At 43.2% G+C, this 72,089-nt stretch overlaps 1 long non-coding RNA gene across 1 annotated transcript; it reads right to left on the bottom strand.

Moving 5' to 3' along the window:
* Positions 1-15,654: 15,654 nt before the first annotated feature.
* On the bottom strand, positions 15,655-45,583 carry LOC134966625 (uncharacterized). The gene is made up of 3 exons (XR_010188685.1): positions 45,513-45,583; positions 44,585-44,677; positions 15,655-15,909 (listed from the first exon to the last, which is right to left on the bottom strand). It is a non-coding gene; the product is annotated as an uncharacterized LOC134966625 (long non-coding RNA).
* Between the last annotated feature and the right edge of the window lie 26,506 nt (positions 45,584-72,089).

Here is a 72,089-nt window from a genome sequence, read left to right as displayed (position 1 = left end):
TCGGCTCAAAGAGCCCGAGGCTGGTTATGCTTAGGAGGGGGGACCCCACGCATTTTTTTTTATTATTTTACAGTGTTTAATTAAATAAAAATAAAAATAAACCCCAGCACGGATCACACAGATCCGGCCGAGATTGATTGTAAAAAAAAGTCGGCAGTGTTTTGCTAATCACTGCCGTAAAAATAGAAAAAAAACCACGAATGACATCGACATCGGAACAAAAGAAAAACCCGAATACGACAGCTTAGTAAATTAGTCGTAATCAATTCAAAAAGTTGCAGTTTTACACTTTCGATGTCATTCGTGATTGAACTTTGACCTGAATCTGGAAAATACGAATCTTAGTAAATTTACCCCCATGTATTGATTTTCGGGCTCTGAATAAAATTTCTGTTAAAAACACCTACCCTTTGCCTTTGATTTCAGTACTTTTTGATCAGTTACGCTCTACCGTTATCTTCTCAAAAATCGATCTTAGAGGAGCTTACAATCTCATCCGAATAAGATCTGGGGATGAGTGGAAGACGGCTTTCAGCACACAGTCGGGTCATTATGAATACCTGGTGATGCCCTTTGGGCTGTCAAATGCTCCTGCGGTATTTCAAGACCTCATCAATGATGTTCTTCGTGACTTTCTTGGAAAGTTCGTTGTCGTTTATTTAGACGACATTTCGATTTATTCTGAGTCTATGGAACAACATATTACCCATGTGCGTCTGGTTCTTCAAAAACTACGGGAGAATCATTTATACGCAAAACTAGAGAAATGTGATTTTCACATCACGGAAGTGTCCTTCTTGGGGTATATTATTTCTCCCCAGGGATTTTTCATGGAACCGTAAAAACTCCAGGCCATCCTTTATTTGGGCGCAACCCACAAATTTAAAAGCAATTCAGCGCTTTTTAGGGTTTGCAAACTATTATAGGCGGTTCATTCATACCTTTTCTGATTTGGTCGCTCCTATAGTAGCATTGACTAAAAAAGGAGCGGACCCTTCCAATTGGTCGCCTGCAGCCGAGTCTGCCTTTCGGGCCTTAAAACAGGCCTTTGTCTAGGCTCCTGTTCTCAGGCACCCTAACCCGGAGCTCCCCTTTATAGTCGAGGTAGATGCCTCAGAGGTTGGAGTGGGGGCTATCCTATCTCAGGAAGATCCGGAGTCTCAGGAATTACACCCTTGTGCCTTCATGTCCAGGAAATTCTTCTCCGCAGAATCCAACTATGACGTTGGTAATCGAGAATTGCTGGCAGTTAAATGGGCTTTCGAGGAGTGGAGGCATTGGCTGGAGGGAGCTAGGCATACTATTACAGTGTTTACTGACCATAAGAACCTGCAGTATATTGAGTCAGCTAAACGGCTTAATGCTCGGCAGGCACGTTGGGCATTGTTTTTTACTTGTTTCAGGTTTATTATCACCTTCAGGCCCGGTTCCAAAAATACTAAAGCTGATGCCCTGTCACGTTGTTTTCTTCCGGTTCACAATAACCATCCTGCTACTACCCCCATAGTTCCATCATCTGTCATCCGGGCAGGCCTCACACAGGATTTATTTACTCAGTTAGTCCAGCTTCAACAGCAGGCTCCTAAACCGACTCCTGCTGATCGTCTCTTTGTCCCTGAATTTCTGAGAGGCACTGTTTTAGCTGAGTTTCATGACAACAAAGTCTCTGGCCATCCAGGTATCACTAAGACCTTGGAGTTAGTCTCTCGCTCGGTGTGGTGGCCTAGTCTTTCTAAAGATGTAAGGGAATTTGTCCATTCCTGTCAGGTTTGTGCACGGCATAAGGTTCCTCGTTCATTGCCGATCGGGCAACTCGTACCTTTAGCCGTTCCTCTCAGGCCATGGTCACATATATCCATGGATTTCGTGGTGGACCTTCCTCTTTCAGCCGGATTTCGAGTCATTTGGGTGGTAGTAGATCATTTTAGTAAGATGGCTCATTTCATTGCTCTTCCCCGATTACCCTCTGCTCAAGGGTTGGCAGTCTTGTTTCTCCGTCATGTGTTCAGGCTCCATGGGTTGCCCAGGGATATTGTCTCTGATCGGGGTCCGCAATTCATTGCTCGTTTCTGGAAACGTTTTTGTGCCTTATTAAATATGAAACTCTCTTTAACATCTGGGTACCATCCACAATCTAACGGACAAACCGAACGAGTTAACCAGTCATTAAAACAGTATTTACGGTTGTATTCGGCCAAACTCCAGAATGATTGGTCTGAATTTCTTCCGTTAGCCGAATTTGCTTGTAATAACTCTTGTCATCAAGGAGTCCCCATTCTTTTCAGTCTTTGGCTTTCATCCAAGAGCCAACTCTTTTTTTCCTCATTCTCCAGTCTCCTCGTTGACCTTAACCTCCCATCTCAGAACAATTTGGAGAAAGGTGCACCTTGCCTTGAGAAAAGCTGCCTTCCGAGAAAATACATTTTCTGATAGGCTCCGACGTCCTTGCACTTTTAAGGTGGGAGATAAGGTATGGTTGTCAACTCGCAACATCAAGTTCCGACAACCTTCGGCTAGATTGGGACCCAAATTTATTGGACCATTCCTTATCATTAAGAAGGTCAACCCAGTTGCTTTTCGGCTACGCTTGCCGAGATCTCTCAAAATTGGCAATACTTTTCACTGTTCTCTTTTGAAACAGTATTTTTCTTCCGGGAGATTTACTCGGAGGACTTCCCAGGGTAGATCTCCGGTGGATGTTCAGGGGCAACAAGAGTTCTTGGTGGAGAAGGTTTTAGATTCTAAGCTTTCTCGGGGTCGGCTCTATTTTTTGGTCCACTGGAAAGGTTATGGCCCTGAAGAAAGATCTTGGGTGTTGGATAAAGATTTACATGCTCCCAAGCTGAAGAGGATTTTCTTTAAGGAGTTTCCTCAGAAACCTGGCTCTAGGGATTCTTTAACCCCTCCTCAAGGGGGGGTACTGTTAGGTGCGGCGGTCTTCGGCCAGTTCCCTGACTGAGCAGCGGTCACGGCCGCCGCGCCTCTCTCCTTCCCTGTCCCCAGCACGGCGCCTAGCAACGCCAGGACGTTGTGCGCACGATAGCCGCCGGGTCTCTGGCAACGCAGGCCGCCGTGCGTGCAGGGCCGCCGGGTGCATAGCAATGGGGACGCCACAGGTGGACCGCGTTCCCCGTTGCTAAGAATAGTTAATTAGGTTGCTCGTGCAGCAGGGCAGCTGCACGGCAACTAGTAATTAGGGTCTGGGGGCTGGTCCTGCTGGCCCTCCTGTTATTGGCCAACAGGGCCTTTTTATGTGAGCCAGCACACTGCAGCCCCGCCAGTGATAGCTTCTTGTATGCTGTTCCTGCCTTGCAGAACTCTGTTCCTGTCAGCCGTGTTTGGTGGATCTTGCTCCCTGCCCTTTGGTACTTTGGAGGTCCGAAGCCGGTCCCGGGAATCCTTCAAGTCCTTGCGAACCTGTTTGTTATCTGGGGTTCTTGCCCGGTTTCGTGAGTAGCGGCTTCTGCCGCGTGTTGCAGCCTAAGCCGCTTAGTGTTTACTTTACTGTGAATTGGTGCATTTGCGGAGGTTTCCGCTTTCACTGTCCTCCCCGGAACTCGGCGGTGCCGTGTAGGGGAGTGGACAGTGGTTTCTTTGTAGTTCTTTTTCCTTTGGCGGCGTGCCGCACATACGTTTAGTTTTTAGGTAGTTTATAGCCCCTAGCGTGGTTGTTTCAGCTAGAGGTCCCCTTGTTATTACCCTGTCTCAGTTCACGCCTTGTCTCTCTTTAAGACCTGAGGGGGCATCGGAGTTGGGCAGACCTAATCCGCCCTTCAAACGCAGCTGCCATGGGCCCAAGAAACCATAGTCGTTCTGGCGTGAATTGATAACACGGGTAAGACAACGGAGGTAGGGTGCTAGGGGCTATTTCCTTCCCATTTCCCAATCCCAGCATTCCGTCTTGGTGCTCAGGACTCACTACATAAGATCTCCCCTGTCCTGAGCATCAGGATCGTAACAATTGTTTTTCAATCTCCTTGCGGTAATCTGTGATATTCATCACACAAATTGCACCGCCCTTGTCTGCAGGCCTGATTATGATGTCCTGGTATGCCTCCAGATCTTTCAGTGCTTTATATTCCATTTTAGATAGATTGTGGCGTACTGAAGCTGGATTACTGGTGTATTTGGTGACCGCTTCATCCATAAGTCTGGCAAAAGTCTTGATTGAAGGGTTTGTAGAAGAAGGATCAAATACAGAGGTGGAATTACTTTTAATGAATTCACTAAATACTGGAATATTGTCAGGAACAGGTATGTTCTGATAGAATTCTTTGAGACGTAGCTTCCTAGAGAAGCTATGTACAGTAAGTCCTTTTTCCATTGGAATTCATTGTGAAAATTCGTAGGAACATAAGATAGTCCTTTATTGAGCACTTGAACCTCCATTTCAGTCAATACCCTATCCGACAAGTTGAAGATTTAGTCACTTTGTAATTTTTTCTTGGACCACCTCTTGTTTTGACGTCGTGTTTATGTTATGGTCAGGTGGTGTATGTTTATTTGAAGAAATGATGACGTCCATTAATGCTCTCAATAGTTCCATCAGGTTTACTTATACACACAGTGAGGAATCTGCCCAATTTCTTGATGTGATGGTACATGTGAAAGATGGCTCCTTGTCCACGGAGATTTATTATAAACCCACGGACAGAAACACAATCCTGGCTGCAACCAGTCATCATCCTGAAGCCCTGAAAAAGGGATTACCATTCTCCCAAATGGTGAGGGTGGCAAGAATAACCAGTGATCCCAAACTGGTGCCCAAGCATTTGGATGATTTACTCAACAAATTTGCAGCACGTGGGTATGATGAGAATGAATTACACAATATAAAACACAAAGTTCTGGCACTGCAACGTGAAGATCTATTGGGTGCTAATGTGAAGGAGGGTAGAAAAATTCTCCCATGGTCAAGCGATTTCACTACAGCCAGTCCTATCATCAGACGTGCTTCTCAAGCTCTGTGGCCCATCGTGAAGTCGGATAAAGATTTGCAGTGCCCGAAAGAAATTTGGCCGGTGGCGGCTTTTAGACGGGGTCGTAACTTAAGAGATTTCCTGGTCCATACGGATATCACCGGAATGAATATGCCCAAAGCCCCTAATGTATATTTCAAAGCTCCGGGATGCTATAAATGTACACAATGTGAAACTTGTAAATTTATGATCAACACTAAGACTTGTAAACATCCCCATTGTGAGCGGGTTTATAACATCCGACATGTGGTAACTTGTACTACCACGCATGTTGTATATATTATAGTATGCCCGTGTGGCCTTTACTATATGGGGCAAACCATCAGAAAATTTCGCGCGCGGATGGCCTTACACAGATCTGCCATCAAGCCGGCTCTCACAGGCAAGGAAATCGAACAGCCGGTGGCGAGACATTTTAAAGCTCATGGCCATGATTTAGTGTCTTTAAGATATTTTATTATTGATCATGTGAAGGAATCGATTAGAGGTGGAGATAGATCTAGGAAATTATTGAACCTAGAGACCAGCTGGATCTTCAGGCTGAATTCGGTCCATCCATATGGCCTGAATGAAAAAATTAACTGGATTTCTTTAGTTTAAAATCCTCCTTTTATTAATATAATGATGTATACTGGTTAGATGTACTCTTTAAATTGTACTTCTTAGTATAGAGTTGTATTAACCATTCTTCTCAGGCAAATAGTGATTTGCATACTCTTTTTTTCATAGCGATCATGGTGATATGTATATGTATGTATTTGGGTATTATGCATACACTCCGCGTGTTTTTAATTGTCTTTTAATGTATTGTCACTTAGGTGAGGGTGGGGAGCTACCTACTGTAGCTACTGCTACCCCCGAACGCCCTGTCAGACTCTCAGCATCTTTAGCGTGAACACCTTGACGGCATGGGATGCGCTGCACCGCCTGGATGTATTGGCGGCGCCATAGCAACGGGTGGAACGCAGGCCTGACTTCCGCTATCTGGTGGAACGCATAGACCGGAAGTTCGGCTGCGAGCAGCGGAAGCGCTCGGGGACGCGGATGCCGGCTGGAGCTGCCTGAGCACTAGATGGTGTGGTATATAGTGGGTAAGTTTTCCTTTGTTCTTGTTATGTCTGTTTGTGCTGTAATGCATTCTTGAGAAAGGGGGTTGCACCCCGAAACGTTGAATCTCAATACAGCTTTCTGCATTTGTACGTCTAAGTCTCTGAGTGCCATCTATTCATTGGGGATTCTGCATTATTGATTCGGATGGAGCACCTGAGCCTGTTGTATTTGAGTATTTGAGTGCCGGCTGATTGTGGAGGATATATATATATATTTATATATATATATATATATATATATATATATATATATATATATATATATATATAAGTAGCAAGTGAACAGGCACTCCCATAGATGGATTAAACGGGCACCGGTGCCATCCCAGTAGAAATTTTCAAATAGAAGGAAGGAAGAGCGGCACTCGGCGTCTTGAGGTCAAAAACTTGTATTTAAACAACACATAAAAGTCTGACGTTTCGGGGCTCACATGCCCCTTTGTCAAGGTGTACAACAGTGAATAACAGTATAAAACATACCTTTATAGTGTAGAAGCCCCTTGTGTACGTGCAGCATGCGACAAACGGAGCCGCCGTTCGGCGCTAACAGGTGACGTCATCATCGTGCGGCCGCCCGGAGCCATGGCAACCTAGGCTCCATCGTCGCCGCAAAGCTTGACGGGGATTGTAGTGCGCTGTGAACGTCTCCCCATCCTTTGCCAATATTTTTATGTTCAAGGAGGAAATGGAGATCTTTTTTAAAGATCCAACAGTGGCTCAGCATATTCTCCTATATACCCGCTTCATAGACGACCTATTTATTATGTGGACCGGTCCTTTGACTCTGTTTGAGTCACTGATGGCCGCAGCGAATGCACGTGAATCTTCCATCAAGTTCACTTATGTTACCAACGTATCTTCTATCAACTATTTGGATGTCCAGGTAACTGTTAAAAATGGACGGATCCAGACAGGTCTCTATACCAAACCGACGGACCAAAATACCCTCCTCAGGGCCAGTAGCCACCACCCCAAAGGCTTAGTCAATGGACTCCCAAGGTCACAGATGATAAGGATAGCACGCATTACCAGCGACCGTTGTAAACTGGAAGGAGAGTTAGATAAACTTATCATCAAATTCTTGCAAAGAGGGTATGACCGCAAAAAACTGCTGGCACACAAAGAGGAGGTTTTGGCCATCCCCAGAAGTAATCTCATGTCCCCCAGTACTAAGAAGATTAGAGGGGAGGTAATCCCGTTTGTCACCCAATACAATACAACGAGTCCTGTCATTCCACGCGCCTCTAGAGCCCTGTGGCCATTAGTATCTTCAGATACTACTTTACCATTCAAAAACAAACGACCCATGACATGCTACACCAGAGGAAGAAACATTAAGGACATTGTGGTACACACAGACGTGACAGGCTTCAAAGAGGAGGTAGAACGCCCACCGAGTTTTCTGTCCAAAACACCCGGGTGCTATAAGTGCCCAAAATGCACCACTTGTTCCTATATGATGACTGGATCCTCGTTTAGACATCCACATGAGGACCGTAATGTCTCCATCAAACATGTCCTTACATGTACTTCCTCCTATATCATCTACATCATAGTATGCCCATGTAATTTGGTATACGTGGGCAAGTCCATCAGAACGATGAGGGAACGAATGGCCCTCCACCGGTCTGCAATCAAGAAAGCCACCTTGGGAAAAGTTGCTGATCAACCAGTCGCCAGACATTTCGTCGAATTAGGACATTCCTTGAACGACCTGAGGCACATGGCCATTGACCATGTTGAAAAATCTTTGAGAGGAGGTGACCGTGAGAATAAACTCCTTCGACTAGAAGCAAAATGGATCCACAAACTAGGCACCATTAGCCCAGGGGGCCTTAATGAGATTATGCCTTGGAATTTATTCATCCATTAACAAGCCTAGATTAATTATGGTTTAAGTGTTATTATTCCTTTAGACCTAGCACCTTCTATGACTGTTTAGATCCTTATGCACCATCTCCTATTGCCTGCAGGTCTTTCCCGCTATTTACAGCTGGTTATCCAGTTGATTGCCAGCCATTAGGGTGCTGGGTTCTTTATAATCTCACACTTTCCCTTCTATTGTATAATAGTTACTCTATTCTAAGGTGCGTCTTCCCCTTCACATTACTCCATTCCTACCATGGTCCTGGTCACAGGGGCTTTGTCTACTCACTTTACCATTTTCCTGCACTATTTTCTGTAGACACATCACAGGCAGTTCCTTTCACTAGTATGTTGGACATTATACCATTATCGTTAAACATCCTGTGGTTGATTTAATTTTTGCTTCACCACATCATATTCCAACTCTAGGTTTCATTAGGATCTGTTGGTCACTGCCTGTACTGTGTTCTTGGTGCAGGGTACTGTATTCCCTTTCTTTCTTTCTCTCATTCACAGCGCACTACAATCCCCGTCAAGCTTTGCGGCGACGACGGAGCCTAGGTTGCCATGGCTCCGGGCGGCCGCTCGATGATGACGTCACCTGTTAGCGCCGAACGGCGGCTCAGTTTGGCGCATGCTGCACGTACACAAGGGGCTTCTACACTATAAAGGTATGTTTTATACTGTTATTCACTGCTGTACACCTTGACAAAGGAGCATGTGAGCCCCGAAACGTCTGACTTTTATGTGTTGTTTAAATACAAGTTTTTGACCTCAAGACGCCGAGTGCCGCTCTTCCTTCCTTCTATTCTATATATATATATATTGGACAAACTTGTTCATATATATATATATATATATATATATATATTATGTGTATATGGATAGATATTTATACGGAAACCCCCCCTGAAAATCCTGCATTTGCCCCTGCATTAAGTACAGTACCTCTTTATAATATGCCTTGTGAAACACCGTTAAGCATTTTTGTGATCCTTGTATTTTTGAATGTATACATGTTTTTATGGTGATAGGTTACACTGCTGATGTCATCAAAGTGCACACAGCATAGCGGAAGAGACACCGGCGGCGCTGGACAGCGTGGTGAATGGTGAGCACATAAAAGGGTAAGTGTTTGTTACTTTGTATATGCCCTGACGAAAAAGCGGAGGCTTTAAAACGTTGGCAAAACAGGCTGTCGCCTTGTCTTTATTTACCCGAGTGCCGCCATACACGTTCATCTACATTGGGGAGCTGCAGGGGTCTTCATAACGGAGGGCAATGGGAAAGGTACCCATAGCTTATGTGGAGAGTGCCAGGTTCTATGGTATTATATATATATATATATATATATATATATATATATATATAGTGAGAGGAGGAGCAAAAGAAGCAAAAAGTAACATAGTGGTAGAAAAGTATAAATCAGAGGTTCTCAAACTCGGTCCTCGTGGGCCCACACAGTGCATATTTTGCAGGTAACCCAGCAGGTGCACAGGTGTATTAATTACTCACTGACACATTTTAAAAGGTCCACAGGTGGAGCTAATTATTTCACTTGCGATTCTGTGAGGAGACCTGCAGAACATGCACTGTGTGGGCCCACGAGGACCAAGTTTGAGAACCTCTGGTATAAATGGTTCCCAATTTATAGAAAATATGTATGTAGGGTGCTGGAGTCAAAGAGACAAAATTATGAATAACATATAAATGCATTTTATTAGAGATGAGCGGGTCCGGTTCTCAGGGAACTGAACCCTACCAGACTTCCCCACCCGAGCCCAAATCCAAACCCCATGAGAATCCGACAGAGGGATAATGATGTTTTGCCTCGTTCTGGTTTCCGAGTTAGGCAGGAAAACCGGAGCCTGACTCGGAAACCAGAACGAGGCAAAACGTCATCATCCCACTGTCGGATTCTCACGGGGTTTGGATTCCATATAAACAGCTGCGCGTTGCCGCCATTTTTACTCCGGCATTGGAGAGTGTAGAGAGAGGACGTGTCTCCGTCCTCTCAGTGTCCGTGTCTTGTGCTGCATCTGTCCAGTCACAGTGGTGGCGTCCTCTGCTGCCATATGTCCAGTGCTGCTGTATAAGTCCCTTACAGTGTTGCTGTGTTGTGCTGCATCAGTTCAGTGTGGATGTATTGTGCTGCATGAGTCCAGTCACAGTGGTGGTGTCCTCTGCTGCCATATGTCCAGTGCTGCTGTATAAGCCCAGTCCAGTGGTGCTGTGTTGTGTTGCATCAGTCCAGTTCTGGTGTGTTTTGCTGCATCAGTCCAGTCAAAGTTCAGTAAAAAGACCCAAAAAAAGATATTTAAATGGTCTGATTTGAAACGTAAACTTGTCAATATGCCATTTACGACACAGAGTGGCAAGGAATGGCTTATGCCCTGGCCTATGTTCATGACTAGTGGTTCAGCTTCACATGATGATGGAAGCCTTCATCCTCCTGCTAGAAAAATGATAAGAGTTATGCTGGAAAAAGCACAGCAAAGAATTGTGCGTTCTAATATGGTATCACAAATCCCCAAGGAGAGTCCAAGTGTGTCGGCGGTTGTGATGCCTGACCTTCCCAACACTGGACGGGAAGGGGTGGCTGCTTCCACCATTTGCACGCCCTCTGCAAATGCTTGAAGTAGCACCCACAGTCTAGTTTCTGATATTCAAATTGACGATGTCACTGTTGAAGTACACCAGGATGAAGATATGGGTGTTGCTGGTGCGGAGGAGGAAGTTGACGATGAGGATTCTGATGGTGATGTGGTTTGTTTAAATCAGGAACCGGGGAAGACACCTGTTGTCCGTGGGATGAATAAGCCCATTGTGCCGCCAGCCACCTCTTCTGTGTGGAATTATTTCTCCTCAAATCCGGACAACAAGTGTCAAGCCATGTGTTGCCTCTGTCAATCTGTAATAAGTAGGGGTAAGGACGTTAACCACCTAAGAACATCCTCCCTTATACGTCACCTGCAGCGCATTCATCAGAAGTCAGTGTCCAGTTGTGAAACTTTGGGTAAGAGCGTAAGCAGTCCACTGACAACTAAATCACTTCTTCTTCTTGTACCAAAGCTCCTGCAAGCCACACCACCAACTCCCTCAACGTCAACTTCCTCCTCAGTCAGGAACGTCAGTAGTCCTGCAGGCCATGTCACTGGCAGGACTGAGAAGTCCTCTCCTAACCGGGATTCCTCCGGAGGATCCTTGAGTGGTACGCCTGCTGTTGCTGCCACTGCTGTTGTTGATGCTGAGAGTCGATCATCATCCCAAAGGCGAAGTCGGAAGACCACTTGTACTACTTCAACTAAGCAATTGACTGTCCAACAGTCCTTTGTGAGGAAGATGAAATATGACAGCAGTCATCCCTTTGCAAAGCGGATAACTGAGGCCTTGACAGCTATGTTGGTGTTAGACATGCGTCCAGTATTCGCCATTAATTCAGTGGGACTTAGAGAATTTTTGAGGTACTGGGTCCATAGTATCAAATCCCATCTAGGTTCCACTTCACTAGGCAAGCGATACCGAGAATGTACATAAGACATCAGAAAAAGTGTCCTCAATATCCTGCAAAATGCATTTCTACCCACCGTCCACTTAACCACGGACATGTGGACAAGTGGAGCAGGGCAGACTAAGGACTATATGACTGTGACAGCCCACTGGATAGATGTATGGCCTCCCAGAGCAACAACAGCAGCGGCACCAGTTGCAGCATCTTGCAAATGCCAACTCGTTCCTAGGCAGGCTACGCTATGTATCACCACTTTCTGTAAGAGGCACACTGCTGACAACCTCTTACGGAAACTGAGGGACATCATTGCACAATGGCTTACCCCATTTAGACTCTCCTGGGGATTTGTGATATCGGACAATGCCACCAATATTGTACGTGCATTACATCTAGGCAAGTTCCAGCACGTCCCATGTTTTGTACATACAATTAATTTGGTGGTGCAGAATTTTTTTTTAAATGACAGGGGCATGCAGGAGATGCTGTCGGTGGCCCAAAAATTGCGGCCCACTTTCGGCATTCAGCCACCTCATGCCAAAGACTGGAGCACCATCAAACACACCTGAACCTGCCCTGCCATCAACTGAAGCAAGAGGTGGTAACGAGGTGGAATTCAACACTCTATATGCTTCAGAGGCTGGAGGAGCAGCAAAAGGCCAGTCAAGCCTATACATCCACCTATGATATGGGCAAAGGAGGGGGAATACACCTGACTCAAGCACAGTGGAGATTTATTTCAATCTTGTGCAAGGTTCTCCAACCCTTCAAACTTGCCACACGTGAAGTCAGTTCCGACACTGCCATCTTGAGTCAGGTCATTCCCCTCATCAGGCTTTTGCAGAAGCAGCTGGAGAAATTGAAGGAGGAGCTAAGATGGAGCGATTCCGCAAAGTATGTGGGACTTGTGGATGGAGCCCTTCATTTGCTTTGCCAGGATTCAAGGGTGGTCAATCTGTTGAAATCAGAGCACTACATTTTGGCCACCGTGCTCGATCCTAGATTTAAAACCTACGTTGGATCTCTCTTTCCGGCAGACATAAGTCTGCAGAGCTTCAAAGACCTGCTGGTGAGAAAATTGTCAACTCAAGCGGAACGTGACCCGTGAACAGCTCCTCCTTCATTTTCTCCCGCAACTGGGGCTGCGAGGAAAAGTATAAGATTTCCTAGCCTAATTGCTGGCGATGATGCAGGGCAGTCAGGAGCGAGTGCTGACATCTGGTCCAGACTGAAGGACCTGCCAACGAATACTGACATGTCTACTGTCACTGCATATGAGTCTGTCACCATTGAAAGAATGGTAGACGACTATATGAGTGACAGCATCCAAGTAGGCATGACAGATAGTCCGTACGTATAGTGGCAGGAAAAAGAGGCAATTTGGAGGCCCTTGCACAAACTGGCTTTATTTTACCTAATTTGCCCCCCCTCCAGTGTGTACTCCGAAAGAGTGTTTAGTGCAGCTAGTAACCTTGTCAGAGATCAGCGTAGGAGGTTACTTCCACAAAATGTGGAGAAGATGATGTTCACCAAATGAATTATAAATTCCTCCGGGAAGACCTTGCTCAGCAATTGCCTCCAGAAAGTACACAGGGACCTGTGATGGTGGATTACAGTGGGGACGAATTAATAATCTGTGAGGAGGAGGATGTACACACTGAAAGGGGTGAGCAATTGGAGGATGAGGTCGACATCTTGCCTCTGTAAAGCCAGTTTGTGCAAGGAGAGATTAATTGCTTCTTTTTTGGTGGGGGCCCAAACAAACCAGTCATTTCAGCCACAGTCGTGTGGCAGACCCTGTTGCTGAAATGATTGGTTGTTAAAGTGTGCATGTCTTGTTTATACAACATAAGGGTGGGTGGGTCCATCTTGCACCTCTTTTTCTTCTTTGCATCATGTGCTGTTTGGGGCCTAGTTTTTTTAAGTGCTGTCCTGTCTGCCAATGCAGTTCCACTCCTAGATGGGTCAGGTGATTGTGCTGCACACTTGTGTCACTTAGCTTAGTCATACAGCTACCTCATTGCACCTCTTTTTCTTCTTTGCATGATGTGTTGTTTGGGGCCTAGTTTTTTTAAGTGCCATCCTGTCTGCCAATGCAGTGCCACTCCTAGATGGGCCAGGTGTTTGTGCCGCACACTTGTGTCGCTTAGCTTAGTCATACAGCCACCTCGGTGCAACCTTTTGGCCTAAAAACAATATTGTGAGGTGTGAGGTGTTCAGAATAGACTGGAAATGAGTGGAAATGAATGTTATTGTGGTTAAAAATACCGTAAATTCTGTGATTTTAGCTGTTTTTATGTTTTATTCAAAAATCATCCAGATGCAAAACCAAAAAACGAAAGGGTGGTTTTGGCAAAACCAACCCAAAACCAAAATACGAGCGGGGAATTAGAACCAAAACCAAAACACAGAACACGAAAAGTGCCCGCCGCACATCTCTACATTTTACGCATACATAGATTATTTATCTTTCCACGAATTCCCATATTGCACTTCACCTTGCAAGAGGAAATAAAGACAACACCCAATCTGTGTCAGCACACACTGCAACCTATCACCCATTTATTTGCCAGCACATGAAGAGAAACACAGTAAAGGCCCATATAGACAGGCCGATGTGGGAGAGATGTGTGCTGAGCGAACCGCTCAGCACACATCTCTCCCCCCCGCTCAACACAGCGCGATGTGTGCTGAGCGTGCGCGGGGGACGGAGATAGGGGGGGGGCTCGGCAGGCCAATCTAGCACCAGCGATAGCGATGCGTGGGGCTGCGCATCGCTATCGCTGTAGGGGGTACACACGGAGCGATAATGCTTAAAGTCTAAGCAATCTAGTCAGATTGCTTCGAATATCGTCTGTGAGTACCCCCCTTAAGACATACTCATATGTATATCACTTCAAATATTTTTTTATATTTGTAAGTAATGGCTACAAAGTAGGACCTATGTAAAAAACTAGAATGGTTGACTACCTTGGAAGAAGAAATAATCATAGGATTATTTATTAGTGGCAAATGAAAACAACGTTTACTGGATTGTAAATAAAGAAAATAAAGAAAATCGTCAACTAGGTAAAAAGTTTTTGAATTAGTGACAGTTACGAGTATGTTGTAAGTGGCAGCAGCATAGAATTGTTGTATGTTGTATGTTGTATGTGGCAGCAGCATAGAATTGAGCGTTGAATATATACAGTAAGTAATGTAAAGTTTGAACTGCCTAATAAAAATATTAGAGATGAAGATTTAAGATGGACACCCAACTGCTGGTTGAATAAGCATCATAGTTTAAAGAGAAATATAAGCGGTTAACAATAATAAAAAAAAATATGTGATCATTTTGCTAGGGTTCAGACACTGGGAGTTGGAGCCAAAACATTTCAGGTATATAGTACAGTTGTAGGGAGTGAGTAAACTTAAAGGAAGTTTCTGCAAAGAAGGCTCTATATTTGGTGCACTCTTTTTTATTCAATGAGAATTTTAAAACATAACTTCTATTTCTTATTTATTATAAAATATGGTGACACTTATAGGCAGATTCTACCTAGGAAAAATACTCATGTAAAATTAAGAACCAAGAGCGGTTTTTAAAGCCGTGCTATATAGTACACCCAGTCAGTCAATAGGACAACAACTAGTTTAGGTCCATACGGCTACAGAAAAGCAAAGCAACAATTGTCATTCCAGCAAAATATACATGATCACCACATTTCAAAATCACAACGTAGCAGTTAAAATCTTGCAGAAAAAAAACATAAGACAAAATATATTGGTCAAGTTAGTTGGTAAACAATGTAAAAAACATGGTGGGCTGTAAACCGGAGATTGACTAGAAACCCATTATACTCTCATTTAGTTTATTTCTGGAGTAATCTGCTCTTCACACCTGATCTAGAAGATGCAGCCTTTTATCACTTGAAACTGAGGGGTATCAAACAGATAGCAGATGTTTTTGACCCAGGAGGCAATTTACTTACCTTTTTGGCATTGCAGGAAAAATTTGGTTTGCAATCCTCTTGCTTTTACGCATATTTACAAATCAGACATTATATTACTTCCCTACCTCCGCCAATGGAAAACTTCTCTGAATCTGACCCGCTTCTAACACTATTGAACACAGTGAAAATTTGCCCCTATAAAACTAGACTCTTATATGACGACTTGATATCTATATCAGTCGACAAAACACAGACCCAGATTAAATCATCATGGACTAGATTTATTACACATACAAATACAACGGATACTATATTCAGCCAATATGACAAAACGTTACGTGTCTTGAGAGCATCCACTTTACAAGAAATACATATTAGAACTATGTATAGAGCATATATCTCCCAAGCCCAGAGGAAACATTTTGTACGAGAAGAGTCTGGACGTTGCTTGAAATGCTCCCATCCTCTGCGACGTTTTACCAAAACTTCTGGGATTGTGGTTGTATAAAAAGGTTCTGTAATAAAATAATTCAATATATTAATACCACCTTTAAAACCACTTAACTGGCATGGTCAGATGTCATGCAACTGCGCCGTCCCACCCTGTCCCCCCGTTTTTTACGAGGAGATCCATTCTGCATATGTGCATAATATAATGTTTAAATATTTTTAAAAAATACTTTTTCAACTTTCTTAAATAAAATAAATTTTAAAAAACAATGTTGTTAACGCTTTTGAAGGGAAAAATCGTCAGTTAAGTGGGTTAGGAGTCCGATTACACCTGCAAGCTCTTCTTTTGGCAGATTTTACAGTTTGGCACATCTCGGTAGAACATACACACTTATACTCTTTTTTTAACACTACTTGTTACAATTGCTAAGAAGGTGATTCTCAAAAATATGGATATCTAGACACTCTCCAACATTAGCAGCAGTCCACCGTTCCTTATGGGCCCTACTCACTTGGCGATGCGCCGCCGAGGTGCCCGACGGCCGATACGGCCGACGAGCGACCCGGCGGCGGGGGGGCAGTGACGGGGGGAGTGAAGTTTCTTCACTCCCCCCGTCACCCGGCTGCATTGAAGTGCAGGCAAATATGGATGAGATCATCCATATTGGCCTGCATGCATAGCCGACGGGAGACCAGCGATGAACGAGCGCGGGGACGCGCATCGTTCATCGCTTAAGTCTCCAGACTGAAAGATATGAACGAGTTCTCATTCATTTATGAACGAGATCGTTCATATCTTTCAGAATATCGCCAAGTGTGTAGGGCCCATTTCTTAGGGTCTTATATATTGATCGCTATTCCACACTATTAGATATTGAAAAGGGAGTTGTACATTTTTATAAAAAATGGAATCCTTATATCATAACACTATCAGACGAGACGCAATCACATATATTTGCACAGTTTAAATCAACAGAATGGTATCTACACCAACAATTGCTTGAAAAGACGACTATATCTCCTTGAGATTAGTGGAGTATTCCCTCTTGTAAGATATTCCTAAAATTAACTACATGTACGCAAGCTATAAGATGACTATTTCATCTGGTCTAAGTAGGTAGCAATTTTGACTCACTGGAAACACATAATGGCCCTCATTCCGAGTTGATCGGTCGCAAGGCGAATTTAGCAGAGTTACACACGCTAAGCCGCCGCCTACTGGGAGTGAATCTTAGCTTCTTAAAATTGCGAACGATGTATTCGCAATATTGCGATTACTAACTACTTAGCAGTTTCAGAGTAGCTCCAGACTTACTCTGCCTGTGCGATCAGTTCAGTGCTTGTCGTTCCTGGTTGACGTCACAAACACACCCAGCGTTCGCCCAGGCACTCCCACCGTTTCTCCGGCCACTCCTGCGTTTTTTCCGGAAACGGTAGCGTTTTCAGCCACACGCCCCTGAAACGCCGTGTTTCCGCCCACTAACACCCATTTCCTGTCAATCACATTACGATCGCCGGAGCGAAGAAAAAGCCGTGAGTAAAAATACTTTCTTCATAGTAAAGTTACTTGGCGCAGTCGCAGTGCGAACATTGCGCATGCGTACTAAGCGGATTTTCACTGCGATGCGATGAAAAATACCGAGCGAACAACTCGGAATGAGGGCCAATGACTCTTAGAGGGAATGAATCGGTTTGTAGAACACTGTAAATGATATGTCAATTCTCACCCTGTATTTACGGTTCATTCCCTGACTATTCCAGAATTATCCCCTCCCTCTCTTCCTTAGGTCTCCCCCCCATATTCACTTTTCTGGAAATATATATGCTTTGTTATTCTTGATATTTATGACAGTATGTATATTTGTGAACTTGGTTTTGCACAGTTCCTTCATGCGTACGAGCGATTGCTCAATAGACTCACAAATCTTCTTATGTATCTGTATACAAGTGTACCATGTTAATTGATACCTTATGTGATGTCAATTGGTTGCCTGTATTATACTTTCTAAAAAACTCAATAAAATGTTTTGAAGAAAAAAAAACAATGTAAAAAACAGTGGAAGATTTTACCTATGGGGTGCAGGACCGGTAAATTCCGCCATCCAGTTCAGTGTCAGTGAAGATGCAGTCTGTGACTGCACTGGCTTCACTGTGAATGGCAGTGACTTCCTATTGAAAGTCTTACCTGCTAGTCACAGACACACAAAGCAGTCCCATTGGGAGATGTTTCCTCCTTCTGGGACTGGCAGACCAGGCTGCATTAAGCACAGAGCTGGCTTCAAAAAGGAAGCATCTCCATGCCTTTTGCACATCCCAATCCAGTTTCTATAGGCTGCAGTTGGTGCATTCCATAGAAGTCGGGGGGTTGCGCATGTGCGTCACACCATAGCATCTGCACCACACAGGGGTAGAGGCAGCCCCCCCCAGAGGCAGACTTCCCATTAGGCACATGCCTAGTGGCGGCACTTGGATACTTGTGTTGGTATTGTCAGCCAAAATATTTCCACTGTACTGTACCATATGCCATCTTAAATGAAATGTAAATGGGTAGGACATGTGCATACTGCCTCTGTAAGCTGTCCTACATAATTAAAAAGTCATAGTGGCTTTTTTATTATTCTATTAATTTGGCCATTACTGTTGTGCTTTGGGGTGCCCTCACACCTAAATCAGCCCCTGAGCCCCCCTACTAAACAGTACATATTGATACATCAGTTTTAAAACAGATTACTGTGTTGCAAAAAATAATTCTTCATTTACAGACCTTGCTCAGTTTCTAGACCAACAAGAAGCCAATGGATGTGCTCTAGGGAAAGTATTGCAGAGATTACAATGGCAATATACAGTATATGTTCAAGCAATGCTGTTGATGCTGGCAGATGATAAAAGTTCTGTATAGTGCCAGAAGTTTCTCTCTTGAGTTGGTAGAACTTGAAAGTACAACAGCACAATTGTGACTACCTAGTAAACTTGCTGTGCAGGCATGGCTTAGTAAGAAACTCTTGTTGGTTTTGGAAGTGAAGTATTGGTAATGCTTCCAGAGTTGCCATAATTCTAAATAAGGAATTTCCAAACATAATACGTTGACAATGTCTAAACCACCCCATAGAGCTAGCTGTTGCAGTTAAAGCGAAGGACCTTACACAAATGTGGATGTCCACATTTCTGCCGTTTTAAAACTGCAATAGAAATAAAGGTAAAACCAGGCTTGTTTAGTATTTATTCCTATTGCTGTTTTTAAATTATTGGACAAAGCAATATATGATCAGTGGCTTTGACAAAGTGCTCTTATTAAATCTACCCCAAGTCTCAAATATTTGTCCAGTTTTCAGCATTTGCCACATAGTTAAGCAAACCACCACTTTGAGTACGAGTTGTGCCTTGGTCAGGTTTAAAAACTATGAAACGCAATTTAGTAAATCTTCCACTATAGGATACAGTCTAACTGAAAAGTTCCTATTAGCTATTTTACAGTACTAAGAACAGCAAAGATTTATTATATAATTTACTATATGACTCATTGGGGATAGCAACAGAGGCGGATTGGCCATAGGGCTTACCAGGAAGATTCCTGGTAGGATGACGTGTCTGTGGGGCCTGTTTTGTGTGTCGTCATGTTGCCCGCCCCCCACATGACAGGCAACCCATCGTACTCAGTACACATTCAATCTGTTATTCCATCTCTGCAGTACAGTTGGCATCCAGTGATGCTGCCATGGCTGCACAGTATGTTATACCTCTTGTGCTGCCTATGTCGGGCCACTTCTACAAAATATTACATGCCCATTTGTAATTACTAATCTGCCCCCGGTCTCAGACACAACTGCAGTAAAAGAAGAAGAAAGGCCACAATTGCGTACAATCAGACCCTATAAGAAGGGATCCTGTCCCACTCAACAGACCTCACCTCCTCATCAGACCGCACCCCCATTAGGGCTGCTTCCATAAATTTCCTGGGCTGGTTTTCCATCCCAATCCTCCCCTGGATAGCAGACCAAAGAACCATTATTTAGATGCTCTAAAAATTTCAAACCACTTTAAAATTCGATCAAATTTCTGTTTTCTGGATTCCCAACAGATTCTCATTACTATGGATCCTAATTTGAACCAAATTTTTAAATTGTGTCTCACATGACCACTTCCAAGGATTGTGTTTGTGATAAAATTAGTGCTTTCTAATAAGTCTTTTTTTTTTCAAATACAACCAGAATAATATTTATAATAAATAAAATATTATGTTATCTTAAAGTTTGCTGTTCACAATAAAAACATCCAAACATAAAAAAATGGCTCATTGTCGAACCAATTCAATTATTGTTAGAAATTGTTAAAACATTTTTTTTTTTTTTAGGTGGTTCTGAATTTTAGGACTTCTTTGCCAAACCAGGTCAATTGAAATTCAATTGTTTTGTGCATCTATAATCCAGTGTATGGAAAATAGAAAAATAAAGTGTTCAGTGTTGGCTAACCTACAGATGGAGCCTCGCTCATCTAGCCTTCTCTGGTGCGCCATGGTGCACCAAGGTTTATTAGCATAAGCCTTTCATCTATTGTTCTCAGCTGCAATACAATACAGAGAGAACAATACAGCAGGGGTTTAAGGGGGTGATTCAGACCTGATCGCACGCTGGCTTTTTTTGCTGCGCTGCGATCAGGACAGAACGGCACATGCGTATGCACTGCAATGATCAGGCGCGTCGCTCGGGTACAAAGCAGATTGTTGCTGTGCGATGGGTTTTACGAAGAATCCATTCTCACAGCCAATCGCAAGGAGATTAAAAGGAAGAGGGCATTTGTGGATGTCATCTGACCATTTTCAGGGAGTGGTTGGAAAAAACGCAGGCGTGTCCAAGCGTTTGCAGGACGGCTGTCTGAAGTCAATTCCGGTCCCGGACAGGCTGAAGTGATCGCAGCGGCTGAGTAAGTCCTGGGCCACTCAGAAACTGCAAAAGATCTTTTTGTACTGCTCGGCTGCACATGCGATCGCACACTTGCACAGCTAAAATACACTCCCCCGTAGGCGGCGACTATCTGATCGCAGTGCTGCAAAAAACTGCTAGCGAGCGATGAGGTCTGAATTAGGCCCTTTGTCATTACAGCAGGGGATTAAGTCCGACAGCACTGGCTCAGTTAAACCTATTAAAGGGATAGATGAGCAGGGCTCCAGCTGTACATCTCATAACCGTCAAGCTGTGAAATACCCACGTAAATGTAAGGTGCACATATAAAAGTGCTGTTTAACATATACTAAGGTATAATTAACGTGATATTTGTGCATTGTTTCCAAATAGTCCTTTTATGATTCTTCTATCTACGTTTCCTACCACATTACAAAGCTACTAATGTTAATTTCTCCGTTCTCGGCACCACTGCACCAATATGCAAATTCTAATAAAGAAAAAGAAGAGAGAAATGTGGTAAGTGATAAAATGATGCAGCAAGAAAACAGAAGCATACTGGCCTACCACACAAATTTGCCAAGCTAGAATCTTGTAACCTTTACTCAAATCCTCGACAATTGTCTCAGCATGCAGAGATCAGGTTGACAGAGAACGAGAGAATAAGACATCCACCGCTATAACATATCAACATATCAAACTTATTTACCTATAAAATATTGACATTTTTGGATTCATTCCACTTTATCCTGGATAAACATATCACATCATTGTTGCAGAATATCTGTATTTTAACTAGTGTGTTTTTTTATTTTTATTATTTTAATACTTTTAATGGATCCAGTTTGGTATATAGAAAAAAGTGTACTTACATATATGTTGCATATAAATTAATAATGCATAATATAAAAGCATAATAAACCATTATTAAATTAATATTTATTAAAAAATATATATTTTTCCTTGTTTGAATTAGATCTATTTTCTTTTGTGCACATTATAGTAACCACCATTAGTTGTAATAGAACATCACATTGTTTGACAAAGTGCTGAGTGTAACTGGAGTCTACATTTCTGGTTGTGCTGACACAAAATACCAGGGGAAAGAAAGCCACCATTGCAACATTAGGGAGAGAGCTAGAAGCCTCTTTATACTGTCCTAATTGGCTGACAAGTCTCTAAACTAGAATCTGTTTATCAGCACAACAGTCAGTCTAATAGGAATGAACAGAGACCTATGAATGGAGCAAAGCTCTAAAATGTCCTATTCAGATTATACTGTGCCATGAAATTATTTATCTTGACTCACTTCTATACTGTATACATGAAAGTTCCTTAGATATGCACTATGATATGTTGTGTAAAGGATTTGCCTGAGAGGTAGAAAGGTTGAACTTTTGCTGCTTATATCTTAGGCAGGGCTGCCAAGAGAAATCCTGGGCCCCAGTACAACTTCATGGGCCCCAGCGCTGGCCCCACCTCCCTGGAGTGGGTGTGACCACAGCATGCTGGGGGCATAGCCACATCTCAAGCACAAGTGAAGCACCCACTTACAGGAGCATGGCATGCCTCCCAGTCAGGGCAGTAGAGAGCCTGGCTGGGCCCAGGTGCTTTTCAGATGGCATGGCCTAATCACAGGAGGGACGGTCATGCACCCTTAGAAAAAAATACAGATTTTTTTAAGCACTTCCTTGGCCACACTGCAGCCCAGCACACAGTTGAGAAGAAAAGCTGCAGCTGCTGCTTCCAGGTAAGGGGGGACGGGACCTGGGCCCCCACTGGGCCCCTCCATCAGACCTGGGCCCAGGTAATTTGTACCTTCTCCCCCCCTCTCTCGACATCACTGATCATAGGTGTTAGGTATGCGTAAAATGTCAAGGAATAAACTTTGATATAGTTCAAATTCAGAGGCAAGCACAAATAAAGTGAATTAGAAGTAACAAAATAATATACTGTACATTTAGCAGCCAAATACAGCACTGTTTCCCCTCTTAAGCTGCGATTGTCAGGAGAACAGCCAGGCCATTAACCACCTAACTAGCCACAATACTCCTCATAATCCTGTGCAGCATTCCATCTCTTCCTGCTTCAGATATCTACACTTCAGACTCATATTCCCACCTAGCATCAGATGGGTAAGGTCTCACATCTTTTATGTCTTATGACTAGGCCACATTTTAAGATGTTGAGCAAGTATGGTTCAGGAATGAGTGAAACTAAAGTTCAACAAAGCAAATACATAAAGGCTCATTATGGTGTATTTCCAGCTTCAACCAGTAGATGGTATTATGGTAAATATGCTAAGAACTAAGAAAAGGAAGTTATGTCTATGACTTGTTGATTGTTCTAGGCTGAATAAAGCAAGGTGAAGGGCAGTTCTTTCTCCCCTGTTTCTTAATCACAGTACAAGTACACTTTATGACACTTGCTAATGACACACATCAGGAGATTGTGAGAGCTAAGCAACAGCTGTGTTACCTACACTGGTGGCCAAGAATGGGTGTTCAAGTTCAAACAACTATAAAATCATGTGTTACTTACCAAACAGCTGTAACACATATACCTCCGCTATAGCTGGATCCTTCCCCTAACATTGCATGGGAAAATATGTCATAATTTCAACATTGACCATGTAGACATTCCTCATGTATACACTGATGAAATGTCAACGTATTGTCCCTGGTGGCCAGCGGTGCTTTACCTACACAGCTGCAGCTTCTCCGAGTCCCAGCTGACATGTCATTTTGACTTCCGACATCTGACAGAGTGGAATTCTGATGAGTATTCAGGGAGTATCCCTAATCCTAGTCCCTATTCCTAACCTCCACCTAGTGCCTAACCCTACCACCCTATAGCCAAACCCTAACCTGCCCCTAGTGCTAAACCTTAATGCTCCCATCCCACAACCTAACCCTAATGTTGACATTCCGACAAAGTTGACATATTCCCTGTTGACATTTTAACAATGTGCGCTGTCAACATTGTGAATGCAAGCATAGTACAAGTATAAATGCTAGTGAACATTGGACATTGGAAGCTATTATATAAGTGAGGCATAAGGCTACATTTAAGTCTGAGAACTTTTTAAACCATAAAGTGGAGTCACAATTTTGTAGATGTTCAGTTGTAAGATACTTTACCAAAAGGTGTCAGTTTACAGCACTTCCTCATGTCTTCTTCAAATTCCCTCTCGCCAAGTCTTGTTAATTTGTTTTTTCTTGTCACATTTGTCTTGTGGCAGAAATAATAGAATGTTTTGGTGAATTTGCTATGTCAGATTAGTTGGGATAACTTTCCTCACAAATGACTCTTACGGTCTGATTCATCAAGCTTTTCTTTACTAAAATAATGTGAAAAAGGATGTTTTCCCACCCTTTTCACAATATTTTAATTTCATTCAAATGTATTAAAGGGCTTTTGGAGCTGTTTTCGTGAAATACTACTCCAAACTCTTTAATTCACTTTTTTTTAGAGTCCCAGATCGCATTTCCCATACTTATAATGGGATATGCGATCTGGACAAAAAATTTTTTTACAAAATAAAAAAAGTAAAAAATATACCACAGTGTGACCTGTGATAATTACACCAGCTTCAGCTCACAGGGCAGCACTGTGATATGAGTACCTCTGCACAGCCCCCCAGCAGAGACCCCAGCAGAGATAGCTGTGCGGGGAGCCGGCAGTGTGATCAGCCATGACTGTCTGGTGGACACACAAGCTGATCACCGTAAAAAAAAAAAAGTATTACCGGTGATCAGTGCTCTGGTGAGCGATGATGGGCATCGGGAAATCCTGCTGCTGTGCTGTGACCTCTGTGCAGTAAAGTGATGCTGCAAAGTGGCAGCTCACTTTACAGCACCGCAAGTCACAACACAGCAGCAGGATCCTGCGCATGGCAGCCTCCTGGAAGCAGCTCCATCAGATCCTGGATGGGTAAGTATAATTACCGGTGGGGGTCTCTGTGCGGCATGGGGGTTGTCGCAACGGGGAAGTACCCGGCGACAGTGGTAGAAACGGAGGGCAGCACATGCACAGCAGGACATTGGGGTATTTTCATGAAAAATACCCTGATAATGCTGTGGAGGACATACGCAGGGACAGAGCTTTATCACAAGCTTTGTCCTGCATGTGATAATTGATACAGCCATGTGATGTATTCAGTTATCGCATTGTGAGTTTGGACGATTGTATCACTGGTCATCCCCATCATCAGATGCAGATGGTTATAAATGTGACCCTTAGGAACAAGAAACTGGACTCCATCCATCCAAGCAAATGTATATTGAGAATAGTTAAACACCAACCACACAGTCTTCTTATATTATTTTATTTTTGCTTTGTTTGTCTTTGTTCTTTGTCCACCCCCAAACTAACATCATAAATTAATTTCATGAAAATGTCAAAATAATGTGTGTCATGTGTCATTATTTATTTGTATAAGGTACTGTATCTGCTGTCTCTGGAGAGGTCAGTAATCCAGTGCTCCCCCTTCCACCTCCTCCATTGACTCTATCCCTTCCCAGTTCTTCCTCTCTCCTGTTGCCTGTTCCTATGTTGCACATTTCTCATTAGTGACTGTTCCCTCTGCATACAATCATGCCTCTGTCTCCCACATTCTTAAAAAAACCTGACACTCTTTATAATTACTGCCCAATCTCTTTCCTCCCATTTGCCTCCAAACTCCATGAGCATATTGTCTACAACCACATTTAATTCCTTTATTTCCTCCCACTGCCTGCTTGACCCATTTCAGTCAAACTTTCATGCTCTCCACTACACAGAAACGGAAGGCAGAGCATAGAGAGCTGGAAGGCTGCACTGCTCCTCCAGTCCCGCTGTCTGTGTGGCCGGACTGGCATTTGCCAGGAGTGTCAGATGGCCAGTCCAGCTCTGCCCACCTTTCTACATTGTAATCTGTAGAGCATATGATGCTGCCTGGCTCATCTTCCTTCTACAAACATGCAATGTCTGCCTCCCGTCTCCTACAAGCCCTAAACTGGCTCCCCTACCCTTTCAGAACTCAATTCAAACTTCTCACACCCACTTACAGTACAAAGCCCTCACTCAGTCCTCTCTTTTTTACATCTCTGACCTTATCTCCTTTTACACTCACGCCTGCCCACTTCTCTCCACAAATAAATGCTGCCTCCCCTCCCCCCTGATTACTTCCTCACACTCCCAACTCCAAATTTTTGCCTGTGCTACTCTCTACCTCTGGAACTCTCTCCCTCTCCCTGGCAGATTCTCCACCTCATTACAAAATTACAAAAAGGCTCTCATTTCCTTAATTAAAGCTTTCTAGCTCTCATCCTAACCCACTGCTCCATGCTCTTTGCTTGCTGTCTCTCCCTCTGTATCACCATTGTCTGTCTGCCTTCACACTTTTCCCGGTGGTATTACTAGGGAGACACATTTATATCAGCTGAAAAGACTCAATGGGATTTTCAGAAGAGACACTGGATGATGGGGCTGAGACACTGGGGGGCAGTGGTAGATTTTGCATATGGTATACAAGACTGCAGCCCCCCAGGTAAAATCCGCCACTTCAGCACAGTCTGTGAAGCCAGATGCAGTCCGTGAGACTGCAGTGGCTTCACTAAGACTGGCAGTGACTTCCTATTGGAAGTCCTACTGGCCAGTCAGAGACACTACAGGCAGTCCCATTGCACTTAGCAGAGAGCTGGCTTCCTGTAGGCAGCCACTCTCTGCCTTTCGGGCAGCCCTAGTCGGCTTTTACGGATTGCAGCCTATGCAGTCCATAGAAGCCGTGGGTTTGCGCATGCGCAGAGAGTTCACCGCTACTGCACATGCTCCGGTCCCGGCATCTATGAACTACATTGTACAGATGCCGGGACCCAGCCAGCAGTGGGGACAAGGGACCCAGTGGCAGGGTAACGGAGGCGGGGACCTGGTGGCAGGGACAAGGGTGGAGGGACCCTGCACAATGACCAGTCGCAGCTCCCTACTTCCATCAGGGCAGGAGCCACCACTGCTGGGGAGAAAACCATAGGGTGTATAGAGCTGAGAGACACAAAGGGGGAATGAGGCTGAAAGACATACTGTAGGAGGAGGATAAGCCTGACAAACACAGAGTGGGTGAGGCTGAGAGACACAGGAGGAGGATAAGCTTTGTCACTGTGAAATTTATAACTTTTCAAGGCTTAGTACAGCTGGCCCATGGGGAAGGGAACGAGGCATGGTGGGGATGAGGCGGAGAGACTCGCTAAAAGGGTTATGTCCTCCTTTCAGTATTAAACAAACAGCAGTAAGCTTAGCTTACTACTGTTCATCACTATACCACTCAAGCCATCTATAGAGACTTCCTTGAAGACTTCCAGGCACTGCCGGATTCCCGTTGGGTGAAAATTTCATGCGCATGCACCACAGACTGGTTGTTTAATAATAATAATAATAATAATAATAATAATAATAATAATAATAATAATAATATTATAATAATAATAATATTATAATAATAATAATTTTATTTATATAGCGCTCTTTCTCCAATAGGACTCAAGGCGCTTAACAGATACATAGCATAATATAGTACAGAAAATAATGAAGTACATTTTCATAAAATACAGAAGCATGAAGATACTAAAAGGGACATTATGGAAATGCTTGAGTAAACAGAAAAGTCTTGAGTCTACTTTTGAAGGATTCTATAGTTGGGGCCTCTCGCACTGTGCGGGGAAGTGAGTTCCATAGAGTCGGAGCCGCATGACTAAAAGCTCGACCCCCAGATGAATTACGGTAGATTCTAGGTACTGCTAAAAGTCCTTCATCTACAGATCGCAGTAATCGAGTGGGGCAGTATGAGGTCAGAAGTTGTTTCAGGTACCTTGGGCCTTGGTCATGTAATGCTTTAAAACTCAGTAAGCCAATCTTAAAGATGATTCGCCATCGTACAGGCAGCCAGTGAAGGGAGTAGAGGATGGGTGTTATGTGGCTAGAACGGGGCTGGTTGGTTAATAGCCTGGCAGCTGTGTTTAGCAACAGCTGTAAGCGCTGCAATTCTTTTGCTGGTAGACCAAGGTAGAGGGCATTACAGTAGTCTAAACGAGATGATACAAATGCATGTATGACTTTTGGCATATCATCTGAGGGAATTAAGTGCTTGATTCTGGCTATGTTCCTCAGGTGAAAGAATGAGGATTTGATTGTGGCTGATATATGATGTTTAAGTGTCAAGCCACCATCCAGGACAACGCCAAGATTCCGCATACGATCACTGGTCTGTAATTCTGAATCCCCGAGTGTAAGTCCAGTTGGTTGGCTATGCTGCAGTCTTGTCCTTTGATGTTGCGGTCGTATCATAAGGACCTCTGTTTTATCCGGGCTCAGTCGCAGCCAACTGGCGCTCATCCACTCCTGTAGTTCAGCTAGACAGCCATTTAGGGTTGCTATTGGGTTATCAGTGCCCGGAGCATAGGACAAGTACAGTTGTGTATCATCTGCATAGCAGTGGTAGACCAGGCCATGGCGCCTGATTATTTCGCCCAATGGGAGCATGTATACTGCAAAAAGCATGGGGGATAGTATAGAACCTTGTGGGACACCACATGGCAATGGCACTGGTGGTGATGAGTATAATCCAGATGATACTCTCTGTGACCTGCCTGTGAGAAAGGATTTGAACCAGCTTAGGACTGTGCCATCCAGACTACAGAAATGAATCAGTCGCTCAATCAGAAGCCCATGGTCCACGGTATCAAATGCTGCCGAGAGATCCAGAAGGATTAATATTGAACAGTCACCTCTGTCTTTTGCCATCAGAAGATCATTTAACACACACACCAGGGCTGTTTCAGTGCTATGTCTTCTCCTGAATCCTGATTGAAATGGATCATAAATATCATGGGTTGTCAGGCGGGTTTCCAGTCGATTTGCAACGACTTTCTCAATAACCTTTCCTAGGAAAGGAAGGTTTGATACCGGTCTGTAGTTGGTCATGCAGTCGGGATCTAAATTAGGTTTTTTAAGAAGCGGTCTAACAATTGCTTCCTTTAGGGGTCCAGGAAAAATGCCTGTCTGCAAAGAGCATTGAACAATTTTTGTAAAGACAGGACCAATTATATCCATACAACCTATTAGAAGCTTGGTTGAGGCTGGGTCCAGATCACAGGTGGTGGGACGCAAAATCCGAGCAATTTCAGCAGTGTCCTTTACATCCACTGGATCAAAGCTGGTCCATGAAGGCAGGTAGCTTATATTGGCAGGCTTTGTAGTTTGACACTCCTTTGATGGCACTTTGGAGATTCCAGCCCGGATGGTGGATATTTTATCTGCAAAGAAGTTTGCAAACTCGTTGCATCTTGCCTGGGAGAGGGTCTCATCAGTCTGCAAGCATGCTGGCTTGCAAAGCATCTCCGCTGTGCGGAAAAGTTGAGCTGGCCTATTGTTTGCTGCTGTGATCTCATTTGACAGGAACGGTGCTTTCTTACGAGTGATTGTCGATTGATATTCTTCGTTATGCTTTATTAGTTTTATTTTGTCATCCACTAGGTTAGTCTTCCTCCATCGTCTTTCCAGTCTACGCCCCCTTTTCTTGAGCTCACTAACACTGTTGTCGAACCATGGAGCTTGACGTTGTGGTTTACGAGGTCTTAAACGCACAGGGGCGATAATATCATTTGCAGCCATAACATCCCTATTATAATAACGGACTAGGGAACAGGGATCTACACAGGCACCCAGTATAGCAGAGAGATCCAGATTTGCTGCAAGAGCCTGGGGAGTCATACCCCCCCTCCTTGGACGATACCTGGTCAACTCCACAGGCAGAGATCTTAATTGAGGGGATGCAACTGAGAACCAGAGGGAGTAGTGGTCTGACCAGATGACTGGGTTTATTTTTAGGTCAGTGACTTCTAATCCAATCTGAAAGACAAGGTCGAGAGTGTGACCACTTTTATGTGTGGCAGAGGGAATGACCTGTGTGAAGCCCAGACCATTCATTGTGCACAGGAGGTCTTGGCCAAGGTGTGAGAGCTCATCATCCACCCATGCATTGAAATCCCCGAGGATGAGCCATCTTTGATGTTCCAGAACCAGGCCAGCAACAGTGTCTACAATTTCTTGTAGAAATATCTTTCCATCTCCAGGTGGCCGGTAAATGAGAAGTACTCTGAAACCTAATCCTGTCGAACTCCGGGCAGCAATGCACTCAAATGAGCGAGTAGTTTCAATAGGGTGGACCCTAAGTTTAAGTTCTTTTTTGAAGCAGATAGCCACCCCGCCACCCCTGCGGTCCAGTCTTGGGTTGTGGATGACAGAGTAGTTTGTTGGTACTGCAGCCTCCAATATAGGTGCTGCATTTTCATCTAGCCAGGTCTCTGTAATACAGGCTAGATCTGCAGATTCAATAAGGTCAGCAATTGTTGCAGTCTTGTTTCTTATAGATCTGGCATTACAAAGGACTGACCTGATTGGGCATACCAGAGGGCCTTCAGTTTTCTTTATGTTAAGTGCAGGAGCTCTGGGTATGGGGGTCACAAAGTGAGAGTTGACAGTTCTGTCCTTCCAAACACAGGGCCGTCTTTTGGGTATCACTTCTATTTGATTGTTCTTTGAGTATGGGGGTGAGCAGGTGGGCAAAGGACTTAGATGGTTACCGGGGGAAATACATTTCCGGCCTGCTCGCTTCCCTCGAATGCGCCTGTGTTTTCTTTTTAAAATGCCAAGGGATTGGAGAATAGAAGCCTGTGATGGTGTGATAGGAACTGCGGAACGTGGTGGGCGGAGTGAAAGAATGAAGCTGGAGCAATACGTATACATTTGGTCATCAACGACAGATTACTATAAATTTGAGCTGCATATGATGATGAGAGAGGGAGAGAAAGCAGTGGGTTTTTTTTTTTTTTTGTTCTTGGTTTTTTTTTTTTTTTCCTTTTTTGTGTTTTGTTTTCCCCCAATTCGGTATGTGATCCAAAATTATAATGGGATTATGAACAAAGTTATTGCTATAACCTATTGTGTATATTTGAAGCAAGTAATAAATAAAATAACTGCTGATTTAGTCAATTATCCTAGGATAGGCAGCCTTTTGGAAAGGTGTTAGAAGCCAATTCCTACTGTGTAGGTGTGAAAAGTCTCAGTGTGAGAGGCCTTTGAAGTAGATTTTTTTTTGTAGGGGTAGTGATAACGTGTCCTGGAAATGGATCCTGATTTTAAACAGTGAGCCTTCAGCAATTCAGAGCCTGAATATACTGATATTAGTAGATTAATGCAATAAGTCAGTAATTTGTTGCTCAGAGAACAGAGGTGGATGATGTCTAAGTGAGGGGCTGGATGTAGCCAAAGATAGGTTGTAATCCACAGTACCTTATCTGGGTAATGTCCAATGCAGAGTACAGCAGCTGCTAAACTGAAGGATTTCTCAGTGGAGATATGCAGAGGATTCAGTCCAGGATTCAATCCAGTGTGTATCTCAGCGCAGGAATGCAATCCGTTGGTTTTGATGAAATGTCCGCGTAGAGTAGTACAAGTTCAAGGTAAGTCCTTGGATATTTATGGTGATTCATAGGTCAGTTGTGGTGAATTTAAGCTGTTTTATGGAGATGATCAGGAGCATACAAAAGGTGAGGCAGCCATCTTGGGCGCCAATCAACCAGTTATGTTTATGTTTATTTGCTGTCATAGCAATCAGGGTTCATAGGGGCAGATGTATTAAGCCTGGAGAAGGCATAAAGAAGTGATAAAGCGGTGATAATTGCAGGGTGATAACCCCCCAGCCAATCAGCTCTATCTGTCAATTTACATATTGGAGCTGATTGGCTGGTGCGTTATCACCTTGCTAGGGAAGCCAGTCCCGGGCCATTTATTTAATCCCGGGTACCTGGATTGAAAAATGGCCAATCCCAGGATTGCCAGGGATACCCGGGATTGGCTTTTTGCTATGTGGACGCCCCCTCGCCCCACCCCGCCCCGCCCATCCTTTGGACGCTCAACGCTGATCCCTCAATCCCCGGGATTGGAGCTTCCAATCCCGGGATTGAATCCCAGCCAATTTTTTGCCCTAAATCCCAGGATCCCACCGATCCCAATCCCGGGATAGGCCACCATACACCTTGCACTTATCATTGCTTTATCACTTCTTTATGACTTCTCCAGGCTTCATACATCTGCCTCATAGTGTCTAGCAGAGGCGTCACTCACCTCTTCTTAACCCAGTGCGGCAATGGGTGCAAATGGGGCGTGGCTTTGCGCGGCAACCCATGGGATAGGCGTGGCTTCACAGGGTGGGGCGGGGCTAAGCACCCCGACTCCCATTTTCATCACTCTGGGGGTCCTGGAGTTGCTGCTTGCCCCCGGAGATTAACGTGTCTGCAGTGCCAGGAGCTGGGTTGCTGCATATAATGTTATAGTGCAGCACCCGGCTCCTGTCACTGAGCAGGAGCTGGCACTTTGGTGTCACCTCTCGGCGGATGACACCCGGGTGCGGGCCGCACCCCCCGCACCCACCTTGCGACACCAGTGGTGTCAAGGGCAGTGATGGCTAACCTTGACACTCCAGCTGTTCTTGAACTACACATCCCAGCATGCCCTGCATTAGTTTTAGCATGGCCAAATAGCAAAACTGTAGCAGGGCATGCTGGGATGTGTAGTTCAACAACAGCTGGAGTGTCAAGGTTAGCCATCACTGGTCTAGGGCATCAATGTCATGACATTAGTGTCATGCTGCCATCGCATTGCCATGGAAATACTGGTTAGATTCTACCCAGCTAGCTGTGTTATATATTTTGGCACCATTTGGCCTCCATACAATGCACTTTTTGTATCTTTATTAATACAAACCTCTTGAATATTATTCCCCAAAAATATTAGTCTTTTTTGTCCCTTTACCACTGTATATGCTGCATGTCTGATATATTACATAATTAATGGTATGTTATAGCACACTTATTTTATATTTATTTACATGCATGTATATTAAACGCACACTGGTGACTGCGGCACTTAATATATTTATACATTTGGACTATACTAATGCAAATATATATTGCATGTTTTTGTGGTTGTACTTTTAGTACTTTCTTACTTGGATATATATGATTGCCACTGATAATTAGAGATGAGCGGGTTCGGTTCGTCGAGATCCGAATCCCCCCGAACTTCACGTGGTTTACACAAGTCCGAGGCAGCCTCGGTTCTTCCCGTCTAAGACGCAAAACCCGAACGGGGGAAAACGTCATCATCCCGCTGAAGGATTCTCGCGCGTCACCGCCATTTTCCCTCGTGCATTGTCGATTGAGCGGAGAGGACGTGGCTATGTTCTCTGCCTGAAAAGCTCAATATCTGTGCTCAGTGTGCTGCATTGTGGGGACCAGTATATAGTAGTACAGTGCTGCATTGTGGTGACCACCAGTATATAGTAGTACAGTACAGTAGGCCATAGCATTATCTTGCAGCTTTGTGTCAGACTCAGTTCTATTCTCCGGATCAGTGCTCAATATCTGTGCTGCATTGTGGGGACCAGTATATAGTAGTACAGTACTGCATTGTGACCACCAGTATATAGTAGTACAGTACAGTTGTCCATTGCTGTATCTTGCAGCTCCGTGTCAGACTCAGTTCTATTTTCTGGATCAGTGCTCAATATCTGTGCTGTATTGTGGGGACCAGTATATTGTAGTACAGTGCTGCATTGTGACCACCAGTATATAGTAGTACAGTACAGTTGTCCATTGCTGTATCTTGCAGCTCTGTGTCAGACTCAGTTCTATTCTCCGTCTCAGTGCTCAATATCTGTGCTGCATTGTGGGGACCAGTATATAGTAGTAAAGCGCTGCATTGTGGTGACCACCAGTATATAGTAGTACAGTAGGCCATAGCATTATCTTGCAGCTCCATATCAGACTCAGTTCTATTCTCCGGATCAGTGCTCAATATCTGTGCTGTATTGTGGGGACCAGCATATAGTAGTACAGTGCTGCATTGTGGTGACCACCAGTATATAGTAGTACAGTACAGTTGTCCATTGCTGTATCTTGCAGCTCTGTGTCAGACTCAGTTCTATTCTCCGGATCAGTGCTCAATATCTGTGCTGCATTGTGGGGACCAGTATATAGTAGTACAGTGCTGCATTGTGGTGACCACCATTATATAGTAGTACAGTACAGTAGGCCATAGCATTATCTTACAGCTCCGTGTCAGACTCAGTTCTATTCTCTGGATCAGTGCTCAATATCTGTGCTGCATTGTGGGGACCAGTATATAGTAGTACAGTGCTGCATTGTTGTGACCACCAGTATATAGTAGTATAGTAGGCCATAGCATTATCTTGCAGCTCCGTGTCAGACTCAGTTCTATTCTCCGGATCAGTGCTCAATATCTGTGCTGCATTATTGGGACCAGTATATGGTAGTACAGTGCTGCATTGTGACCACCAGTATATAGTAGTACAGTACAGTTGTCCATTGCTGTATCTTGCAGCTCTGTGTCAGACTCAGTTCTATTCTCCGGATCAGTGCTCAATATCTGTGCTGCATTGTGGGGACCAGTATATAGTAGTACAGTGCTGCATTGTGGTGACCACCATTATATAGTAGTACAGTACAGTAGGCCATAGCATTATCTTACAGCTCCGTGTCAGACTCAGTTCTATTCTCCGGATCAGTGCTCAATATCTGTGCTGCATTGTGGGGACCAGTATATAGTAGTAAAGTGATGCATTGTGGTGACCACCAGTATATAGTAGTACAGTAGGCCATAGCATTATCTTGCAGCTCCGTATCAGACTCAGTTCTATTCTCCAGATCAGTGCTCAATATCTGTGCTGTATTGTGGGGACCAGTATATTGTAGTACAGTGCTGCATTGTGACCACCAGTATATAGTAGCACAGTACAGTACAGTTGTCCATTGCTGTATCTTGCAGCTCTGTGTCAGACTCGGTTCTATTCTCCGGATCAGTGCTCAATATCTGTGCTGCATTGTGGTAACCAGTATATAGTAGTAAAGTGCTGCATTGTGGTGACCACCAGTATATAGTAGTACAGTAGGCCATAGCATTATCTTGCAGCTCCATATCAGACTCAGTTCTATTCTCTGGATCAGTGCTCAATATCTGTGCTGTATTGTGGGGACCAGCATATAGTAGTATAGTGCTGCATTGTGGTGACCACCAGTATATAGTAGTACAGTACAGTTGTCCATTGCTGTATCTTGCAGCTCTGTGTCAGACTCAGTTCTATTCTCTGGATCAGTGCTCAATATCTGTGCTGCATTGTGGGGACCAGTATATAGTAGTACAGTGCTGCATTGTGGTGACCACCATTATATAGTAGTACAGTACAGTAGGCCATAGCATTATCTTACAGCTCCGTGTCAGACTCAGTTCTATTCTCCGGATCAGTGCTCAATATCTATGCTGCATTGTGGGGACCAGTATATAGTAGTACAGTGCTGCATTGTTGTGACCACCAGTATATAGTAGTATAGTAGGCCATAGCATTATGTTGCAGCTCCGTGTCAGACTCAGTTCTATTCTCCGGATCAGTGCTCAATATCTGTGCTGCATTATTGGGACCAGTATATGGTAGTACAGTGCTGCATTGTGATCACCAGTATATAGTAGTACAGTACAGTTGTCCATTGCTGTATCTTGCAGCTCTGTGTCAGACTTAGTTCTATTCTCCGGATCAGTGCTCAATATCTGTGCTGCATTGTGGGGACCAGTATATAGTAGTACAGTGCTGCATTGTGGTGACCACCATTATATAGTAGTACAGTACACTAGGCCATAGCATTATCTTACAGCTCAGTGTCAGACTCAGTTCTATTCTCCGGATCAGTGCTCAATATCTGTGCTGCATTATGGGGACCAGTATATAGTAGTATAGTGCTGCATTGTGACCACCAGTATATAGTAGTACAGTACAGTTGTCCATTGCTGTATCTTGCAGCTCCGTGTCAGACTCAGTTCTATTCTCCGGATCAGTGCTCAATATCTGTGCTGCATTATTGGGACCAGTATATGGTAGTACAGTGCTGCATTGTGACCACCAGTATATAGTAGTACAGTACAGTTGTCCATTGCTGTATCTTGCAGCTCCGTGTCAGACTCAGTTCTATTCTCTGGATCAGTGCTCAATATCTGTGCTGCATTGTGGGGACCAGTATATAGTAGTACAGTGCTGCATTGTGGTGACCACCAGTATATAGTAGTACAGTACAGTAGGCCATAGCATTATCTTGCAGCTCCATGTCAGACTCAGTTCTATTCTCAGGTTCAGTGCTTAATATCTGTGCTGCATTGTGGGGACCAGTATATAGTAGTATAGTGCTGCATTGTGGTGACTACCAGCATATAGTAGTACAGTACAGTAGGCCATAGCATTACCTTGCAGCTCCGTGTCAGACTCAGTTCTATTCTCCGGATCAGTGCTCAATATCTGTGCTGCATTGTCAGGACCAGTATATAATAGTACAGTGCTACATTGTGACGTATCTTGCAGCTCCGTGTCAGACTCAGTTCTATTCTCCGGATCAGTGCTCAATATCTGTGCTGCATTGTGGGGACCAGTATACATAGTAGTACAGTGCTGCATTGTGGTGACCACCAGTATATAGTAGTACAGTAGGCCATAGTGTTATCTTGCAGCTCCGTGTCAGACTCAGTTCTATTCTCCGGATCAGTGCTCAATATCTTTGCTGCATTGTGGGGACCAGTATACTACAGTACAATAGTCCAGTGCTGTTCTCGCTGCTCAGTGTTAGTTCTCCATAGTATCATCAGTGATCAGTATAATCAGTTCTCAGTATAATCAGTGCGCTGTTAGACGTGCGCCCGTTTTCCGCCATTAGTGCATTGGGATTTAGACAATTGATGAAGTTATTGTGTCCCCGGTACAAAATCCCATCTAGATTCCACTTCACTAGGCAGGCGATAGCGAGATTTTACCAATTAATATCAGTGATTTATAATTATTAATTACAGTGATCTTGCCAAATAATTCCAGTGATTTGTCATTTTCTTCCAGTGATTTGGACCAATAATACCATTGATTAGAACGAATAATTCCTGTGATTTTGTCATTTTCTTCCAGTGATTTGGACCAATAATACCATTGATTAGAACAAATAATTCCTGTGATTTTGGCATTTTCTTCCAGTGATTTGGACCAATAATACCATTAATTAGAACGTATAGTTCCTGTGATATTGAGGTGTTTGTGTCGCTTAGCTTAGCCATCCAGCGACCACAGTGCAACTCTTTTTCTCTTTTCTTTGCATCATGTGCTGTTTGGGGACTATTTTTTTTTAAGTGCCATCCTGTCTGACACTTCCGTATATGTCCAGTGGTACTGCCATTTGATATAATTCCCGACATTACTGCCATTTAATTCCAGTGATTTTGTCATTTTCTTCCAGTGATTTGGACCAATAATACCATTGATTAGAACGAATAATTCCTGTGATTTTGTCCTTTTCTTCCAGTGATTTGGACCAATAATACCATTGATTAGAACGAATAATTCCTGTGATATTGAGGTGTTTGTGTTGCTTAGCTTAGCCATCTAGCGACCACAGTGCACCTCTTTTTCTCTTTTCTTTGCATCATGTGATGTTTGGGGCCAATTTTTTTAAGTGCCATCCTGTCTGACACTGCAGTGCCACTCCTAGATGGGCCAGGTGTTTGTGCCGGCCACTTGGGTCGCTTAGCTAGTCATCCAGCGACCTCGGTGCAAATTTTAGGACTAAAAATAATATTGTGAGGTGTTCAGAATAGACTGGGAATGAGTGGAAATTATGGTTATTGAGGTTAATAATACTATGGGATCAAAATTACCCCCAAATTCTATGATTTAAGCTGTTTTTGATGGTTTTTTGAAAAAAAACCACCCGAATCCAAAACACACCAGAATCCGACAAAAAAATTTAAGGGAGGTTTTGCCAAAACGCGTCCGAATCCAAAACACGGCCGCGGAACCGAATCCAAGACCAAAACACAAAACCCGAAAAATTTTCAGTGCGCATCACTACTGATAATATAATAATATGGCCCCTAGCTAGTGCAATTGTTATAAGCATTATACGTGTGCCTCCCAAACAATTTTTTTAAATATATATTATCTTTTCAGGTGACATATTTCTATATATTTCATCAAAATAATTATGACAATTTGGGTATTGCATTTAATACAGATGGGGTTTATCTAGTTTATCCTGTAAGAAACATTTTAATTTTTAGAGTATACGCGAGGATATATATCAGTTATCTTCCAATACATTCATAAAGTATTTTAGACATGATTCTGGCGTATTCCCAGCTTGTTTCAAGTTGCCATATGTAATAGAATGACACTACAGGTAAACGCGCCAGAATCCCACAACATTCAACACAACTTGCCCTCCAGAAGTTTGTAATGTTGATCACCACATGTAAGCCAGGGAAAATGCGTCAGAACAACCCGGCGATCCGGACTATAGGTCGACAGTCAATATGGTCGACATGCATCAGACATTAGGTCAACATTCACAAAAGGTCGACCTATGAAAGGACGACACTGGAAAAGGTTGTCATGGAAAAAAGGATGACAAGTTTGAATGGTCGACATGGCAACGGTTGACACACATTTTTTGTGTTTTTTTCCATCATTGACTATACATGTCACACTCATAAACTTCAGTAACCTTGTGTCGAGCAAGCGGAGTAAGACACCGTACCAGAAGCGTGGCGAGCGAAGTGAGCCTGCGAGAAAATGCAATTCTACAAATGGTGGTTTCAGATGGAAAAACTATCCACACTAACTCCACAAAAAGTGTGTCAACCTTTTTTTGTGTCGCCCATTATCATGTCGACCTTTTGATCCTGACAACCTTTTCTCCATGTCGACATTTCCCAGTGTCAACCTTTCATAGGCCGACCTTTTTTCCATGTCAACCTTCTGTCAGTGTTGACCTAATGCACGTCGGCCATATGGGGTCAACCTAATGACTGTCAACCTAGACATTGTAGATCTTGTATACCACACTCAACAACTCGCTACACAAAAGAAGAATCTCAGGGCAGCTAGATTGATACAATTTGAAATTTGAGACCCATTACAACATTTCCCTACAAATATTGCACATTTGTTTTTGTTTTAGAAAGTTTATTTTGTTGTTTTACAAATATTTCACAACTATAGATGTTCTACCAGTCCTATGTAGGTTGGTGGCCTCACTCAGTCTCTCCTTTATATTAAGTGCGCAGAATTTACTACCAAAAATCGTACTCTGAAAAATGCCTGAAGTCTTCTTCAGGGGTATCTTTAGGGGGGCACCCTGCACCCATTTCTTCTATACTTACCCCTCCGGTAGTCCCACGTCGATGCAGCACTGCTGCATAAAAAACCTGTGAAAATGGTGCCACCATGCCATTTCTCCGGAGACCTGTGCATGTACGCTAGGCTCGGGCACAGTTCTACGGTCAACTAGTGACCCAAGTGCTCAGAGTCCGCCTCCCTGCTAGAAAGTTGGGGGCCCAAACGGAGATTGCACATAGGCCTCATCATATACAAAATTGTCCATATATAATGTAATGAATGTTATATAGCTCTTACCTTTGAAAGTGAAGCATGTTTGATTTTTTATGAATAAAGTGTGATCAATATAGTTTAAAAAAAAAACAAATTCTAAATTTAAGTAAACACACAAATGTTTCTGAAATAAAAAAGGAATAAACAAAGGTTTTCAAATATACAGTATATTACATCGTCTCTTCTCCCTTGCAAAGTGCCTTAAGTAATTCAATTAGTCCAAGGGGTATATTTACTAAAAGTCGATTTTGGTCGAATTTTGCTCGATTTTGTGTTTAAGGGTCTAAGGACCTAGGGCCTAATTCAGACCTGATAACAGCAGCAAATTCGTTAGCTAATTGGAAAAACCCATGTGCACTGCAGGGGAGGCAGATATAACATGTGTAGAGACAGTTAAGGGGGGTACACACGGAGCGATAATCTAAGCAATCTGACTAGATTGCTTAGATTTTCAGGAAGATCGCTCCGTGTGTAGCCCTAACAGCGGTAGCGATGCGCAGCCCCGCGCATCGCTATCGCTGCTGCTAGATTGGCCTGCATGCAGGGCAATCTAGCGGGTCGCTCACTTCACCCGCTGGGTGAAGTGAGCGGCCCCCCCCCGTATCCCCCCGCACGCTCAGCACAGATCGCGCTGTGCTGAGCGCCGGGAGAGATGTGTGCTGAGCGGTTCGCTCAGCACACATCTCTCCAGCATCGGGCCGTGAGTACTGGCCTTTAGATTTGGGTGGGGTGTGTTCAAACTGAAATCTAAATTGCAGTGTAAAAATAAAGCTGCCAATATTTACTCTGCTCAGAAACACAATAAGCCACTCAAAACAAAATTTTTCTGCACATGTTATATCTGTCCCCTGCAGTGTACATGGTTTTGCCCATAAGCTAACAAATTTTACTGCTGTGATCAGGTCTGAATTAGGCCCCAATTCAGACATGATCGCAGCAGCAAAAATTCTCTAACGGGTAAAACCATGTGCACTGCAGGTGGGGCAGATATAACATGTGCAGAAAGAGTTAGATTTCGGTGGGGTGTGTTCAAACTAAAATCTAAATTGCAGTGTAAAAATAAAGCAGCCAGTATTTACTCTGCACAGAGACAAAATAACCCACCCAAATCTAACCCTCTCTGCACATGTTATATCTCCCCCCTGCAGTGCATATGGGTTTGCCTATTAGAGAAAGCTTTTGCTGCTGCTGTAAATATACCCCCAAATATCAACCCGGAAGGAGGCCTGAGGCAGCAGCTAATGCTGATTCCTGCTCACATCTCTGGGGGGCGGGAGCAGAAATCATTGTTAACTGTTGCCTCAGGGCTGTCACAGATTGCTTGCAGGTCTCTAAATGAATAGCCCAAGGCACTTTACCTGGGAGAAGAGACAACACAATGCATCGTGCTTGTGAGTGAATCTACCATTATATCTATGTATACAATATAATAATATAATGAAGTATCATATACACCCAGAGCCGGCCCTAACCAATATGATGCCCTAGGCAAGATTTTGGCTGGTGCCCCTTAGCACCGCCGCTAGTTCTGCAGGAGATCCCAGACATGAGTCAGATGGCAGCTCTGCTAACGTCGGGCGCCTTTTGTTTATGAAAATGCGTCTTATTTGCATTACTATGTGGCTAGTACACACAAGCAGCTTCTCCTGATTAAAATGATATGCAGCATGCTTATATTCTGTGTGCGTCGTGCGACTGCTGTATCTGCATACGAAATGCTGCATTACAGTGATTTCCAGGAGTACACTGCAACATAGCATTTCGTATGCAGATACAGACCAGTCACACACAGAATATAGGCATGCCGCATATCATTTTGATCATCAGAAGCTGCTGGTGCCCCTAAGCATACCAAATGCCCTAGGCATTTGCCTAGTTTGCCTATGGCTAAGTCCAGCTCTGTATACACCAGGGGAAATATGGTCTTGATAGTATATTTTAGAGTTTCTCAAACTCTGCCATTACAGTCCAGGTTTTAAGGATATCAAAGCTTGAGTAAAGATGGTTAAACCAAATTGACTAAGGTACTAATTAAATCACATGTGCACAAAGATTTACATCCTTAAAGCCTGTAGAGTAATCGTAGAGTTTGGGAAACTCTGGTATATATATACAGTACCAGTTAAAAGTTTGGACACACCTTCTCAGTCAATGGTTTTTATTTATTTTAATTATTTTCTACATTGTAAATTAATACTGAAGACATCAAAACTATGAAAGAACACATGTGCAATTATTTTGTAAACAAAAAAGTGTTAAACAGATCAAAATATGTTTTATATTTTAGATTCCTCAAAGTAGCCCACTTTTGCTTTGATGACAGCTTTGCACACGGCAGTTTAAAATAGCAATAGCAGTCACAGTACATCAGGGTACAGTATTTCCAATGCAGGTGGTGTAACAATTCCAGATGGCTCCTAACCTAACCCCACACCCCAGTCCTATCATCTGGGTGACTGGTTCGCTATCAAAAGCAATGACCTACTGAACAAATACATTTTTAAAGGTAGCAGACAAGTTGTAGTACTTAGCCCAGCGGTGGCTTAAAAAAAGACCCAGATTGGATTCCATCAGTCCTGTTGCTGCTGCTCCAATCCTGCAAAGGCTTCTGAGATCCGAGCCCCCTCCCAAACTAGCCCAATCTGGCGGAATCTGGACCCGCCGCTCAGATCTCCCCACCAATTCCAAACTTCAGATTGAGGTAAAATGTAATTAGCCAGCGTTGGATTTCTCATGAGTTTTTGATGATATATAAGATCCCTGTGGTGATTCTGGTGCCAGTTCCACTCGTCCATGCAGTTTTATATATATTTATATATATTGTGCCACAATGCAGGTAAAGCGGGGGTCAGAGCAACACATAGGAAAAAGTGGGGTTCAGAAGCACAAATAGGTAATGGGGCACATAAAAATGGGGGCCCCCTGTCAATTAGTAAAACTTTCATTTTATTTTATTCAAGTGCAGCAACACAGTGTGCAAAGGCACGCACCAGTACAGGGGTGCAGGCAAGGGGCCACACCAGTCAGTGTCATGGGGTGCAGTGCGCTGAGGAAACTATTTCCGTTTGCATATTCCTGACAGCAGTGCTGCTGACTTGGGTGGGTGCCACTCCTCCCCTGTACCGATGCACATCATTGCCCACTGTTGCTGCCCTTGAATAAAATAAAATAAGAATTTTCCTAAATGACGGGAAGGTCACTTGCCTTGGTGTAACCCTCCTGAATAAGCCTATGCATGCATATGTTGTTGCTGTGTCACTACCACCACACACATGATGAAACGTGTGCAAGTGATACAAACTCAAGTCTATGGGAGTCATTCCGAGTTGATTGCACATAGCAACTTTTTGCTGCTTGTGCGATCAACTAGACGCCGCCTATGGGGGAGTGTGGGGGAGTGTATTTTAGCATAGCAAGGCTGCGATCGCTTGTGCAGCCCTGCTATGCTAAAAAAGATTTGTGTAGAACAAGACTAGCCCTACAGTTACTTACCCTGTGCGATGGATCCGGAATTGACGTCAGACAACCGCCCTCCAAACGTTTGGACACGCCTGCGTTCGGATCTCCACGCCCAGAAAACGGTGAGTATCCGCCCTGGAACGCCTCCCCGCTGTCAATCTTCTTGCGATCGCACTAGCGATCACTTTCTTCTTTCTTCTGGTCGTTGCCCGGAGATGGATGTCGCTGTGGCGCCGCGCATGCACAGTTCCGACCTGTTCGCACCGCAGTGATGAACCGCAGCATGCGAACGGGTCAGAATGACCCCCTATGTCTATAACACTCTCGGTTGCACGGGCACTGTGCGAGCGGGCTCCTTATATGTAAGATGTGTCCATGCAATCTTTAAGAATTACAACATATATGCACTTTTGTTAACAAATCTGTTTTTAGTTTTCAATGGTATTTCATTTCTAAAATAAATACGTTACTCAAATAAATAACTAGAAGATATTAAGACAGATGAGTGAACTAAAAATAATGTGAAAGAAAAGAATGTATCATTGAATAAAATTAATAATCACTCTATGATGGGTAGGCACTGCTAGTATATATATATATATATATATATATGTTTGCGATAAAAATGGTGTAAAGTTTTCCTTCTGTTATCAATGTTGCTATTCCAAGACTTTTGGGTACACAATATTTTTTGTCTTCCCACCTTCATTTCTGCCAGTTATTTTGGTTAAATGATTTATGGTTATTTCTGTCAATCATTACAGTACCTAAAAGTTTTTATCCAAATCCATCCAGTGGAAGGCCCAGAATAGGCTCCCTGTGTCAAAGTTCTGCCCAGCGTACACCAACATGAGGCCCAACTGGAACCTCAATCCCCTAGTAAGTCTTCTGGAATCCAATGTTAACACTCTGTGAAATTTTCCTCAAAATCCATCCTTTGGAAATCCCAGAACTGGCTCCCTGTGTCAAATTTCTGCCCAGTGTACACCAGCAGGAGCTCTGAATGGGATCCCAACACCCTAATATGTTTTCCGGGATCCAATGGTACCACTCTGTGATGTTAGTACCCACACTTGTGTCGCTTAGCTTAGTCATACAGCTACCTCATTGCACCTCTTTTACTTCTTTGCATGATGTGCTGTTTGGGGACTATTTTTTTTAAGTGCCATCCTGTCTGCCACTGCACTGCCACTCCTAGATGGGCCAGGTTTTTGTGCCGCACACTTGTGTCGCTTAGCTTAGTCATACTGCTACCTCATTGCACCTCTTTTACTTCTTTGCATGATGTGCTGTTTGGGGACATTTTTTTTTAAGTGCCATCCTCTCTGCCACTGCAGTGCCACTCCTAGATGGGCCAGGTGTTTGTGCCGCACACTTGTGTTGCTTAGCTTAGTCATACAGCTACCTCATTGCACTTATTTTACTTCATTGCATGATGTGCTGTTTGGGGCCTAGTTTTTTTTAAGTGGCATCCTGTCTGCCACTGCAGTGCCACTCCTAGATGGGCCAGATGTTTGTGCCGCACACTTGTGTCGCTTAGCTTAGTCATACAGCCACCTCGGTGCAACCTTTTGGCCTAAAAACAATATTGTGAGGTGTGAGGTGTTCAGAATAGACTGACTGGAAATGAGTGGAAATGAATGTTATTGAGGTTAATAATACCGTAGGATCAAAATTATCCCCAAATTCTGTGATTTTAACTGTTTTTATGTTTTTTTCAAAACCATCCAGATCCAAAACCAAAACACGAAAGGGTAGTTTTGGCAAAACCAATGCAGATCCAAAACACGAGCATGGAACCAGAACCAAAACCAAAACACGAAAAGTGCCAACCGCACATCTCTTATTTTCACTTACCACTGTAGTCCTCCTTCATTGCTAGAATGTTGACACAAGGAAGGCAGATCCATTCTGTAATGACATTCTCAATTTTCATTTCCAATGATAAGTCTGGGAACCGAGAGAAATAGCTTACTCGAAGCTGAGAAGATTACGACTTAAAATAATTAATCTCCATTTTACATTTCACTAGCCCAATTATTTATGCTGCTGAATGGTATAACACCCACACTGTATTTATGAGCTATATTACAGACAAGCTATGAAGCACATCTGCCACAAGCTTATTTTCCTCCACACCCAGAAAATATCATGCATAGTGCTTGCAGGATTAGAAAAAATTAGATAGCAGATGTTTCTCAGCCTGTAATCCATATAAAAATTAAACAATATGTTCTGAGTCAAGAGTAAACACACAGTATATTGATGTATCCAATGCATCAGCTGAGTTTCCAGTGTAATGTGGAGGAATATGAATTTATTAGATTGTATTTTCTACATCAAGTGAATCAAAACAAAAATAATTTGTATTTAAAGGGATTTTTCCTGTACATGGTATGATGGTACCATACTGGGTGCTCTGATGTCCATTTAGATGAAGGTAAAAAGTGCAAGTTCAACGCCATGTAAATGGCTAATTAGCTTAAGTGTTAAAGAGATTTGGCAGAAAATCCTCTGTAAACTATTTTTTAAAGATTTAGGGGTGCCCTCTCCTGGGGTAAATGGGCACCTCCAAACACACACAGCAGTAAGGAAAACAGCACACCACTCCAGGGTTTTTGCGCAATCTAGCTGTGGCTAGTTTTTTTGTGCAGTACATAAAACCAAAAACATAACAATAAATGCTAGCCCATCTGGGCACTAACTGAACATAATAGATTCCCTCTCTCAGGGTGTTAGGATGTAATGCCCCTACCACAAACACAGGCGTATACACAGTACTTACAGTCAGTGAATCACAGTGTCTCATCACAGGACTGCTGCCTGTTTACCAAATAGTCAGCACCTGAGCCAAGCCCTGATACAGCTTTTATCAGTCTCTTACAGGTGCAGTCACTAAATTATACTGCTCTCAGGCTGAAGGCCTAAGACCCGAAATGGACCTTGTGGATGGAGCCCTCCTTTCTCTCTCACATCCACACCCCCAGGTCTCATTCCCAGGTATTACTGAAAGCCCAAACTCTGATCAAGTCTTTTTAGCAAAACAGACATTTCCTGGGGGTTTAAAATATGTAAGGCAGAAACCTGGGACCAGTATCTCCCATGTATCACTTAACCAGCGCTTCTATCACAATGACTACTTCAAAATTGCCATATTTACCAAGCCCCAAAAAGCTCACCTTTTCAGAGATTGGTCTCTGACAGCCTATCAGCTACATGAATGCAATTTTATACAGAGAGGCATCCAAAGTATATCTATTTGGTAAATAACGCTTGCACTTGCTGTTCACATTTGCATTGCCTCACAGAAATACTTTCTTCATGGCACTTACCCAAAATTGAGATGCAGAAAATCTGTTGTGTTGTGCATAAGTTGAGTCTCTATTTTGATCTTGCTCTTGGAGAGGCGAGTCAGGGGTGTGCACATGTAGGTTCAGTACAGGAATGGCATGCAGACAAAATATGGGCTTTTGATGCATCTCTTAGATTTAACTTTTAGGAGGTGTAACTTTTTGCTACCCATAGGCCTGGTGCATGATTATGGCCGTGTTTCTACATCAGATGCAGCTATACACCTGATCAGTGGTTTCCAAACTCGGTCCTCAAGGACCCCCATCCATTACTGGATTTCCAAGTCTCCTCACAGAATCAAAAGTGAAATAATTATCTCCACCTGTGGATATTTTAAAATGTGTCAGTGAGTAATGACTATATCTGAGAGATGTGTGCATTTTTGAAATCTACTGTACTTTAATGTGACAATTTTACAGTCAACTCTAAATCAGGCCTCTTCAGAAACTACAGCAATATGCTTATTTGCAGCGGTACAATAGCATCTAACGTCTATGTCCTCTTTACTGCCTTTGCAACCACCATTTTCCCTGTCTCCACAAAAAATGTGGAAAATTTACATGGTGGAAACTTTAAAAAAAAGTTACTACAAGGTTCAAATGTTAATGACCACATTTTTTATGAAAATTATTTATAAGGAAAGCGATGGGGATGTTGAGTCTGTCTTCACTTTATTTATCACTTTTGAAGGATGTTATCACATTGTATCTAGAAATGCACTTGGAATATGTTTAGGAACACATCCTTTCCTATAAGAGCTGGTGAATCTTTCAAAACATATGAATATCAAGAGTGCAAAACATTTGCACTGTGCTTTGGCACCTTCGTAAATGACTTTTATTGTATTTCTGGCCATCCTTAAAAACTTCTTGGGACTGTAGAAGCTAATTTCCCTGTTTACTTATACCTATTTAAAAAAAACAAATAGAGATAATAAATTTCAGTATAACTTTTTTTTACTAATATTAGTATTTATTATTACTTATTGCTTGAAGTTTTAAAATTATGGTTTCTTTTGCTACTGTATATTTTTCCATTTATATGTGCAAGGAATGGCTCTGGTAAGTAACTGTAATTTAGCAGCAAAAATCAATATCATTAGTATTGCCAATCACGATGATAACAGCTCAAAAATATTTAAACATAGTCTACTACAATTTAGTGAACATTGCACATGTAAGACATGGAAAATCCCACAAACAGATTCATAATGATAGCTCCTATACTACCAAGCTATCAAATCACATGTTTTAACAATAAATGCCAAACTAGAATCCTAATTGAATTATTCAAACAGATGAAAGCCAAACACTATAACCAAAACAATAGCCAAAATATTTTCTAAACTATACAATAGGAAACAAAGAAACAAAGAGAATAATTCTGTTAGTAACATGTTACATTGTAGTAAAGTAAAAAAACAACAACACCATAATGTCAAAAAGAACAATAACTCATAAAAAAGAAGAAAATCAATAAATAATAATATTCTACAGCTAACTAATCTGAATTAAAAAATAATTAAACATATAAACCCTCAATAAATTCAAAAGGTTACATTTTATTTGTAACCATTAATTAGTGGCAACTTAATCTATATAACCTAAGCACGAGTACTGTAAACATAACTTTAGAGAACCCCTCATTTATCAGTCCTGCCCCAGTTATATATAGCAACATCTGAACCAGATATTTCAAGTCACTTTCAAAGCAGGTTGGCCCAGTCTGTTCATAATGAATCAATAGAACTCTACAAATGCTGGGCGATAGTAAACAATTGGATAAATATAAAGTAGCTAGTATTTAAGGCTTTAGTTTGTAGATGAATCACTTTCTAAGAATCCATGCATACTGTAACATTTAAACAAAAACAAAACTAGATATAAAAATTAAGTATACTACATGATCCTACTCAGCCACAATCTTGTCCTAAAACGCATTAATGCCCAGATCTATACCATCACATAGTCAGATTATGTTTTTATTTATGATGGTCTCATCTCTCTGGCCATCAAATCCCCCACACCCACTTGAAAAATTAAGGAATCCTTGCTCCATGATTGAAATGCATTTGCACTTTAAAATCATTCCTCTCATAATATTTTAATAACTATAATTTAAGTGGTGTAGCGCAATGGCTTTGGTACCCAAATAAGGCTGTCATTAGGTAACACCTAACTGTATTAGCTTCCAACTTTAAAAGAGGATGTATTATCAAATTGTTTACAAAATTGTAATTACAACAGAAAGCTTCTCCGAATCCTGACACACTGCAGACAATGAGTTCGTTAGAGAGGAATTGAACATCCTCTTTATTTACCAGCCTTAACCAATAGTTCTATGCAAAAGGGGATAACTCCTAAAATCTCTGCTTGTAACATATTTGTCATATGTGACTCTGAAGGAGTTTAATGAACTTCAAAAGATTTGCTCGTCTTACATATTTATTTATTTATTAACAGTTTCTTATATAGCGCAGCAAATTCCATTGCACTTTACAATTTGAAATAACAATAACAAACTGGGTGATAACAGCCATAGAGGTAGGAAGGCCCTGCTCGCAAGCTTACAATCGATAGGGAAATAGCACCTTTCCTTGTGTACATATGCCTATCTATTGCATAGAATGAGAAGACATGTGAGGATATGTGTGGACTGTACAGAGTGGATGCAATTTGATAGGAAGGTTTATGAAAGTTATGTGGGCGGTTCTGGAATTACATAAATTGCATAATTTCGGGCAAAGCTCAAAGGAGCATGTGATACAGAAGCAGGCAAGAGTCATGGCAGAGTTCCTTGCAGCCATTTGACTCCCACAGTTGTTCCCTCGGATAGCTAGCCATTTTACCGCTGACACTTCCGTGGAATGGATGGTGTAGGCTGTGAATGGTCAATACTGTAAGGACCTAGAACAGTGTTTCCCATCCTCGGTTCTCAAGGCACACTAGCAGTCCTGGTTTTAAAGATTGCCATAGCTGAATACAGCTGACTTAATTAGTACCTCAGTTATTTTGATTTTAACATTTATGCTCAATCATGGATATCCTTAAAATCTGGACTGTAGTGTGCCTTGAGGACCGAGGTTGGGAAACACTGTTGTAGAACCTGATGGCTTCCTAGCAGTCTACTATAAAATATTTGCATTAATATTTGCATTAATATACTATTAAAATATCCTCCTTCTTCAATGCCAGTCTTAGAGAGAATCCCTGGTACAAAGAATCCCTGGCAACTAGGATCTTGAAACTGTAAAAAGGGTAGAGATATCCACAGTTGTGCTAGACACCAATATCCTTGGTTAATTGTACTTTAAAGCTCTACACCAAGATTCTGGCCAACATATTCAGTACTACCTATCCTGGTTCACTGTTTTATTACAGGTAGGCAAGCACAGGATAACTAAAAGAGAACCATTGACCTTATCCACATTCTGAGTACAATGAAAACTCCTTCAAATATCTTATCTCTGGATGCAGAGAATGTGTTCCACAGGTCTGGTGATTTATGCCCCAGGTTATGTGTTATTTGGTCTTGTTGGATGCTTTCTCACAAATGTCAAAGCTCTACACCCCTTTCCTTCAGGGAGTGTCATGATCAAAGGTTCTGACTCTAATATATAAGATTTGGGGATGGGCAGACAGGTAAGTAGGCCCAGAAGGAGCTCAACAGTACCAGCCTCTTTCCCCAGCCCAGCACACAGCAACATGTGGAGGATCTATAGAAGGAGAGAGAGATAATGAGAGATAAGATCCATGAACTCTCGGAGTTAATGGAGTCAGGCCTGAACTGGGCACCTCCTCCATTGTCCCACGTTCTGTTCTAGTAAGTGCATAGGCGTGTGTACATAGACACACTCTAATGTCAAACATCCCACTCACAGCACAACCAACTGCGAATCTAGGAGCATATGTGGCCAATTAATCCCCCACCCCCCACGGCCCCAGTCAGGATTACAGGCCGGGAGAATCATGATTGCCTCACAACTTCCTGGCTCCGCCTCTCAGCTGTCCTTTGTACGCATGATCATGTCATGCAGTGCGCACATCCAACAGTACTCTCCACCTGTGCCAGGCATTACTAGGAGCGGCACACAAACATCAAAGCTCCTCCAAGGACTACATTTGCTGACAGCCATGGCATCATTGTCAGGCTGCAGATGTTAGTCCAGGCTGTCTGTCAGAGACAGTGACTTTGAGGGGGTAATATGATTCATATATATATATATATATATATATATATCTAACTTAAATCAGAAGTGAGTAAAATCCATCCCAAAAAAGTTAATAATTTATGTTTCAGAATCCAGTAAAATAAACTAACACCCATACAATGTTAATTTAAAAACAATTTAAGAATAATATCTAGAGTAATTATAAATATTCTATATGGCCACCTGTTGTTACGTTAGTAATATATTCTATATGGCCACCAGTAATTACATATTCTATATGGCTACCAGCCATTACGTATTTTATATGGCCTCCTGTATCTGCTCTATAAAACTATAATGTTATTCTAAAACAACTTTTCTGATTTTTGTTTCGTATTGGATAAGTATTGTCAATTGTTATTTCATTAATTGTATATACAGTATGAAGATTATTGATTATTGATTAGACTGGAAACAATATGCACAAATATCTAATTCATCACAAATAGCACTAACAATAATAATACATTTAAAAATTAAAAACTGCAGATTAAGTGCAGGTTATTGAAGAGATTGCTACACTCAGAGCACTAATTAAAAATATAGATGTGCGGCTCTTTTCTTGTTTTGTGTTTTGGTTTTGGTTATAATTCCACTTTTGTGTTTTGGTTTTGGCTTGGTTTTGCCAAAACCACCCTTTCGTGTTTTGGTTTTGGTTTTGGATCTGGATGATTTTTGAAAAACAACAACATAAAAACAGCTAAAATCACTGAGTTTGGGGGTCATTTTGCTCCTACGGTATTATTAACCTCAATAACATTCATTTTCACTCATTTCCAGTCTATTCTGAACACTGAACACCTCACAATATTGTTTTTAGGCCAAAAAATTGCACCAAGGTGGCTGTATGACTAAGCTAAGCTACACAAGTATGCGGCACAAACACCTGGCCCATCTAGGAGTGGCACTGCAGTTGCAGACAAGATGGCACTATTCAAAAACTAGTCCCCAAACAGCACATGATGCAAAGAAGAAAAAGAGGTGCACCGAGGCTGCTGTATGACTAAGCCAAGCGACACAAGTGTGCGGCACAAACACCTTGCCCATCTAGGAGTGGCACTGCAGTGTCAGACAGGATGGCACTTTTCAAAAACTAGGCCCCACTGTAGTTATACGTCCAAATCACTGAAATTATACGTTCAAATTACTGGTATTAAATGGCAAAATCACTGGAATTATACGTCCAAATCACTGGAATTATACGTCCAAATCACTGGAGTTATATGTCCAAATCACTGGAATTATACATCCAAATCACTGGAATTAAATGGCAAAATCACTGGAATTATACGTCCAGATTACTGGAATTATACGCCCAAATCACTGGAATTAAATGGCAAAATCACTGGAATTATACGAATTATACGTCCAAATCACTGGAATTAAATGGCAAAATCACTGGAATTAAATGGCAAAATCTCAGTATCGCCTGCCTAGTGAAGTGGAATCTAGAAGGGATTTGGTACCAGGGACACAATACCTTCATCAATTGTCTAAATCCTACTGCACTAATGACGGATAACGGACGCACGTCTAACACCAACATAAGTGTCAAGGCCTCAGTTAGGAGTGCTTCCATCGTCATGTGAAGCTGAACCACTAGTCATGAACATAGGCCAGGGCCTCAGCCATTCCTTGCCACTCTGTGTTGTAAATGGCATATTGGAAAGTTTACATTTCTCCTCAGACCATTTAAATTTCTTTTTTGGGTCTTTTTACTGAACTTTGGCTTTTTGGAATTTACATGCCCACTACAATCACATTGGGCATCGGCCTTGGCAGACGACGTTGATGGCATTTCATCGTCTATGTCATGGCTCGTGGCAGCAGCTTCAGCACTAGGAGGAAGTGGTTCTTAATCTTTCCCTATTTTATCCTCCAAATTTTTGTTCTCCATTATTTTTCTGGAGTTATATAACACAATATGCGGCACAGGAATGACTGGAATGACTGATGGACAGGACACTACCACTGGTCTGATGCAACCCAACACAACACAACAACACTGTAAGAGACTTGTGGTTGTTATAATTATTATAATACTGTAGCAGTGGACATATAGTAGCAGCGTATACCACTGTGACTGCCTGGTCACTGGAATGACTGATGGACAGGACACTACCACTGGTCTGATGCAGCACAACACGGCAACACTGAACTGATGCAGCACAACACAGCAGCAATGGACATATGGCAGCAAGAGGACACAAACACTGTGACTGGACTAATACAGCACAAGACACTACCTCAGAGGACACCGAGGACACTGAGGACGGAGGCACTTCCTCTCTCTACACTCTCCAAGTCCAGAGTGAAAATGGCGGGGCCGCGCGGCTCATTATATGGAATCCAAACCCCGCGAGAATACGACAGCGGGATGATGACGTTTTGCCTCGTTCTGGTTTCCGAGTCAGGTGGTAAAACCTGAGCCTTGCTCGGAACCGTACTCGAATGGTGAAGATCGGTACGGTTCGGTTCTCTGAGAACCGAACCCGCTCATCTCTAATTAAAACACTATTAATAGAAGAAACACTATTAGGAAACCTTTCATCTAATGTTCTCAGCAGCAATACAATACAGAGCGAACAATACAGCAGGGGATTAAGTCATTACAGCAGGGGATTAAGGGAGATAGATGAGCAGGGCTCCATCTGTACACACACAATACTGTGCAAAAGTTTTAGGTAAGTGTGGAAAAATTGCTGCAAAGTAAGAGTGCTTTCAGTAGTAGAAGAGTTAATGGTTTATTTTTATTTTATCAATAATAATATCTGACCAACCTTTGCCAGAGAGGTTGTTCCAAACATCTTGGAGAACTAAGCACAGATCTGCTGTGGATGTAGTATTGCTCAAATCCTTCTGTCTCTTTCCTGTAATCCCAGACAGACTCAATGATGTTGAGATCAGGGTTCTGTGGGGGTAATAGCATCACTTCCTGGACTCCTTGTTCTTAATGATGTTTGGGAGAATTCAGTATGTTTTACAGGTGGGGAGGATGCTGGCTGTCAATATACCGTCAACGGCAACCCGCCCACCAGAATGCCAGCATCCGGGCGAGCACTAACAGTCCCCTTGCGGGCTCGATGCACTTGCCACAGGATCTAATCCCACTCTATGGGTGTCGTGGACATCCATGAGCGGGAATAGCCCTGGTGCGCTGGGATTCTGTCTGGTGGCATTGTCAGCTGTCGGGATTACGGCATCGGTATCCTAACCACCGGATTCCTGACAGCCGTCAAATTAAACACATCCCCCATAACGATGCTTTATACATCTACCCCTGTGTGCTGCAGCACTGTGAGGCACAGTGTTAAAAAAATTCTATGTAGTACAGCAACTCTGCCATCCAGTGATGTGCCATGACTACATGGTATGTAATAGCTCTTGTCCTGCCCATGTAGGGCCACTTCTACAAAATTTTACAAGAACACTTTTAGTTCCCAATCAGCACCTGGTCTGCAGCAAAAGACGCAAGGAAGGCGGCATTTGCATCCAATCAGGCCCTGTCAGCCTCATTAGGGCTGCTTCCATACATTTTCCAGGCTGGTTTTCCATCTAAATCTGCCACTGACAGAGGGTATGAGATAATAATAAGAAGAATAAATACTTATCAATATTGTGTGATGATGATATTAACTCTGATGATGGTGAGGAATCAGATGATGAAAATTACATCTTTCAACCGTAGAGAGGATTAACAGCACTGTTAGGTGCCTTAAGCCAGTTGGTAGCTTGTTATGTGGAGGTCCAAACAAACCAAGCACTTAATTCACAAACGTGGAAGTCCCTTTCGCTTTGTTAAACTGTGCATATCCTTTTTAATATAAAACTTAAGGGCGGGTGGGAGGACCCAAGGACAATTCCATCTTGTACCACTTTTCTTTTCATTATGCGCTGTATTTTTGGGGGGCATTGTGGACGGTCTTTTTGAAGTCAAACATTTTATTTAGTATATTGTTAATACATTACTAATTTGCATCATATTTGCAAACAGAATTAACTGTCATGTGTTGTGCTGCTGCTCTGTTGCTTAAGTTAACCAGCCAGCCTTTGGCCAATATTGGAAATCAATACTGTGAGCTGTGAGGTCGTCAAAATTGATTGGAAATGACTGGAAATGTTATTGAGGTTAATAATACAGTAGGCACAAAATAAGTCCCAAATGATGTGATTTTAGCTGTTTTAGCAATTTAAAAAGAAAATCCAGCTCAAAAACCTCCTACACCTGTCCCTTCTCTGCTCTCTCCCCACCTGTGTCTCTGCCCCCTTCCAAACCTGTGCTTCCACCCCCTCTCAACCTGTATCTCTGCCCCTCAACACCTGTTTCTCTGTACAGAGATGTAATGTGGGGAGATGGTGTAGTAGTGGTATAGTGCAGAATGTAGTCTGGGAAAGTATCATAGTGATGTAGTATGGGGAGGAAGAGATAGTACAGAGATGTAGTGTTGTATTGATATAGGGGGTTATTCAGCATCAGTAGCAGCTCTGCTAAAATTGCAGAACCGCTACTGGTAAAAATCAGGTGGTATTCAGTATGCCGCCTGTTGGGATCATGGCGCTCAGTATAACGGCGCCGGGAATCCCGACACCCGGCATACTAACAACTATTCTCCCTCTTGGGGTCCATGGAGGGATAATAAATAGTGTGGCATGCGTAGCACGCCACCGGGTCCGCAAGGGGCTCATTTGCGCTCACCCAGCTGCCGGCATGCTGGCGGTCGGGATCCCGGCGCCTGTGTGCAATCACTCCCACAGCCATTTGCGTCCCTAACGTAGTCTCCTCCTGGGAAGAGCACTCCGCCTCAGACATGCCGACACATGTGTACCCAACACACGCAGACACACTGGGCCTATAGGGGACAGACCCACAGTAAAGCCTGTCAGAGAGACACAGAGGGAGTTATTGCCAGCTCACACCCCAGCACCCAATCCCGGTCTGAAACACCACAGAAATGCCCCAAACCTGTAGCGCTTTTATAATGTACATATAATGCACCAAAATAACTGTGCCCCCCCCCCCCCCCATTTTTCACCCTGATACATTATTCAGCAGTGTGAGGAAGGACTAGCGTCTCTGCAGCCTTGTGTAGAGAAAATGGCACCGGGCTGTGTGCTGTGAGGGCTAAGCTCCGCCCCAGTAATGGTGCGCTTCAGACCTGCTCTTTGTAACTAAATTCTTATACTGGCGGGGGTCCGGACAGTGCCCTGGCACTATGTCTGCTCTTGCCAGGTAGTTATTGAGGTTAGATATGCTGCCCAGGGTCCCCCCCCCCCCCCCCCCGCGCCATGCACCCTGTAGTGCCACTGTGCAGTGGGAGCATGGCGCGCAGCGTGCGATCGCTGTACGGTACCTCAAAGCCGTCACTGAAGTCTTCTGATCTTCTTCTACTCACCTGTCTTCTGACTCTGCAAGGGGGGTGACGGCGGGCTCTGGGAACGGGCATCTAGGCGTACCTAGCAATCAAACCCTCAGGAGCTAATGGTGTCCTGTAGCCAAAGAAGCAGAGCCTTTAAACTCACAGAAGTAGGTCTGACTTCTCTCCCCTAAGTCCCATGAAGCAGGGAGACTGTTGTCAGCAGTTCTCCCTGAACATAAAAAACCTAACATAAAGTCTTTTCAGAGAAACTCAGTAGAGCTCCTCAGAGTGCATCCAGTCTGCCTGGGCACAGATTCTAAACTGGAGTCTGGAGGAGAGGCATAGAGGGAGGAGCCAGTTCACACCCCTTTGAAAGTCTTAAAGTGCCCATGTCTCCTGCGGATCCCGTCTATACCACATGGTTCTTGAAGTGACCCCAGCATCCTCTAGGACGTAGGAGAAAAGTCAGAGCTGCAGTTGTTAAACATTAAATGCACACTACTGTATGCTGTAAAATATAGGGATGCTGCTGGCCATGTATGTTGTAAAAAGTCAAAGGTGCAGTTGTTAAACATTAAAAGCACACTGCTGTATACTGTAAAATATAGGGGTGCTGCTGGCGCTGTATATTGTAAAAAGTCAGGGGTGCAGTTGTTAAACATTAAAAGCACACTGCTGTATGCTGTAAAATATAGGGGTGCTGCTGCTGTTCAAATAACATTACACTGGCCCTGTATGTTGTAAAAATTCAGAGGCGCAGTTGTTAAAAATTAAAAGCACACTGCTGTACACTGTAAAATATTGGAGTGTTGCTGTTCAAATAACATTACACTGGCCCTGTACGCTATAAAAATTCAGGGGTGCAGTTGTTAAAAATTCAAAGCACACTGCTGTATGCTGTAAAATCAATAAATCAATATTCATTGGCCCTGTCTTGTATGCTGCAATTATTCTAGGGTGCAGTGAAAATCAACGTACACTGGCCCTGTCTTGTATGCTGTAATTATTCTAGGGTGCAGTGAAAATCAATGTACAGTACACTGGCCCTGTCTTGTTTGCTGTAAAATTACAGGGATATTGTGAACTTGGAACATCCTCCCTTATACGTCACCTGCTGCGCAGGTCATTGTCAAGTTCAGAAACTTTGGGTAATAGTGTAAGCAGTCCACTGACACATACATGATGTGGTTTTGTTTGTTTGAATATTATTTCTCTGTGAGGATGTAAACACTGAAGAAGGAGGCGGGGATCTGAGGATGAGGACGACATCTTGCCACTATAAAGCCAGTTTGTGCAAGGATAGATTAATTGCTTCTTTTTTGGTGGGTGCCCAAACAAACCAATCATTTCAGCCACAGTCGTGTGGCAGACCCTGTCGCTGAAATGATTGGTTTGTTAAATTGTGCATGTCCTGTTTATACAACATAAGGGTGGGTGGGAGGTCCCAATGACAATTCTTTCTTGCACCTCTTTTTCTTCTTTGCATTATGTGCTCTTTGGGACCTAGCTTTTAAAACTGCCATCCTGTCTGCCACTGCAGTGCCACTTCTAGATGGGCCAGGTTTTTGTGCCGCCCACTTTTTTCGCTTAGCTTAGTCATCCAGCTACCTCATTGCACCACTTTTTCTTCTTTGCATTATGTGCTCTTTGGGGCCTAGTTTTTAAAACTGCCATCCTTTCTGACACTGCAGTGCCACTCCTAGATGGGCCAGGTGCTTGTGCCGTCCACTTGTGTCACTTAGCTTAGTCATCCAGCTACCTCATTGCACCTCTTTTTCTTCTTTGCATTATGTGCTCTTTGGGGCCTAGTTTTTAAAACTGCCATCCTGTCTGACACTGCAGTGCCAATCCTAGATGGGCCAGGTGTTTGTGCCGCACACTTGGGTCGCTTAGCTTACTCATCCAGCTATCTTATTGCACCTCTTTTTCTTCTTTGCATTATGTGCTCTTTGGGGCCTAGTTTTTAAAACTGCCATCATGTCTTCAACTGCAGTGCCACTCCTTGATGGGCCAGGTGTTTGTGCAGCCCACTTGTGTCGCTTAACTTAGTCATCCAGCTACCTCGGTGCAACCTTTTGGCCTAAAAACAATATTGTGTGGTGTTCCGAATAGACTGGAAATGAGTGGAAATTAATGTAATTGAGGTTAATAATACCATAGGATCAAAATTACCCCCAAATTCTGTGATTTTAGCTGTATTTATGTTTTTTTAAAAAATCATCCAGATCCAAAACCAAAACCCGAAAGGGTGGTTTTGGCAAAACCAATCCAGATCCAAAACACGAGCGGGGATCCAGATCCAAAAACAAAACCCAAAAAGTGCCCGCCGCACATCTCCAATTACATTATGGGGGCTAATTCAGACCTAATCGGTGCTGTGCATTTTCATACAGCGGGCGATCAGGTCTGAAGTGCGCATACCAGAGAAGCGGTCGGCATCTTAGTCCAGCGATCGCCTCTGCCTGATTGACAGGCAGAGGAGTTCGCTGGGCGGGAGGGGGTGGGCCAGCGACGTTGGGCCGCTGTTTTGGGGGCGTGGTCCGGGCAATGCAGGTGTACCCGGACCGTGCATGGGGGCAGGCAGCGGCAGCTGTGTGATGTCACATGCAGATGCTGTGAATCGTAGAGTGATGGGTAGCTCCCTGCCTGCGCGCAGGATCTGCGTTGGTAGAGAGCTACTCTTCAGGTACAAAAGTATCGCTGCCGTGTGATGCTTTTGTACCTATGTGGGGGGGGCAGAGCCAGATATGCAGGGTGGACTAGTCCTGTGCTGGGCGCCTCCCCCCCCCCCCCCCCCCGCATGTCTGTGAAAGTGATCATAGATGTGCTAAATTTAGTACATCTACGATCAAGTCTGAATTACCCCCCTAGCATACAATAATTAACGTATCTGTAATCTTCTTTACAAGTTGAGTAAGCCACATGTTATATTACTGCAAACTGATTGCTCATTTCACTGCAATAGTAAATAGATCACAGCAGCATTATCATGAGAATATTAGATTTGGCTATTTGTCGTCATCATCATCATCATCATCATCATCATCATCAGTTAGTGCACCAGTATTCCAGCACCTGCAATGTGATCTGAATCCAAACAGCCTCATGTTCATCTGATTGGTTCTTATCATGGGATTCATTTTGCGCGAACACCTTTATTGTACTGAGACTGAGACACCCTCCCATCCCTGCCTCAGCCTCAATTGCACAAGGAACTGCAACTGCCAAATGACACGTAGGGTCATAGAGCTATAAGGAAATGCATTCACAGCTCTGAATGTGTCTGCAGCTGCTTTGCGAAAATATGCAAATGTTGCAGATGCTGGGATTTATAATGAAGCATTCCAGATCCACCACTTCTGCAAGAAGACGCAAACATCAGATTCCCATCACTCGATAATCAAGCTTCTGAGTAGTTCTGTAACCCTATGGCCGCACAGACATAGCGACGGGACTGAGAGTCATTGTCACTGTGTACAGGATCACAGTTGCAGGCAGTAATATGTTCACGGCAGTTTAGTAGTCACCACACCATTACTGCTCACAAACAGCGCCTGACTGTTAATCACTCTGCAAATAAATCCTCACTGCATTGCCCTTACAAGACCACCGCAGCACATGCACAGTGCAACTCCAACACATGTGCAGTGGCAAAAATTGCTCCACAGAGTACAAAATCGACATTGCGGCCATCTGTGAATCGGCCCTCAGTTGTCAAGTGTATGACAAATAGATATGAGTGTAAGAGCAGTGCATTTTGTAGGGTTTACAGTTCCAAGGTGTTCATAAATCTGAGTGGTAACAAAGCTATCCACTAGAGATGAGCAGGTTCAGTTCTCTGAGAACCGAACCCTACCGAACATCACGTATCGAGACCAGATCCGAGTCCGGCTCAGGACTTCCCGCCAGACTCGGAAACCAGAACGAGGCAAAACGTCATCATCCCGCTGTCGGATTCTCGTTGGTTTTGGATTCCATATAAGGAGCCGCGCGTCATCGCCATTTTCACTCCAGTCCTGGAGAGTGTAGCAAGAGGACGTGTCTCTCTCCTCAGTGTCTGTCTGTGCGGGAAAGTGGTGTGGCGACCTGCTCTGTCTTATGTGTCATTCCAGTGCTGTCTTGTGCTGCATCAGTCCAGTGTTGGTGTCTTGTGCTGCATCAGTCCAGTCACAGTGGTGGTGTCCTCTGCCGCCATATGTTCAGAGCCGCTGTATAAGTCCAGTCCAGTGGTGCTGTGTTGTGCTGCATCAGTCCAGTGGTGGTGTCTTGTGCTGCATTAGTCCAGTCACAGTGGTGGTGTCTTCTGCTGTCCATATGTCCAGTGCTGCTGTATAAGTCCAGTCCAGTGGTGCTGTGTTGTGCTGCATCAGTCCAGTGGTGGTGTCTTGTGCTGCATCAGTCCAGTCACAGTGGTGGTGTCTTCTGCTGACCATATGTCCAGTGCTGCTGTATAAGTCCAGTCCATTGCAGTGGTGCTGTGTTGTCCTGCATAAATCCAGTGGTGGTGTCCCTGTGCGGCTGTAGTACCACTCCTAGATGGGCCAGGTGTTTTTGCCGCACACTTGTGTCGCTTAGCTTAGTCATACAGCTACCTCATTGCACCTCTTTTACTTCTTTGCATGATGTGCTCTTTGGGGCCTAGTTTTTGAAAAGTGCCATCATGTCTGCCACTGCAGTGCCACTCCTAGATGGGCCAGGTGCTTGTGCCGAACACTTGTGTTGCTTAGCTTAGTGATCCAGCGACCTCGGTGCAACTTTTAGGCCTGAAAACAAGATTGTGAGGTGTTCAGAATAGACTGGAAATGAGTGGAAATGAATGTTATTGAAGTTATTAATACCGTAGAATCAAAATTACCCCCAAATTCTGTGATTTTAGCTATTTTTATGTTTTAAAAAAAAAAAATCATCCAGATCCAAAACCAAAACTCGAAAGGGTGGTTTTGGCAAAACCTATCCAGATCCAAAACACGAGCAGGGATCCAGATCCAAAACCAAAACACAAAATACGAAAAGTGCCCGCCGCACATCTCTTCTATCCACCATCAGTAGCCACGACTTGGTGTGTTGTATTAATCAGGTGTCCCAGGGACGTGTGTGACACCAAGAGGTTTCCCTCTGCTGTGTAGGTACAACATTACATTATCATTAAGGGAAAAAAATAAAATTAGCCCCATTAGGTTAATTGGGGTGGAAAATGCTGGTAGCCTGGGGCTTTATCATCTGAGGCTATTCAATTACTGACCTTTTTTTACCCAAACCTCCTTTTGATACCCGTTAACGTAACGTAACAATATTTTTGGATTATTTGAATAGATGCTAATAGCTCTTACTGTATATCTGTTATAATAGGTTTGATGTTCCTATAAAATCAGTATAATACAATTGTATATCCTGGTTTGATATAAGAAATGCTTTAAAATGAGGATAATAAGAACACTATTGTAACTATCAACTATAATTTATCTGTTTAAAAATTGTTCAGTACCCTGAGTTTACTTTTAACAAGATTTTTTTTCACAACTGCATTCTGTTAATACATTAAAATGTAGGACAGTTGATAAAACGCTATATAGTTTTATTCACTGTATTAGCATAATTTCTAAATATTGTGTTCTCTCTGTAGAATGTAAATATATTGCCAGGATTCCAAGGGAAAAAAAACTTTACAACTATTTAGCCAATTACCCTGTATATTTATACAGGATAAATGATTTGCTGAAAAAGCATTTACGGCCTTTGCCCTTATAAATATCACTTGCGGTATTTTAGAGATATGTGCATTGAAAATCTGGTCCAACTTGGGAATGTGCTGGTATTTTGAGAGAACATGTTTAATATTTCCCTCTTCCCTTTTTTTTCATTTCCTTTTATTTTTCAGTCGTTATTTTTGGTAGAACATTTTCTAAAAAAAATTCCATAGTGAAACCTATTTCCAAGAAGGTGGACAATCAGGAATTGCTCATCAAACTTGCAATATTGCTACAGTAGGAAAACTGGGAAAACTGAATATTTTTCTGCCATCTGACAAAGTGATAGCCGGCTTCAAAGAATAAACATTTTATGTAAAGATGTGGGTCACTTACCGCCATCCTAATATAACATGCATATTAGCAGTACAAGTCAAGACGTTTTATCAAATGTATTTTGATAACCAGATTTCATTATGTTGGTGGCAATCCCTATACTGTATCGGCTGAAGCTCTTTGGGAACCAAAACCTCTCATCAGTAAGACATTTTGCCGTTTTATAAATATGCCCATAAAATAGCTTTAAACTACATTGGCTACAGTGCCACCCAAAAAGAGTGTGTGATAATTTATTGTAAATACCTGTTTGATGTTATTTGGAGCACACTACTCTTACCTTAATATCTATATAACATTTGTGAATAGCCAGTCCTGAGATCGACATACGCAGTGGGAGCAGGTCATCATGCCCACTAACTTCCCCACCAATGGCTCCCGCACCACAGGGGGCAGAGTGAACAGGAAAGCAGCGCTGAGGTGGACATCTGGCCAAAAGATGGCATGGCTCTTGTAAGTGAAAAGAGTGGAGGTGGTGAGAGACCCCTCGGCCCAGCAAATTTAACAAGTCCAATATACTAGCTGATACATAATTGTGTGTGTATGTGTGTATATAATATCTCTCTCTCTGTTTAGTTTAGTACTTGAGTAATGCATGTATTTATCTTCCTATTTATTGGTTATGTCCCAATTTGCATTTCAATTAGACCATCTATTCCACATACAGTAGCAATGCAGGGTTAGTTTCAATAGCAATCTAGACAGAAGGTACCTAGTAGGTACAGAGGTCATTCAACACCCTATTATCTTTATATTATCAATTATTACTATCATGCAGAGTCAAAGTTACTTAGGGGCAGGTCGAAAGTTGCAGTAGATCGTAAGTAAACTACCAACCAATCAGCTCCTATCTGCTGTTTTTCAAACACAGCCTGTAACATGGCAGTGAGGAGATGATTGGCTGGTACTTTCTCACTCCCTGGGGATTAGTACACCCCCCAGTAGTATTTTTGCAATCTTGTTGCTTTAGGATTTAAGTAATATGACTAGTTTTTGGTGCTCCTCAGTTTAAACCACTTAGATTAGCCAAATGTACACCCCTCACCACGCTCTTCAAAAAGCTTTAAAAACTTAGGGAAAAGCTACATGTTACTACAGCCTGCTTGAAAGAGTATGAATCCAACAGATCTGAGATTGGCTATATAATTGAGCTAGTTAGATCTCTTGGATCTATTGTGCACTAAAAAGGTCCAGAAATGAAGCTTCTTAATTAAATAGTTTGAATTCAATTGCATATTTTATTTTTGCATATTATAATTTGGGGTTGCTATTTGTTATATAAGTAAAGTTGCTTTATATATGGGTTGTTGTGATTGTACTAGTGCATGTGTTTCTTGCTCATGGACCACAGGCCAGTGACTTGATCCTATGTATCACTTTTATTAAAGCGAGATAATGCAGCTGAAAGTTATTTTAAATTGCTTCTTGTTTACGTAACAGCAGGTTTGAAAATAATTTCTGTTGAAAGGATTATTATGGATTCAGGAGAAGATGATTGGATTAAATCTCTATTACAAAGAAAAGCATATTGGATTTCACCTTCAGGAACAGATTATAAATATGATCTCAACAAAATGATGAGCTCTGTTTTAAAGAGGTATTATTTCTAGGACCAAGTAAGGGCGAGGGAGGAGGTTACTGACAGTAGGAAAAAATGTCTGATTTGGAGCCATTTGCTTTTCTTTGTCATTTTTCTGCAGACCCTCCTTGTGAAACACCGCAGTTTCCCAAGTGGAGGCCATTGCCTCCCCTCCCCGCCCCCAACGGGTCCGGCGCATCCACAAAGTACAGACAATTTATACGTTGCTGTTTGAGAAGTAGCAGCGACTGGACCTGAATGAGGTCCATAGGGACGGATTCAGATGTGGTTGGAGTTGCTATCACTGCTGCTTGCATTGTAGCAGAAGTGATAGAACTAATATGGTGCTGTATTTCTGATCCGAACTGCGTCCTAGGACACACCATTGGATCATCTCCAACACAATTGGCCGGCTGTTTGACCCATGGGGTTGAACAAGCCGGCCGTCGCAGTAGCTTACAAAAGGCCAGGAAATCTCCACCCCCTGACAGAGATTCTGGGCTCATTCCTCTCCCAAAATGGCAGTGACATGCCTCCGTTTTGAGAAACAGAGGATGATGCCACCTCCTCCTCACCCTCCAAACATCCTGTGTAGCATGACCAATTCGTACACGCAAAAAACAGGCCCTGCGCATGCGAGAAGTAATGAACATTGCTACTTTGCAGCACAGGACGGCACGTCTTCCACATCTGAATCAGGCCCATTATGCACCACACTGTAATGCCCTTTACACAATATCCCACACATCGAAATGCCCCTTACACACTGGGCCTGATTCAGATGTGGTTGGAGTTGCTATTGCTTTTGATTACACAGAAGCAGCAGCGATAACACTAATATGGTAATGCAGCAGGAGGTATCACACTGTCTGCTGCATTACTGATAGGAACTGCATCCTAGGACGCAGTATCGGGTCATATCCAACACCATGTGGTTGCGCAAGTCAACCGCCAAAGGAGCTACAAAGAGGTCAGGAAATCTCTGTCCACTGACAGAGATCCTGGCCTTGTCCCTCCCCACAATGGGGTAGACACACCTGAGAAATGGAAGCCATCGCCATCCCCTCCCGCCATCCAATTGGCAGTAGCCTGTAAAGCACAGACAGTCTGCTGCTGTCCTGCACCCTGTGTCGCAGGACCCATTCCCGCACACGCAAAATAAGTCCAGGGCATGTGCAAAGTACCGAACATCGGTACTTTGCGGAGCAAGACAGCACTCTGTCCCCATCTGAATCAGGCCCATTATGCACCACACCGTAATGCACCTTACAAATTATACACCACACCATAATGCCCCTTCCACAATATACCACACATCGTAATGCCCCTTACACATTATGCCACACACAATAACGCTCCTTACACATTATGCCACACACAGTAACACCCCTTATAACATTATGCCTCACAGTAATGCCCCTTACACACGGCAGCATCGTACATACCAGGCTGGGAGTCTGCTTCCTATCTGGATGCTCTTGTTTGCAGCTGCCCCACTTTCTTGTACTGCTCGCTGTCATTGGTTTATGTGCCCTTCTCTTCCTGGCTGGCTGGAGCTTCTGAACTACTATATGTATATGTGTGCCACAGTCTGAGACAGACTGTGGTGCCATAGCTCTGACCAGACTCCATCCAGAAACCCCAGCCACTGCGAACTGGTCATGAGGATTCTCGGAGATGTAGTTTTAGCATTTTGCAGTACTGCACGGCTGGGAGATGAGATGGCGGCTCAGCTGAGAGCTCCGTGTTCCCCCCAGCTCAGGCCTCGGCTCAGTGATCCTGCTGAGACATTGGCCACAGTCGACCTGTGCCACTGCACAGATTGCCTGGCACTACATGACCCTGTTCTACAGTGTTATTTTTTTATTAGCTGAGTAAAAATAATAATAATAATAATAATAATAATAATAATAAATTCACTTAAAATTTCAGGTGTTAGGCTGTAATGGTTACCAGTTGTGCCAGTGGGCAGTGTGTCGGATTGCAGTGGAAGTGCTACTGAATCCTTTTCTCTGTCTTGCTTGTTATCATGTATCGGGACTTCCCACCTTACTCGGATCCCAAAGCGAGGCCCAACGTCATCTTCCCGCTGTCGGATTCTCGCGGGTTTTAGATTCTATAAAGGTCCCCGGTGATTGGCACCATCTTCACTCCAGCTGTAGAGAGTGTACTGGACGGATGTGTCTGTCAGTATTGTGTTATTTCGGCGTGGGGCGGGTGTAGCTGAAACGAGTGCTCTGTGTCTGCTCTGCTGTATCAGTTGGGGTGCTCTGTCTGATCTGCTGTTATCAGTCCAGGGGTGCTATGTCTGCTCTGCTGTTATCAGTCCAGGGGTGCTATGTCTGCTCTGCTGTTATCAGCCCAGGGGTGCTATGCCTGATGTATCTGAAAGAGGTGATCTGTCCATACATCCAGGTGGCTCTGCCCCAGTGTTAATTAAATTAACCCAGTAACATCCAGGGGCTGGTGTGTCCTATCAGTATCAATCCAGGGGTGCAATGTCTGCAGTATCTGAAAGGGGTGATCTGTCCATTCATCCAGGTGCTCTGCCCCGGTATAAAATTAAAATAATAAAATCTAAAAACAAAAAGCCTAAAAGTATAATTATAAAAAAATATATATATTTTATTTGTTTGTGCTGTACGCCAGTGTACTATACATTTTTTAATTATTTTCGTAAGTACTGTGACACTGCCGGTCAGACCGAAGTATATTATTATTTTCTACTCATACACGTATTGTGCGACGCTGTTGGTGAAGGTCAACTGCAGTGTTCGATCACCATATCTGACTCACACACGTTTTGTGTGATGCTGTAGGTAAAGGTGGCACCACAGTTATATATTTTATTTCCTATTCATCCACGCATTGTGTGATGCTGTTTGTGAAGGTCAGCCGCAGTGTTCAATTTTTATTTCGGACACATACACGTATTGTGTGACGCTGCGGGTGAAGGTGGTACCACGGAAATATATTTTATTTCCTACTCATACACGTATTGTGCCACACTGTTGGTGAAATTAAATCGTAGTGTTCGATTATTATCTCTGACTCATACACGTATTGTGTGACACTGTAGGTGGTACATTTTTTGTACTAGCTGTAGTGTGTGCTGTACCCCACTTGGTTCGTGTTTGTTGATAGATATGGAGGACAAACAATTGAGGGACATAGACGGCTTAATTCAGAGCGTGTAAAATCAAATAAAAAGTAAAAGTTGGATTAGTAAAAGTCAGATTAGTGCAATAATATAACTAATAAAAATTGTTGTCTATGCATTAAAGATCATTACCAATGCCCCCAATGATTAATTACATTTTTTAAATCAAACAATTAAATTAAATTAAATTACTAATCAATCCTTTCTTCCTCTACATACAGTACATACTCTACCTCCCTTGGGTCCCTGATCTAGTTATTGATAAAGATCTGTGTCAGACCATTTTTGCTGATTTTGGTTTCATTTTTTTTTTTTCAAAATTTACAATGACAACTAAAATCACATGATTTGGCCTGTTTTTGTTTTGTTCCTAGAGTATTATTAAGCTCAATTCCAGGCAATTTTGACCACAGTACAAACCATGAAAAATATACTGTATATTGTACAATATATATTTTTTTACATGCTGTAATCATCTGTTACTTTATTTTCAGCCACAATCCGACCCTGGATGAAAACAATATTGTGATGTGGTCAAAATTGACTAAAAAAGAGAGGAAATTAATTTTATTGAGGTAAATAATACTGTTGGTAAAAAAAGATATCCCAGTGCATTAATGAGATGTGCGGTGGGCACTTTTCGTGTTTTGTGTTTTGGTTTTGGTTCTAACTCCCCACTCGTGTTTTGGTTTTGGGTTGGTTTTGCCAAAACCACCCTTTCATGTTATGGTTTTGGATCTGGATGATTTTTGGAAAAAAAACATAAAAACAGCTAAAATCACAGAATTTGGGGGTAACTTTGATCCTACGGTATTATTGACCTCAATAAAATTAATTTCCACTCATTTTCAGTCTATTCTGAACACCTCACACCTCACAATATTGTTTTTAGGCCAAAAGGTTGCACTGAGGTGGTTGTATGACTAAGCTAAGCGACACAAGTGTGCGGCACAAACACCTGGCCCATCTAGGAGTGGCACTGCAGTTGCAGACAGGATTGCACTTAAAAAAACTAGGCCCCAAACAGCACATCATGCAAAGAAGAAAAAAAGGTGCAATGAGGTCGCTGGATGACTAAGCTATGCCACACAAGTGTGCGGCACAAACATCTGGCCCATCTAGGAGTAGCACTGCAGTGGCAGACAGGATGGCACTTTCAAAAACTAGGCCCCAAAGAGCACACCATACAAAGAAGTAAAAGAGGTGCACCGAGGGTGCTGTATGACTAAGCTAAGCGACACAAGTGTGCGGCACAAACACCTGGCCCATCTAGGAGTGGCACTGCAGTGGCAGACAGGAGGGCAGATATAAAAAAGGCCCCATACAGCACATCATGCAAAGATGTAAAAGAGGTGCAATGAGGTAGCTGTATGAGTAAGCTAAGCGACACAAACAATTGGCCCATCTAGGAGTGGCATTGCAGTGTCAGACAGGAGGGCACTTTAAAAAAAATAGTACCCAAACAGCACATCATGCCAAGAAGTAAAAGAGGGCAATGAGGTAGCTGTATGACTAAGGTAAGTGACACAAGTGTGCGGCACAAACACCTGGCCCACCTAGGGTTGGTACTGCAGTCCCACTGCACTAGTGGCAGATACCGGACGCAGTATCACTGGACTGGACTGGACTTATACGCCAGTACCTCTGTAATTATACGTCAGGATCACTGGACTTATACGGCAGTACCGCTGGACATATACGGCAGTATCAATGGACATATACGGCAGTATCACTAGACATATACGGCAGTATCACTGGACTGGACTTATACGCCAGTACCACTGTAATTATACGGCAGGATCACTGGATTTATACAGCAGGATCACTGGATTTATATGGCAGGATCACTGTAATTATACGGCAGGATCACTGGATTTATACGGCAGGATCACTGTATTCATACGGCAGTACCGCTGGACATATACAGCAGTATCAATGGATATATATGGCAGTATCACTGGACATATACGGCAGTATCACTGGACTGGACTTATACGCCAGTACCCCTGGAACTATACGGCAGGATCACTGGACTTATACGGCAGGCTCACTGGATTTATACAGCAGGATCACTGGATTTAAACGCCAGTACCACTGGATTTATACGGCAGTACCGCTGGACATACATGGTAGTATCAGTGGACATATACGGCAGTATCAGTGGACATATACGGCAGTATCACTGGACTGGACTTATACGCCAGTACCACTGTTATTAATTATACGGCAGGATCACTGTAATTATACTTCAGGATCACTGGAATTATACGGCAGGATCACTGGAATTATACAGCAGGGTCACTGGATTTATACGGCAGTACCGCTAGACATATACGGCAGTATCAATGTACATATATGGCAGGATCACTGGACATATACAGCAGTATCACTGGACTGGACTTATACGCCAGTACCACTGTAATTATACGGCAGGATCACTGGACTTATACAGCAGGATCACTGGATTTATATGGCAGGATCACTGGAATTATATGGCAGGATCACTGGAATTTATACGGCAGTACCACTGGACATATACGGTAGTATCAATATACGGCAGTATCACTAGACATATACGGCAGTATCACTGGACTGGACTTATACGCCAGTACCGCTGGAATTATACGGCAGGATCACTGGATTTATACGGCAGGCTCACTGGATTTATTCATCAGGATCACTGGATTTATACGGCAGTACCGCTGGACATATATGGCAGTATCAGTGGACATACAGTATACGGCAGTATCACTGGACTGGACTTATACGCCAGTACCACTGTAATTATACGGCAGGATCATTGGACTTAAACGGCAGGATCACTGGAATCGCACGGCAGTATCCATGGAATTATACGGCAAGATCACTGGAATTATATGGAGGGATCACTGGAATTACACGGCAGGATCACTGGATTTATACGGCAGTACCGCTGGACATATACGGCAGTATCAATGGACATATACAGCAGGATCACTGGACATATATGGCAGTATCACTGAACTGGACTTATACGCCAGTACCACTGTAATTATACGGCAGGATCACTGGATTTATACGGCAGGATCACTGGATTTATAAGGCAGGATCACTGGATTTATACAGCAGTACCGCTGGACATATACGGCAGTACCGCTGGACATATGCTGGACATATACGGCAGTATCACTGGACATATAAGGCAGTATCACTGGACTGGATTTATACCCCAGTACCACTGTAATTATACGGCAGGATCACAGGAATTATACGGCAGGATCACTGGATTTATACGGCAGTACCGCTGGACATATACGGCAGTATCAATGGACATACAGTATATGGCAGTATCACTGGACATATATGGCAGTATCATTGGACTGGACTTATACGCCAGTACCACTGTAATTATACGGCAGGATCACAGGAATTATACGAAAGTATCATGGGAATTATATGGCAATATCACAGGAATTATATGGCAATATCACTGTAATTATAGAGCAGTATCACAGGAATTATATGCCAGTATCCTGAGAATTATACGGCAATATCACTGTAATTATACACCAGTATCACAGGAATTATATGGCAATATCACTGCAATTATACGGCAATATCACAGGAATTATACGCCAGTATCCCGAGAATTATATGGCAATATCACTGTAATTATACGCCAGTATCGCAAGAATTATACGGCAATATCACTGTAATTATACGCCAGTATCACGGGAATTATATGGCAATATCACTGTAATTATACGGCAATATCACAGGAATTACATGCCAGTATCTCGAGAATTATACGGTAATATCACTGTAATTATACGCCAGTATCACGGGAATTATATGGCAATATCACTGTAATTATACGGCAATATCACAGGAATTATACGACAGTATTGCAAGAATTATACGCCAATATTACAGGAATTATACGGCAATATCATAGGAATTATACGCCACAATTCCGATAATTATATGACAAAATCACTGTAATTATACATCAGTATCACGGGACTTATATGGCAATATCACTGTAATTATACGGCAATATCACAGGAATTATATGCCAGTATCACGAGAATTATACGGCAATATCACTGTAATTATACGCCAATATCACGGGAATTATAAGGAAATATCACTGGTATTATACCCCAGTAACACTAGATATATGGCAGCAGAGGACACCACCACTGTGACTGGTCACTGGCCTGATGCTGCACAAGAGAGACACTACCCCTTGTCTGATGCAAGACAACACAGCAAAACTGCAAGGGACTTATACAGCAGCCAGCAGCACTGGGGACACATAGCAGCAGAGGACACCAACACTGTGACTGGCTGGACTAATGCAGCATAAGACACTGACTATACTGGACTGAGCAGCACAAGACAGCACTAGAATCGCCACCCCACTTTTCCGCCACTGAGGACGGAGACATGTCCTCTCACTATACTCTCCAGGACTGGAGTGAAAATGGTGGCGACGCGCAGCTCCTTATATGGAATCTAAATCCCGTGAGAATCCGACAGCGGGATGATGACGTTTTGCCTCGTTCTGGTTTCCGAGTCAGGCAGGAAATCCCAAGCCTGACTCAGATCTGGGCTCATGACGTGAAGTCCAGTAGGGTTCTGTTCTCTGAGAACCAACCCGCTCATCTCTAGTTAATACTAGAGATGAGCGGGTTCGGTTTCTTTGAATCCGAACCCGCACGAACTTCACTTTTTTTTTCACGGGTCCGAGCGACTCGGATCTTCCCGCCTTGCTCGGTTAACCCGAGCGCGCCCGAACGTCATCATGACGCTGTCGGATTCTCGCGAGACTCGGATTCTATATAAGGAGCCGCGCGTCGCCGCCATTTTCACACGTGCATTGAGATTGATAGGGAGAGGACGTGGCTGGCGTCCTCTCCATTAGAATAGATTAGAAGAGAGAGAGAGAGAGAGAGATTGTGCAGACAGAGTTTACCACAGTGACCAGTGCAGTTGTTGTTAAGTTAACTTTTATTTAATATATCCGTTCTCTGCTATATCCGTTCTCTGCCTGAAAAAAACGATACACAGCAGTCACACAGTGTGACTCAGTCTGTGTGCACTCAGCTCAGCCCAGTGTGCTGCACATCAATGTATAAAAGCTTATAATAATTGTGGGGGAGACTGGGGAGCACTGCAGGTTGTTATAGCAGGAGCCAGGAGTACATAATATTATATTAATTTAAAATTAAACAGTGCACACTTTTGCTGCAGGAGTGCCACTGCCAGTGTGACTAGTGGTGACCAGTGCCTGACCACCAGTATAGTAGTATATTGTTGTATACTATCTCTTTATCAACCAGTCTATATTAGCAGCAGACACAGTACAGTGCGGTAGTTCACGGCTGTGGCTACCTCTGTGTCGGCAGTCGGCACTCGGCAGGCAGTCCGTCCATCCATAATTGTATAATTATATACCACCTAACCGTGGTATTTTTTTTTCTTTCTTTATACCGTCGTCATAGTCATACTAGTTGTTACGAGTATACTACTATCTCTTTATCAACCAGTGTACAGTGCGGTAGTTCACGGCTGTGGCTACCTCTGTGTCGGCAGTCGGCAGGCAGTCCGTCCATCCATAATTGTATTATTATAATATAT

The sequence above is a fragment of the Pseudophryne corroboree genome, chromosome 1 (genome assembly GCF_028390025.1).
Source record: "Pseudophryne corroboree isolate aPseCor3 chromosome 1, aPseCor3.hap2, whole genome shotgun sequence".
Classification (NCBI taxonomy): domain Eukaryota; kingdom Metazoa; phylum Chordata; class Amphibia; order Anura; family Myobatrachidae; genus Pseudophryne; species Pseudophryne corroboree.
Note: the sequence above shows the minus strand (reverse complement) of the source record. Positions and strands in the feature narration are given on the sequence as shown.